Here is a 72,089-nt window from a genome sequence, read left to right as displayed (position 1 = left end):
TCAAAAGTAAGGAAATAAAATTTTGTGCTAATGATCAAATTTATCCAATCTATTTCACAAATATATGAATGAGTAAAGCAAAGTTAGTAAGATGATTATCATGGTAGAAATTCTTCATGATGTCAAGAGAATACACAGAAGAACCTTAAACTTCCTACACACTGTTATTTTTGGTTCCAAAAATACAAAGAAAACAAGATTAAGTATATTTTTATCCTTAAAGAAACCAAACCAAACCAAACTTAGAAACAAACAAACAGTTTATAGATGTGGAGTGGTACAGTATAAAAGTGTAGCATTCAGGGGAAGGATGAGGTTCTATGTAAGCACATAGGGAAATTCTTTGCTTAAGAGCCAAACGGGCTCTAATTCTATCTATTAAAAATATTATCAAATGACATTTGCTTTTGTCATCACTTTCTAGATCAATATTCTGTATTGAATATTAAATACAAGGATCATGGAATCTTAAAGAATCTGTAGAAGGCATTTTTTACCTCTTTCTTCCGTAAGCTGTATATCAAGGGGTTAAGCATAGGGATGACTAAAGTGTAAAACACAGAGACCATTCTCTCACTTTCAAAAGAGTGAATAGATTTAGGTTGCACATACATAAAGAGTAGAGTCCCATAGAACACAACAACTACAGTTAGATGAGAACCACACGTGGACAAAGCTTTTTTCCTACCCTTTGCTGAACGCATTTGAAACATGGCTATCAGTATCAGCATATAGGATACCAGGACTAAGAGAAGGGAAGAAATCAAATTAAATGCTGAAAATATTATGATCAATAATCCTAGTTCTTGTACATGGGAACAGAGCATATGTGCCAAGGGAACATCACCACAGTAGAAATGACTGATGACATTAGAACCACAGAAGCTCAGTGTAAAAATCTTAATGGTGACCACCAGAGACTGAAAGGTGCTGCAGAGGTAGGGGATACCCACAAGCACATGGCAAAGTCTCTGAGTCATCATAGCATTATAGAGCAGAGGGTTACAGATGGCCACATAGCAGTCATAGGCCATAGCCAACAATATGAAAAGTTCACTGATAATGAACAAAAGGAAAAAGGCCATCTGTGTGGCACAGGCATAATAGGAAATGGTATTTTCATCCACAACAAAATTGAGCAGCATCTTGGGACAGATGACAGTGGAGTTGCCAAGATCTATGAAAGCCAGGTGTCTGATAAAGAAATACATAGGTGTGTGGAGGCAGGAGTCCATCTTGGTCAGGATGATCATGCCCAGGTTGCCCACCACTGTGACCATGTAGATGAGGAGAAAGACCCCAAAAAGGGGACTCTGAAGCTCAGAGTGCCTTGTGACTCCCAGTAGAATGAATTCAGGCAGCACTGTCAGGTTCTGTTTTCCCATTGTATCCAGTTATCTCTTCTGGGAAGAAATGGAAGCATCATTGCTAGTTTTCATTTAAAATTATATAAAAATATATTATTTCAGACATAACGTGAATCTTTTTTATGTTGAAGGATAGAAAAATAATCCCCACATGTGAATTTGAAGCTAAAATAATCTGTGAAAGTAACTTTTATCCCAGTATAGGAGCACAAATACGACATATATTGAACTCTTATTAGAGTGAGTAATGTTTGGAATATATCCACTGATAACAAATCCATGTATGTCTTCATATAGAAATACTAGATTTTATTTATCTACCCAATGGCATCACAACTTTTATTTAGTGCACTTCAATTTTTGTTTGATTCATTTTATTTTGATGTTTATAATGAGAGAGGCAGATAGAAGGTGAAAAAATGAAGCTTGTATTTTATAGTCCCTCTATCGCACTTCAAAGACCCTGTGTGTAGCTTTAACAATGCACTCACACAGTGGTATATATTTTTAAAATGTTGTGAAAACGAGATGATCATGATCATATAGATCCTCAAGTAAGATCATATCTTTCCATTTTTTCTTCTCCAATGTACTTGGCCTAATGTTAGGTTTCTTTGGAATGTCTATAGGAATTATATGGGGTCAGCTATGAAAGAATAGAGTTAAAGTTTTATTTAATGTCAGTGAATATATTTATGTTGTTCAAATTAATGACCTATATAATTAAATAATGCTATCTATTCTGGGTGACAGTGACCCGAAGTACATGACCAGCCTCCATATGCTGAGTGTTTCAGGGATTTAACGGAAGTCATTTTATTTTTGGATTTTATGAAATATATGACCATTACAGTTTGTTCATACTTGAATTTTATATTTTTTATCATTTACATTTTAAGTACATGTTTATTTCTCAATATTCATTTAGAATATAGTTTTTTAAAAGAGACCATTTGTGTAATCTTCAAGAACCAAATTATGTGGTCCATCCTGCTAAATTCTATGGTTTCCTTAAATATTCGGGGAATTTTACTAGTTAATTCTATATGCTTTACTTCCTCTAATATAGAACTGAGGAGATGATAAAGTCTCTGTTGCATTTAATATTTATTTGTGATTGTATTGCATCATGTGTTACAAACTTTCATTTTTTTCTGTAATTGTAAAATTGAGAATTGGTACAGTAGGTCACTGTGATTTTCAAGCATTTCAGTGATAAATTCTACCTCTTATTTTCCTTCAGGTACACAAGGAATGTCAGTAATTCAAAGCTCAACTGACCTGATTGAAGCTTAGGGAGGCTGCTATATCCTAATTCTTTTGGAACCCTTTCAAACCTCTCTCACATTCAGGTTCCTCTCAATGCAAACCTAGGATTCTGCAAGCATGACTTTCAAATGCAACAGAAATATAGTGCAAATATTCAGATGCAAAAAAATTCAGAATGGAATTATATAATGTAATGAAATTTCCAGGTTAGGCAACCCAACTATCACATAGAGATTTCATTCCACCTCCCTTCCCCATTCCCACCACCTCCAAGTTACAAGCCTAAGGTTTGGAGGAATTGTAGCCCAGAGCCACCTTGAGGCATTTGTCTGATAAGGATGATTTTAGGCCCCTTGGCTGGGTGAAACTTTCAGGAGAATGGCAGCAATTCTAGGATTCTGCTAATTTTTGCTGATGATTTTGTCAGCTGGATCAAGGATATTGGGGGATGGGGCTTGATTTATTGGGATTGATGCTCTATCTCCATCTCCTTCTCCTGTAATATGTTTCCTGTTATATTTGCATTGAATATCATTTCCCACCTAGTCCCCTGTTCTTTCATGATACAAGAACAAAAACTTATATGAATTTTAAAACTTTATCTCAAATTTGAATTATTACAGTCTGTGCTCTAATAATTTTACTGTAGAAAGGAAGTTTATGGATTGAATAAATGAACTCAGAATTCCAGTACCAGTTATTTGCTCCAATGTTTTGCTAATAATTATCCTAGTGCTTATTGAGTCTATCTCTATTTTCAGTGTCAGTTTCTACTTATCTTTGAAAATATCTGCATTCTTTCACCCTGTTCCTTCCTTATGATATCTCTTGTCTGTTCTGAACATGGTAATATGTACATTTTAATACCTCCTGTTGAGAACAGCCATTAGAACATAGAGGAGACAAAAGTTTGCAAAAGGAATGATTGAAATTTCAATATTTAGACATGGTGTTAACATGACATATGTTTAGTTCAAGAGAGCCTCTATAATTCCATATTGCTTAAAAATCATGGTACATACTGGGGAGTTTACTAATTCAGGTTGTAATGCCAATTCTGAAAAAAAAAAAAAAAACAAAAAAAAACTAGATCCACTAGTAAGAAATTGAATAGAAAAACAACAACAACCAAACGGTAACTTTTTCATGGGGCATACTTATCTACTTATCTAAAAATATTCACAATTTATCAAATATTATATAGGGCATACTTATTCTAATTATTTATTATTTATCAAGTATTGCACTGGATATAATTTTACTGAAAGAAACATTTGTCATTTATGAAACATTGCATAGGGCATACTTATTCTAAAAAAAGATCTATTTGTTGTCTATCACAATTTCAAATGTCAGTGGGTTCCTGTATTTTATCTGGTGATCCTAACCTTAAAAGATTCTATTGGAGTAGATCATTGATGAAGTTTTCAGATACTTTAACTCCCTCTTCATTGTATCAAAATGTCACTATCATCTCATACAAAATAAATAGTTCTTGGGAGCATGTTAATTTCATAGAATTTAATGCCTGAAAACAATGTACTGAAGGAGTGAACACCAATTAATAAAGGAGATAATATGTGTTTGAGTAGTACTTGATGGGATCAGCTCTCAGAGACCATAACTTTCTACAGTCAGAAATTATCAAAATCCACAGGTAATCAGAATGAAAGGCAACTTTTGTCCACTCACCTAATATCAAGTACTGGATTTTTTTTTCTTCCAAATTTCTCTTTCTTTTCTTTTCTTGGGAAGAATTTATGGTTTCCCTCACCCATGGTGGTGCTCCCTGGGGAAACCATGTGTAATTCATTCGTATGCCCAAATCATCTGAGAGACTTCAAAAATCATCTTCATGTACTGGCTAATTGTGGAGACATCCTATTTCCCAGTGAGAAAAGATGAGGGCAGTTGAAAGAAAGAACAAAACGACATAAAGGGTATTTACAGCCCCTAGGAGACCTACATGATGTAAAGTCACTTAGTCACTTACATAGAGCCAATGATTAAAGTTAAAATGGGGAAACGAATTAGATATCAGCTCAATCCCAGTCAAATTGGAACAGTTGCAAAGTCATGCTGGAATAGTAAATGGCATTATAAAATAGATTTTTCCTTCAATTTATTAATCAAAGAAAAATATGGAGTTATCACTATGCTAAAAATATATCATTTGGAATTAAGGGTGCAGAAATAAAGCAGGTCTAAAGGCAGTAGATTTATAATAAGAGTGCCAAGTACATTCAATAGGGAAAGAATAATCCCTGGGAAACCTGGGTTTCTATATGCAAAAGAACAAATTTGATACTATTCTTCACAACATATACAAAAATAAATTCAATAGGATAAATGACCTAAATATAAGTAAACCCAAAAGCTCTCAGAAGAAAATATAGGAGAAAATCTCTATGACCTTAGAACAATTTTCTTAGATATGATACAATAAGAAGAGCAACAAAAGAAATAAAAATAGTTAAATTGGACTTCAACAAATTTAAAACTTTTGCACATCAAAGGACACTGTAAGGAAAGTGAAAAGATGTCTATATAATGGGAGAAAATAATTACAAACATATCTGATAAGGATTTATTATCCAGAACATATAAATAATGCCTGAAATTCAACAACAAATAAAAACAACCCATTAAAAAATGGTAAGAACTTCAAGAGTGTTTCTCTAAAGAAGTTACAAAAATGGCCAATAAGCACATGAAATGATACTCAGTCCATTATTAAGTATCCATTATTAAATTATTATTAAATAATATTATTACATTGAGTTACTTCCCTTTTACTCCTAGTTTGCTGAGATCATTTATAATTCAAGATTGAGTGTATAATTATGCCAAAACCTTTTTCTTCATTGAGATTATCATGCTTTTCTCCCTTTTGTTCCTCAATGTGTTTATTTACTTTGATTTTTGAATGATAAACTAACCCTATATTCCCAGAATGAAGCCCCCTTTCATCAACTATTATCCTTTTAATACATTATTTTATTCCATTTGTTAATATTCTATTGCATATTTTTAAATTTATACTCATTTTTGTGTGTGTGTCCATGATTTTTTTTTTTCTTATAAAGTTTTCAGGTTTTGAGAACAAGGTTATTCTGAACTCATAAAATGGGTTGGGAGTGTTCACTTCTATATTATTTTTGAAAAAGTTGGCATTGGATTGGAAATATTTTTCATTCAATTCTTGGTAGAATATATTTGAGAAACTATCTGATCCTGGAATTTTCTTTGTGGTAAAATGTATTAAAAATCTTAAATATGTGACTATTAAGATATTTTTAAAGTTTTGTCTTCTGTCAATTTTGGTAATTTTTTTGATATAATTTGTCCATTTCATCTAAGGTTTTAAACTTGCATATTTCCTCATAATGTCTCCTTCCTATATTGCTACTGAATGTTTCATTTGTATATGTATTCCCTCTTACATGAATGGTAATGGTTCAATTGCAGGGTAATATCTCTACTGAGGAATCTGATGATGAGGAATGCTAACACTTTTTCTCTCTGCTGCTCTCATATACCACCTAATGTTTTCTGTTCTGATAGTGAAGGGTCAGTTATTCCTTCTGATATAGAAGCATAGTTAACAGAACTTTTACCTAAAAACACTCAAGAACAATTTCCAAATGATAAAAAGTTGAGAGGCTTTAATATGATAACTTGGACAGATGATTCATATCCTTCAAGTCCTATATCAGAAAATTATACTGAAGGAGAAGCTAAACAGTTAAAAAAGCTGTGAATATTTTCACAAAAGCAGAAAGGCCCTCTCAACCTTCTTAGATATAGATAATATGTTATCACCTGGTTCCTTGTGAAAACAGGATGGGGTTGCAACAGTTGCTTTAATCACAGATAAGTCATAAGTAATGTAGCAAAGTTGAATAAAGTCCTAATCAAATGTATATTTATCAACATGATGTAATTGCTAAACTAATCATAGGTAAAAATAAAACTATATTAACAAGTAACAGACAAGTAATAGTGTTCTAGTTTGCTAATGCTGTAGAATGCAAAACACCAGAGATGGATTGGCTTTTATAAAAAGGGGGTTTATTTGGCTATACAGTTACAGTCTTAAGGCCATAAAGTGTCCAAGGTAACACATCAGTAATCAGGTACCTTCACTGGAGGATGGCAAATGGCGTCCGGAAAACCTCTGTTAGCAGGGAAGGCACGTGGCTGGCGTCTGCTCCAAAGTTCTGGTTTCAAAATGGCTTTCTCCCAGGACATTCCTCTCTAGCAAGCTTGCTCCTCTTCAGAACGTCACTCACAGCTGCACTAAGTTTTCTCTCCTTGAGCCAGTTCATTTATATGGCTCCACTGATCAAGACCCACCCTGAATGGGCAGGGACATGCCTCCATGGGAGTATCCCACCAGAGTCACCACCCACAGCTGGGTGGGGCACATTCCAAGCAAATCTAATCAGCACCAAAAGTCTGTCCCACAAGACTACATCAAAGATAATGGCGTTTGGGGGACAAAATGCATTCAAACTGGCACAAATAGTAATTTATTTTCTAATTTTTAGATTTTATATAAGTAAAAGTATGCTATATTGTTCTTACAGAAGTCATAGCTTAATTAGTAAAAATATTATTAGTAGAGTTGCAGGCATTCAAGGCCAAGTCTGTGTTAACATGGATACCCTCCTTCAATCTTGAACTACTCATGGATTGAGGCATTTCACTTCATGAGATATTTGTGTTCATAGAGTGTCATTTAATGAAAAAATAGAATGTTATTTGATTGAGTGTAAATCAAAAGTGCTATAAATTCTCTGTAACTGAGACAAGGGGAAGCTTTCTCATCTCATGTCCAGCTGCATCTGGAGTAGTGGGGGCTCCCAGGCTTGGTAATGTGCCAATTAATTTTCACATTGTAAGCTTGTTCCTTTTTTACCTTAAGTGCTCCTTTTAGTGAAAATGTGTTAAAGGTGAATTCTTGTCTTGAGTGCTGTTTCTTTTTAAACTATTGTCTGTCCCTATACTCTGAATTGAGTGGGAGCTTATTGATGAAGCTTAAACCCATTGAATCATGACCTGATAAGTCTCAGGCCTTTTCTAATGGACATCATAGGTTTGTAAAGAGAAGAACCCATGACATTTCACAGCTTATTTTAGTTTTCTTTCTCTCTCTGGGTGTCTCTCTTTTTCTCTCTCCTTAACTAATCTTGATAAGGGTTTATTAATGTAATTAATTTGTAAAATTAAACAATTTTGTCTACTTCCATTTTATCTATGGCTTTCCATTATTTCATTGATTTGTCAATTTTTTATTATTATTCCTTCCTTTTTATTTTGGGTTTAATTAGATTTTCTTTTTTGAGCTTATTTTTACTAAATTTCTTATTTTTCTAATATTCATACTTAAAAATGTAACTTTTCTTATTAGCACTGCTTTTAATTGTATTAGAAAAATTTTGAGATTTTGTAGTTTTCCTGTCATTTACATTGAAATCTTTTCTGATTTACCTCTAATTTATTTTAGAAAAACTATATTACTTAGAAATATTTTTAAAATTTCTAAATACTTAAGAACTTTGAATATATTTTATTAAATTTGTTTAAATTCATTAGTCAGAGAAAATACTAAGTAATATATTTTTGAAGTGAAATAAATGTAATATGAAATTTACCATTTTAAAATGTACAGTTCAGTGGAAATACTAAGTAATATATTTTTGAAGTGAAATAAATGTAATATGAAATTTACCATTTTAAAATGTACAGTTCAGTGGTATGCATTCATTATACTGTGCAACCACTACATCTCTCTCATTTCAAAACTTAGTCATCACCCCTGAACAACCTTTACTCATTTAGCAATCACTCTCTCCCTCCATCAACAACCCAGGTAATGACTAACCTGCCTTCAATCTCCATGGATTTTTCTATTCTGGACATTTCATATAATAATAATAATAATAATAATAATAATAAAAATAATAATACATCATGTGATATTTGATTTATTTCCTTCATTTGGCTCTAGGTTTTTTGGGTTCATTCAAGTGGTATCATTCATCAGTATCAATACTTCATTCATTTTTATTGCTGAATAATATTCTATTGTATGTATATACCACAATGTGCTTATTCATTCATTGTGGATTGGTATTTGGTTTGTTTCTACCTATGGCTATTGTGAATAGTGCAGATATGAACATTTGTGCATCATATCTGCTTGACTATCTGGTTTTAGTTATTTTGTGTGTATACACAGGAATGGAATTGCTGGGTCACATGGTAATTCTGTGTTTAATTTTTGAGGAATTACCGAACTGCTTTGCACAGTAGTTGCATCATTTTACATTTCCATGAGCAATGTAGAAGGGTTTCTATTTTTCCATATCTTACCAAACATGTTATTTTATCTATTGTTTATTATCACCAGTTTACTGGGGTGTAGTGGTATTTTCCTGTGGTTTTGATTTGATTTCCTTAATGACTGGTGATATACACATTTTCACATGCTTCTGTGTGATTTGTATAACTTTTTTGGAAAAAAGTCAATTCAATTAATTTTTGTCTTTTGTTGTTGAATTGTAAGATTTCTTTATATATCCATAAACTAAACTTATTATGTAAATTATTTGAAAAAAATTCTCTCATTATGTAAGTTGTCTTCCCTTTCATGATAATGTCCCTTGATGCACAGTTTTTCATTTCTGCAGTTTAATTTATCTCTTTTTTTTTTTCTTTTTTTACCTGTGCTTTAGTTGTCAAATGTAAGAATCCATTGACTAATCTATGGTCATTAAGATTAGTCCTATGAGTTTTTCTGAGTTTTATGGTTTTATCTCTTATATTTAGGCCATTGATTCAAATGAGTTAATTTCTGTATGTAAAATGAGTTAGGAAATCAACTTCATTTTGCTCACATAGTGATCCAGTTGTCCCAACATCATATGATTCTGCTATAATTTGCCAAGTTAAAGCATTGCTTAAATTCCTCATAGTGGTTTGACTCTTTTGTAAATATAAAAATCTTTATATACTCATGAAAATTTTCTGTTTTATTTCATTGTCAAGTATGTATATTTTCTAGCACTGCCAGATATTATTTGATTATCAAGAAAATGAAGGATAAAATGCACTTTAAATGTACTTAAATGTATATATTTCTGGATCAGAAAATGCCTCGGGAAACACTAATAAAACAACAACAACAACAAAAAACAGGTGAGCTAAGGACTATCATTGTTATGCTAACTTGTATTTACTTTTTCTTTTCCCAGCAGTCTTATTTAACAGATCAAAAATTTTTTCTTAACACATAAAGTATGCCAAAGCAAAGGAGATAGTGAAAACTGAGTTTCATTTGCTTTCATTAAATTATATTCCATGGTTGAGAATTTTCTTCTGTTTAATTATTTTGCTAAGGTAAAGAAAACATGAAATTTAGGAAAATATATTGTTTTTTAATTGTTCATTTGAAGCAGAGAAGAGTTTGCAATGATTTAAATATTCCTCCCCAAAGTTTTGTACTGATGAAATGTAAAATAAATAGACAAGTTTATGTCAAGAGAATGCACATAAATTCAGTATTTTACTCACCATCCTTTTAAATATCCTCTATTAATGAAATTTCTCCTTCCCATATAATGGTTTTACTGAGTTATTTGGGTTCCATGCAAAGAAAATATTTTACCTTAGGGTAATTTGTCCTCATAACATGCTGTTATTCCTTCTTTAGCAATATAATATTGTCAAAAACCATTAAAAATAATATTAGTGAATATGCCAATATTCCCTCCTGGTTTTTACAATAGCTTTTATTCATATTATCCATGAATAATCACCTTTAATAAATCATTTAGTCCTTTCCATTCATATAACCTAAGGATCTTTTTTTTAATCACTTCTTTTATACTCTATGTTCTCTGCATTTATTCACTTTGATCATCAAATCCATTCTGAGCTAACTACTATCCATTCACCTGAAATATGGCCATAAAATAAGAAAGTAGGGGACTAGGTATTTCAGAAGGAAGTAAATCAAATCAAATGTGGATATACCAAAATTGTCAGGTTTATTTCATGAATATTTGAGTATATTATAGATAACACTACATGATTGTCACAGTATAAATGACCTAGAAGGACAAGAAAATTCTTCCTGGTGTCAACAGGAGGCATGAAAAACTCTTTGCCTCAAACTTTCTACATACTGTTGTTTCTGGCTCAGAAAATATTCTGAGAAGGATATTGGGATGATCCCTGTCCTTAACAAAACTGGCAGAAACAAACACATGGTTACTGATGCAAAGCGTAAGTATTCCCATCAGCCACTATCAGCTCCACAAATTAAATAGATCTGGGGCACATGCTCAATTCATTGCATTTAATGTTTTAAAACTCTGTACTTGCAGGAGTGAACACCAATTACAGGGGTGATAATGAATGTTTGTGGTGTACATGATTGAATCAGGTGTCAGAGATCATAAGGGTATCTACAATCAGAAGCCAGGAGGTGTGGACATTTACAAAATCTGGTGAAAACAGAATCAAAGGCAATTCTTATCCACTCACTCAGGAGTGAGTTGTTACAATGGTGCATCATGGGAACAGGATTTTGGGGCACCACAGAATCTTTTAGGAAAGGATATTTTTATTTTACAGAATAAAAAGTCCAGAAATGGTAAATCTACCTGCCACTTATATATCACAAAGAGTTCAGAAGAGCAGGGGAAGGAGTCCCACATGGCCTGTCTCCCAAGGTGACCCCAAAACTGCTCCAGCTCAGCGTTGACAGATGGCAGCTCTGCATGCCCAATTAGGCAACAGAGAAGAGAAAACCATCTATGCTGTTTGAATGTGGTTTTTACCTGCCTTGGGTGAGGTGGAGACCCTGTGGCTGAGATGTCTTTTCTGTTTAGCATCTGGGACTGCTTGTTCCCAGTTTCTAGGTTTAAGGTCTGGCTGGGCATTTTTGTTACACTCAACATCTCCCCCAGGTTATGGAATAGCACACAATAGAACAAGAGTCAGGTGTAGTGGGAGGCCTGTGGATAGCTACTGAAAATATGTTTGTGACTCCCCAGAGAAGGAGGTGGGGTTCAGTGAGGTCTGGGAGATGACCTCTTAACAGGTGTCTGTGATTTCCCTAACACTCAATTTTAATGAAGCACTGGATTTTATTATCCCCAAATTTCTCAAACTTTTTTCTTGGGTAGGAAGAATTTATGGTTTACATCTCCCATTGTGATGCTCCCTGAGGAAGTAGTGTATGATTCACTCTTAATCCCAAATCATCAATTATGTTTACAAAATTTGCCTTCTTTCACCTGCTAATTATGTAGGGCATTCTACATGTTTCAATAGACATTAAATACTGAATTAATTTGAGAGGGACATTAAAGAGCTTAGAACCATTAAATGACAAAAAAAAATTGGAGACTCAAAAATCAAAAAATGAGTACATGTACCTTAAAAATTCTGTGATCATTTTTTATTCCTGTCTCTTTGATTATGCTTTATTTGCTCTCAGTTTTGACCTCGATTATCATATACTTATTTGTGTTATATGAAACATAAATATTAACTAAGCAATATAGTGTTTTAAAGATGCTTATGAGAATATAGCCTCACAAAAAAATGTGAAGATATTTGTAATTAATATAAAGAACAAAGGACAAATATCATATTTTGCTTAGACACTATTGGGTAGTAGAAGGCAGAAAGAAATGAAACAAAATCCTGATATCTTACTATAGTTTTGCCATTGAATGTAAATGTAACCTTGCAAAGGTTGGTGAATCATTGTAGATACTCGTAAAATCTGACATCAAATGAAAATTTCTTTTTACCTGTATTGAGTCCTCTGTACGGCCTTCCCTATGTGCTTCTTAATATGGCATAGTGAGAAAAATATATGGATATTTTTCACCCTTTTAGATTCTCTCTTTGGAGATGTTAAGTAATTGTTGATTATCCTTGAAGCATTTGAAAGTTTCACAAAATGCCCTGGGTATATACTGTTTGGGGCAATTTGTGCTCACAAGTGAGCAAATAATTGTTTAACTATATATTTATGCATTTATTTGTTTATTCATTTATTTTGTCATGAGTTACTGCATTTTACTTTTGGCTAACTTTCCTTTTTTTTTTTTTTTTTTTTTTTTTTTAATCATCATTTTATTGAGATATATTCACATACCACGCAGTCATACAAAACAAATTGTACTTTCGATTGTTTACAGTACCATTACATAGTTGTACATTCATCACCTAAATCAATCCCTGACACCTTCATTAGCACACACACAAAAATAACAAGAATAATAATTAGAGTGAAAAAGAGCAATTGAAGTAAAAAAGAACACTAGGTACCTTTGTCTGTTTGTTTGCTTCCCCTACTTTTCTACACATCCATCCATAAACTAGACAAAGTGGAGTTTGGTCCTTATGGCATTCCCAATCCCACTGTCACCCCTCATAAGCTACATTTTTATACAACTGTCTTCGAGATTCATGGGTTCTGGGTTGTAGTTTAATAGTTTCAGGTATCCACCACCAGCTACCCCAATTCTTTAGAACCTAAAAAAGGTTGTCTAAAGTGTGCGTAAGAGTGCCCACCAGAGTGATCTCTCGGCTCGTTTTGGAATCTCTCTGCCACTGAAGCTTATTTCATTTCCTTTCACATCCCCCTTTTGGTCAAGAAGATGTTCTCCATCCCACGATGCCAGGTCTACATTCCTCCCCGGGAGTCATATTCCACGTTGCCAGGGAGATTCACTTCCCTGGGTGTCTGATCCCACGTAGGGGGAAGGGCAGTGATTTCACCTTTCAAGTTGGCTTAGCCAGAGAGAGAGGGCCACATCTGAGCAACAAAGAGGCATTCAGGAGGAGACTCTTAGGCACAAATACAGGGAGGCCTAGCCTCTCCTTTGCAGCAACCGTCTTCCCAAGGGTAAAACTTATGGTAGAGGGCTCAACCCATCAAACCACCAGTCCCCTATGTCTGTGGTCATGTTAGCAACCATGGAGGTGGGGTAGGCGAATACCCCTGCATTCTCCACAGGCTCCTCAAGGGGGCACTACATCTTTTTTTTTTTTTTTCCTTGTTTGTCTTTTTTCTTTCTTTTTTTTTTTTTTAACTTTCCCTTCTTTTTTCAAATCAACTGTATGAAAAAAAAAGTTAAAAAGAAAACAAACATACAATAAAAGAACATTTCAAAGAGACCATAGCAAGGGAGTAAGAAAAAGACAACTAACCTAAGATAACTGCTTAACTTCCAACATGTTCCTACTTTACACCAAGAAAGTTACATAATATAGCAACATTTCAGTGAACTTGTTCCTACTACATCCATCAGAAATTAACAGACCATAGTCATTTCTGGGCATCCCCAGAACGTTAAATAGCTTATCTGTTCTTCTTGGATTATTGTTCCCCCTTCCTTAATTGCTCTCTACTGCTAGTTCCCCTACATTCTACATTATAAACCATTTGTTTTACATTTTTCAAAGTTCACATTACTGGTAGCATATAATATTTCTCTTTTTGTGCCTGGCTTATTTCGCTCAGCATTATGTCTTCAAGGTTCATCCATGTTGTCATATGTTTCACCAGATCGTTCCTTCTTACTGCCGCATAGTATTCCATCGTGTGTATATACCACATTTTATTTATCCACTCATCTGTTGAAGGACATTTCGGTTGTTTCCATCTCTTGGCAATTGTGAATAATGCTGCTATGAACATTGGCGTGCAGATATCTGTTCGTGTCACTGCTTTCCGACCTTCCGGGTATATACCGAGAAGTGCAATCGCTGGATCGAATGGTAGCTCTATATCTAGTTTTCTAAGGAACTGCCAGACTGACTTCCAGAGTGGCTGAACCATTATACAGTCCCACCAACAATGAATAAGAGTTCCAATTTCTCCACATCCCCTCCAGCATTTGTAGTTTCCTGTTTGTTTAATGGCAGCCATTCTAACCGGTGTTAGATGGTATCTCATTGTGGTCTTAATTTGCATCTCTCTAATAGCTAGTGAAGCTGAACATTTTTTCATGTGTTTCTTGGCCATTTGTATTTCCTCTTCAGAGAACTGTCTTTTCATATCTTTTGCCCATTTTATAATTGGGCTGTCTGTACTACTGTCATTGAGTTGTAGGATTTCTTTGTATATGCAAGATATCAGTCTTTTGTCAGATACATGGTTTCCAAAAATTTTTTCCCATTGAGTTGGCTGCCTCTTTACCTTTTTGAGAAATTCCTTTGAGGTGCAGAAACTTCTAAGCTTGAGGAGTTCCCATTTATCTATTTTCTCTTTTGTTGCTTGTGCTTTGGGTGTAAAGTCTAGGAAGTGGCCTCCTAATACAAGGTCTTGAAGATGTTTTCCTACATTATCTTCTAGGAGTTTTATGGTACTTTCTTTTATATTGAGATCTTTGGTCCATTTTGAGTTAATTTTTGTGTAGGGGGTGAGGTAGGGGTCCTCTTTCATTCTTTTGGATATGGATATCCAACTCTCCCAGCCCCATTTGTTGAAAAGACCATTATGGCTCAGTTCGGTGACTTTGGGGGCCTTATCAAAGATCAGTCGGCCATAGATCTGAGGGTCTATCTCTGAATTCTCAGTTCGATTCCATTGATCTATATGTCTATCTTTGTGCCAGTACCATGCTGTTTTGGCAACTGTGGCTTTATAATAAGCTTCAAAGTCAGGGAGTGTAAGTCCTCCCACTTCGTTTTTCTTTTTTAGAGTGTCTTTAGCAATTCGAGGCATCTTCCCTTTCCAAATAAATTTGATAACTAGCTTTTCCAAGTCTGCAAAGTAGGTTGTTGGAATTTTGATTGGGATTGCATTGAATCTGTAGATGAGTTTGGGTAGAATTGACATCTTAATGACATTTAGCCTTCCTATCCATGAACATGGAATATTTTTCCATCTTTTAAGGTCTCCTTCTATTTCTTTTAGTAGAGTTATGTAGTTTTCTTTGTATAGGTCTTTTACATCTTTGGTTAAGTTTATTCCTAGGTACTTGATTTTTTTAGTTGCTATTGAAAATGGTATCTTTTTCTTGAGTTTCTCTTCAGTTTGTTCATTTCTAGCATATAGAAACATTACTGACTTATGTGCATTAATCTTGTATCCCGCTACTTTGCTAAATTTGTTTATTAGCTCTAGTAGGTGTATCGTTGATTTCTCAGGGTTTTCTAGATATAAGATCATATCATCTGCAAACAATGACAGTTTTACTTCTTCTTTTCCAATTTGGATGCCTTTTATTTCTTTGTCTTGCCGGATTGCCCTGGCTAGCACTTCCAGCACAATGTTGAATAACAGTGGTGACAGCGGGCATCCTTGTCTTGTTCCTGATCTTAGAGGGAAGGCTTTCAGTCTCTCACCATTGAGTACTATGCTGGCTGTGGGTTTTTCATATATGCTCTTTATCATGTTGAGGAAGTTTCCTTCAATTCCTACCTTTTGAAGTGTTTTTATCAAAAAGGGATGTTGGATTTTGTCAAATGCTTTTTCAGCATCTATTGAGATGATCAATTGATTTTTCCCTTTCGAGTTTTTAATGTGTTGTAATACATTGATTGTTTTTCTTATGTTGAACCATCCTTGCATGCCTGGAATGAACCCCACTTGGTCATGGTGTATGATTTTTTTAATGTGTCTTTGGATTCGATTTGCAAGTATTTTGTTGAGGATTTTTGCATCTATATTCATTAGGGAGATTGGCCGGTAGTTTTCCTTTTTTGTAGCATCTTTGCCTGGTTTTGGTATTAGATTGATGTTAGCTTCATAAAATGAGTTAGGTAGTGTTCCATTTTTTTCAATGTTTTGAAAGAGTTTGAGTAAGATTGGTGTCAGTTATTTCTGGAAAGTTTGGTAGAATTCCCCTGTGAAGCCATCTGGCCCTGGGCATTTATTTGTGGGAAGATTTTTGATGACTGATTGGATCTCTTTGCTTGTGATGGGTTGGTTGAGGTCTTCTATTTCTTCTCTGGTCAGTCTAGGTTGTTCATATGTTTCCAGGAAATTGTCCATTTCTTCTACATTATCCAGTTTGTTGCCATACTGTTGTTCATAATATCCTCTTATAATTTTTTTAATTTCTTCAGGATCTGCAGTTATGTCACCTTTTTCATTCATTATTTTGTTTATATGGGTCTTCTCTCTTTTTGATTTTGTCAGTCTAGCTAGGGGCTTGTCAATCTTGTTGATCTTCTCAAAGAACCAACTTTTGGTGGTATTTATCCTTTCTATTGTTTTTTTGTTCTCTATGTCATTTATTTCTGCTTTAATCCTTGTTATTTCTTTTCTTGTACTTGGTTTAGGATTGGTTTGCTGTTCATTTTCTAGCTTCTTCAGTTGATCCATTAGTTCTTTGATTTTGGCTCTTTCTTCCTTTTTAATATATGCGTTTAGTGCTATAAATTTCCCCCTTAGCACTGCTTTTGCTGCATCCCATAGGTTTTGGTATGTTGTGTTCTCATTTTCATTCGTCTCTATATATTTAGCAATTTCTCTTGCTATTTCTTCTTTAACCCACTGATTGTTTAGGAGTGTGTTGTTTAACCTCCAGGTATTTGTGAATTTTCTAAGTCTCTGATGGTTATTGACTTCTAATTGTATTCCATTGTGGTCAGAGAATGTGCTTTGAATAATTTCAATCTTTTTAAATTTATTGAGGCTTGTTTTATGTCCCAGCATATGATCTATTCTGGAGAAAGTTCCGTGAGCACCAGAAAAGTATGTGTATCCTGGTGATTTGGGATGTAATGTCCTGTAGATGTCTGTTAAATCTAATTCATTTATCAGATTGTTTAGGTTTTCAATTTCCTTATTGGTCTTCTGTCTGGTTGATCTATCTATAGGAGAGAGTGATGTGTTGAAGTCTCCCACAATTATTGTGGAAACATCAATTGCTTCCTTTAGTTTTGCCAATGTTTCTCTCATGTATTTTGTGGCACCTTGATTGGGTGCATAGACATTTACGATTGTTATTTCTTCTTGCTGAATTGCCCCTTTTATTAGTATGTAGTGGCCTTCTTTGTCTCTCAAAACATCCCTGCATTTGAAGTCTATTTTATCTGAGATTAATATTGCTACACCTGCTTTCTTTTGGCTGTAGCTTGCATGAAATATTTTTTTCCATCCTTTCACTTTCAGTTTCTTTGTGTCCCTGTGTCTAAGATGAGTCACTTGTATGCAACATATTGATGGTTCATTTTTTTTGATCCATTCTGTGAATCTATATCTTTTAATTGGGGAGTTTAATCCATTTACATTCAACGTTAAAACCGTGAAGGCATTTCTTGAATCGGCCATCTTATCCTTTGGATTATGTTTGCCATATTTTTCCCTCTCTCTATTAATATCCTTTATTGTACCCATACCGAATCTCTTTAGTACTGAACCTTTCTCCAAGTCTCTCTGTCCTGTCTTTGTTTCTCTGTCGGTAGGGCTCCCTTTAGTATCTCCAGTAGGGCAGGTTTCTTGTTAGCAAATTCTCTCAGCATTTCTTTGTCTGTGAAAAATTTAAGCTATCCCTCAAATTTGAAGGAGAGCTTTGCTGGATAAAGTATTCTTGGCTGGAAATTCCTCTCACTCAGAATTTTAAATATATCGTGCCACTGCCTTCTTGCCTCCATGGTGGCTGCTGAGTAGTCACTACTTAGTCTTATGCTGTTTCCTTTGTATGTGGTGAATTGCTTTTCTCTTGCTGCTTTCAGAACTTGCTCCTTCTCTTCTATGTTTGACAGTGTGATCAGTATATGTCTCGGAGTGGGTTTTTTTGGATTTATTCTATTTGGAGTTCGCTGAGCATTTATGATTTGTGTATTTATGTTGTTTAGAAGATTTGGGAAGTTTTCCCCAACAATTTCTTTGAATACTCTTCCTAGACCGTTACCCTTTTCTTCCCCTTCTGGGACACCAATGAGTCTTATATTCGGACGTTTCATATTATCTATCATATCCCTGAGGTCCATTTCGAGTTTTTCAATTTTTTTCCCCATTCTTTCTTTTATGCTTTCATTTTCCATTCTGTCATCTTCCAGGTCACTGATTCGTTGTTCAACTTCCTCTAGTCTTGTACTATGAGTGTCCAGAATCTTTTTAATTTGGTCAACAGTTTCTTTAATTTCCATAAGATCATCCATTTTTTTATTTAGTCTTGCAATGTCTTCTTTATGCTCTTCTAGGGTCTTCTTGATTTCCTTCATATCCCGTACTATGGTCTCATTGTTCATCTTTAGTTCTTTGAGTAGCTGCTCTAGGTGTGTCTCTTCTGGTCTTTTGATTTGGGTGCTTGGGCTTGGGTTATCCATATCGTCTGGTTTTTTCATATGCTTTATAATTTTCTGTTGTTTTTGGCCTCGTGGCATTTGCTGAACTTGATAGGGTTCTTTTAGGGTTTGTAGACCAGTTGAAGTCCTTATCTCTAATTTATCAGATCTACAGCTTCGTGGAGTACACTTTCTCTAACTAACCAGCAGGTGGCGTCCACGAGCCACCTGTTCTCCACAAGCCAGATCTCCCCTGCTTAGCCTTTTTGGTGAGTGGGGGAGTGAGTCTTGTGGGGCCCAATTGGTGTCCCAAGCTTGCGTGTGTAGTTGGTGTTGCCTGCCCTGTATGTGGGGCGTGTTTCTGGGCAGTCGGGGAGGGGGGGGTGGCCCTAACAATCAAATCTCCCTGATGATCCTAGAGTTTTAAAGCTACTGCAATAGTCTAATCCTTCAGTTCAGTCCTGCCACAGTTTGTCTCTGCCACTGACCCACAAGTCTTTGGTATTGGCGTATGGCTCCTGAGACTTGCAAGTGGGCCCCTCTTCCAGGCTGTGCACCCCGAGTCCTCTGTTGAGGGATGACTGTGCTATGTCACAGGTGAGTGCCGTCCCCCCAGGGCAGTTCTGGGCTGCTGGGCTGTGTTGGGAGGCTCTCAGTCTGCTCAAATGATGGCTGAATGGGGCTCTGTTAATTCACACTGCTCCCCCTTCCCAGCTCTGGGACATTCAGCTGAGGTTGCAGGGAAGGCTAATGTCCACGCCCAGTTTTGTGGTGTGTGCCTGTTATTTGAAGCACTTCCGTCACACTGGGTTGTCTGGGGCAGCTCTGGGCTATGGGGCTGGCGATGGGCAGGAGTGTTTCCTGTCCACCAGGATGGTGGCTGTGAGCGGACACCCCCCTTTTCTTGGGAAGTTGTGTTGTTTAGTGAATTTTCTCAGCCACTGGATTATTGCCTTTTGTCTCAGAGCTCTCTTAGTTCTGCTCTTGACTTGACGTGCCCAAATTTCAATTCTTTGAAGCTTTCTGTATTGAGCTTCTTAGAGTAATTGTTTTAGAAAAAGCAAAAAGGATTTAAAAAAAAAAAAAAAAAAAAAAAAAAACGGCCCTCCTCAGAGATCTAATGGGTTATTGAAATGCTAATAGACAAAGCAACCAGGGCCATTAAGGAAAGGTCCACAGGGCAGAGAGATCAGCCTTGCTTCGGGATTTGCATATGCGCCTCAAGGCCTGATCTCCGCCCTTCCCCTTTCTGTGTTCACCAGAACTCCAAAAATCCTCTGCTTTTATTTTGGAGTTTTTCGTGTTGTTTTTTTTCTATGCCTGTCTCCTCTCTGCTGGGCTGGCTGCTCTCAGAGTCTCTGGTGTCTGGTCTCAGTCTATCTATGGTTGGAGTTTGAATCAGTAGAATGAGTTTCCGATAAGAGCAGCCACTGCAATTCTCCCTTCTCCTTCCTGGAGCTGACAGCCCCTCCTCCCCCGGGACTGAGCCTGACAGGGAGGGGCGCGGGTCCCCTGGCCGCAAAAACTTACAGATTTCGCTGATCTCAGCAGTTCCACGTTTTCATGAGTGTTGTATGAAGTATGCCCAAAGACAGATTGCTCTGTGGTGTCCAGTCCACGCAGTTCCTGGCTTTTTACCTACTTTTCTGGAGGAGTAACTAAAACATACAGCTCACCAGTCTGCCATCTTGCCCCGCCTCCTAACTTTCCTTTTTATGTCCTTACCCTTGAGTTAAAAAAAAAAAAAAAAACTTTTATTGACATATAGTCACATACCATACAATCATCCATGGTTTACATTCAGTTGCTCCCATTATATGGTTGTGCAGTCATCACCACCATCAATTTTCGAACGTTTGCGTTACCACACACAAAAAAGTATAAGAATAAAAGTTAAAGAACTCCCAAATCACCCCATACCACCAACCCTCCCTATTATTCCTTTACTTGTTGTCCTCATTTTTCTATTCATCTCTCCATATACCATATAAAGGAAATGAGAGCCACAGAGTTTTCACAATCACATGGTTACACAGTGTAAGCTATATAGTTATACAGCCTTCTTCAAGAATAGAGGCTACTGGGTTGCAGTTCAACAGTTTCAGGTATTTTCTTCTAGCTATTCCAATATGCTAAAAACTAAAAAGGAATATCAATGCAATGCATAATAACCTCCAGAATGACCTCTTGACTCTGTTTGAGATTTCTAAGCCACTGAAACATTGTTTTGGTTCATTTTTATTCCCCCTTTTTGTCCAAGAAGGTTTCCACAATCCCAGGATGCCAGGGCCAAGCTCATCCCTGGGAGTCATGTCCCATTTTGCCAGGGAGATTTACTCCCCTGGGAGGCATGTCCACATGGTGGGGAGGGCATTGAGTTTACCTGCCCAGTGGGCTTAGAAAGTGACAGGCCATGTTAAACAACAAGAGATTCTCTGGGGTTGACTCTTTGGCATAATTTTAAATAGACTTAGCTTCTCCTTTGAAGTAAAAATTTCATAAAAGCAAGTCAAAAGATCAAGGGTTCAGCCTTCTAAATTAGTACCCTCAATGCTTGTGAGCATATTCATAATCACCAAAAAATGGGAGTAACTGATACACACTTCAAGAGGGTCATGGATAAACAATCTGCCACACATCCATACAATGCAGAGTTATTCAGTGATCAGAAGGAATGAGCTATCAAGCCATGAAAAGATATCTAGGAACCTTAAATGCATATTGCTAAGTGAAAAAATCCAATCTAGAAAAGCTTAGAAACTCTCTAATTCTGCATATGACATTCATGAAAAGGAAATAATATAGAATCAGTAAAAAGTTCACACAGATGCCTAAAGTTCCAGGGACTGACCAGGTTATACACAAAAGCTCAGCATCACTGCTAATGTGAACATTGTTGGGGGAGAATGCAGGGGTGTTGGGCTTCCCCACCTTGATGGTTGCTGATGTGCTCACAGACATTGGGGACTGGTGGTTTGATGGGCTGAGCCTTCAATCATGGGAATTGCCCTTGGGAAGACTGCTACTGCAAAGGAGAGGCCATGCTGGCTTATAATTGTGTCTAAGTGTCTCCTCCTGAATGCCTCTTTGTTGCTCAGATGTGGCCCTCTCTCTCTACCTAAGCCAACTTGGTAGGTGAAATCACTGCCCTCCCCACTACATGGGATTGGGCAACCAGGGATGTAAATATCCCTAGCAACATGGAATATGACTCCTGGGGAGGAATCTGGACCCAGTATCATTGGATGGAGAACATCTTCTTGACCAAAAGGGGGATGTGAAATGAAATGAAATAAATTTCAGTGGCTGAGAGATTCCAAAAGGAGCCAAGAGGTCACTCTGGTGGGCACTCTTACACACAATATAGATAACCCTTTTTAGGTTATAATGAATTGGAATAGCTGTCAGTAAATACCTAAAACTAACAAACTACAACCCAGAACTCTTGAATCTTGAAGATGATTGTATAAAAATGTAGCTTATAAGAGGTGACAATGTGATTGGGAAAGCCATATGGACCACACTCCCCTTTGTCTAGTTTATGGATGGATGAGTAGAAAAATGGAGGCAAACAAAAAAACAAACAAAAAAAACACTCAGAGTTCTTTTTTTTACTTTAATTGTTCATTTTCACTTTAATTTTTATTTTTATTACTTTTGTGTGTGTGGTAATGAAAATGTCCAAAAATTAATTTTGGTGATGGACACACAACTATATGGTGGTACTGTGAACCATTGATTGTACACTTTGTATGACTCCATGGTATGTGAATATATCTCAATAAAATTGGATTATTAAAAGAAAAAAAAAGCTCAGCATCTCAGAATTTAGAAATAACCATAACAACTGAAGAATAGATGTTAACTGCTGTAAGAGCTTACAATCTAGTAACCTTTACAATAAACCTTCCCCCAATAACCTATGATCTCAGACTAATTCTCAGAGTTTGCACATTATAATTAATTCATATTAGGCACTATAATATTTTTCTTTTCATTTCTGGTTTATTTCACTCAACATAATTTCCTCAATGTCCATTCACCTCACAACCCCACTCCTTCTTGTAGCAGCTCAATATTCCATTATATTTTTACACCACAGTTCACCATTTTTCTGTTCATCAGTCAGTGTACCCTTATGTCACCTCCATCCACACCAAATCATGAACACTGACACCATAAACCTGACTGTGCTAATGTACATTTGTGTCCCTCTTTTCAGTTCCTTCAAGTCCATACCCAATAACTGAGTTGCAGGATCATATGGAAACCCCATGCTTAGCTTCCTGTGGAAACACTGCACTGCCCTCCAGAGGTGCTGCACCATTCTACTTCCCCACCAGTGGTGATTAGGTACATCCCTGTCTCCACATTTCCCCCAGCACTTGTATCCCTCAGTTTATTTTACATGGTTTTATTCACAAACCATACATTCCATTCTAAGTAAACAATCAATGGTTCCCTGTATAATCACATAGTTATGCATTCACCACCACTATTTATATAAGGACATTTCCATTTATTCCACAAAGAAAGAATAAGAGGCACAAAAAAAGTAAAAAGAAAAAAATTAAACAAAGAAAAAAATGAAAACTACAAAGCAATAAAAGAAAAAATAAAATTAAAATGAAATACAATTTAAAAAGTCACACAACACCAATGCCAAGAATAATATACCATTTCCTTATATCCCCCTCTTATAGAAATTTAGCTTTGGTATATTGCCTTTGTTACAATAAATGGAGGCATATTACAATGTTACTGTTAACTACAGACTTTAGTTTGAATTGACTGCATTTTTCCCCAATACCACCCCATTTTTAACACCTTGCAAAGTTGACATGCATTTGTTCTCCCTCATGTGGAAATGTGTTTTTACATTTAGTCACGATCATTGATCACTCTAGGTTTCAATAAGTTATAAAGTCCCAATCTTTATCTTCATACTTTCCTTCTGGTGTCCTACACGGCTCTAACTTTCCTCTTTCAACTGTACTCACAGTTATCTTTGTTCAGTTTACTTACATTATTGTGCTACCATCACCTAATATTGTGCCCCAAACCTCTCTCTCCTGTCTTTTTCTATCTGTCTATAGTGGTCCCTTTAGTATTTCCTGTACAGCAGGTATCTTGTTCACAAGCTCTCTCATTGTCTGTTTTTCTGAGAATATTTTAAACTCTCTCTCATTTTTGAAGGACGGTTTCACCATATATAGAAATCTTGGTTGGCAGTTTTCCTCTTTCAATATCTTAAATATATCATACCACTGCCTTCTCACTTCCATGGTTTCTACCGAGAAATCCAAACATAGTCTTATTGAGCTAGCCTTATATGTGATGGATCACTTTTCTCTTTCCAATTTCAGAATTCTTTGTCTTTGTCATTTGATAATCTGATTATTAAGTGTCTTCATTTAGGTCTATTTGGATCTATTTTGTTTGGGTACACTGTACTTCTTGGATCTGTAATTTTTTGTCCTTCATAAGAGATGGGAAATTTTCAGTGATTATTTACTCCATTATGGTTTCTACCCCTTTTCTCTTCTCTTCTCCTTCTGGGACACCCATGACATGTACATTTGTTTTTTATGTTGTCATTCAATTCCCTGAGACAGTGCTCATATTTTTCCATTCTTTTCCCTATCTGTTCTTTTGCGTCTATGATTTCAGATGTCCTGTCCTCCAGTTCATGAATTTTTTCTTCTATCTCTTCAAATCAGCTGTTGTATGTCTCCTTTGTGTTTTTTCATATCTTGTATTTGTGCCTTCCATTTCCATAAGTTCTGCCATTTGTTTTTTGAAACTTTCAAGTTCTTCCTTATTCCTGTCCAATATCTTCTTTATATCCTACATCTTTTTGCTGTATCTTTCCTCAACTCTTTGACTTGATTTTTGAATTGATTTAGGAGATTTGTTTGATTAATAATTAGTTATTTCAATTCCTGTATCTCATTTGAAGTGTAAGTTTATTACTTTGGGCCATTTCTTCATTTTTCCTAGTGTGATTTGTAGTATTTGTTTTGCAGGCATCTGGTTTCCTTGATTTCCCCAATCAGATTTTCCCAGACCAGACAGGCCCAGGCCTTAGGAGGAAGCTGTATTAACCTTGAATTTTTATTAGTGTGTTTCTTAGTCACTACATACATGGAAATATATAATGCTCATCTTTTTAGGGTTTTAACCTAAAACACAAACTGAATTTATTTGGCTTAAACACACTAGTGGGCCTAATATCTCATTTTATTTCAACTTATTCTAGTTTTCATTTGTCTTGTTGACACATTACTTTATAATATATTAGATTATATTGATCTTCAAAATATTCTTGATAATCAATTATGTACCAGTTCTTGACTTTTAACTTTTTTAATTCTACAAAAACTGTTAAAAGTTTGCACTATAACTTATATGTCTATCTAATAATGACATAGAGTGACTGACTTTCCAAATATACAATTAAAACTTTTACCTCTCAGTATGATGTTCTCTTCTTGTTTCATTTGGGGAACAATCAGAAGACATAGCAAGATTTTGTTTTTCAGTGGCAATTGGGTTATATTTATATCCATTTTGTTTTCACAAATTTTGGTATTAGAATATTTTGTCTTCTTCCCTTAAAAATGTTAAAAATATTCTCTAAAGATTATTTTGGGAGGCCATATAAGCAAAATAGTGTAAAATAAAACTGAGAAATTTCCATAATTTCAGCTACCACCAATAAGTAATATTAATATTTCACTATAGGTCTCTCCAAAATACTTTTTTCCCTTGGGTTAACAATATGTTTTTCATATTCACAGTCCATAGCTCATATTTATATATATATGTTATAAAATTTCACCTTAAAATTAAAAAAAATCATGTACCAAGTAATATTTATACAGCTGTGACCATGTATTATATATTTTTATTCAGATGAGTTACATTAATTCCACATTTATTGCTATGCTGATAATTTTATGCAATGATGGTAGACCAAGCAGTTTATACTCTAAATCATGTAAATGAATTCCTATGAATATTTAAAAAATCATAAATAAACAAAACAAACAGATAGGAATCAAGATCATACTGAAAGGGAAAAATAAAAATGTAAAACTCAGAAAGCTTCTCTCATTAACCTCAATAAAATTTCCTTAATTGTTGTGATTAAACTGTATAGATAAAATATGCTGATTTAGAGAAAAAGAAAGAGAAAGATGCCAATATTATACAATGGGCTACAGCATTACAAAGTATTTTGTTACCAGATTTTCTTGGTGTCATATAGAAAATTAAAGGCACATCTAATGAAAGAGGGGGACTGTAAGTTTTGGAATAGAGGCATTTGATCAAGTTCAAGTGCCTGAGTACTTCAAATCATCACACTGTACTGAGCTTCCTTGCAACCACAATCAACTTTGATTCTAACACACTCCAGAATATATTTCAATCTGAAAATATGGAAGGAATTCCTCTATCTTTATGCTTCTCCTTCATTAATTCTTGCTCATTCCTTGGTTACAAAAAGAACAAGGCTAAAGGAATGAATAATACAGTATACATTGCCTATTACATAATTTATTTTGACCATATTCAACAGTGAATTTTAAATTGAACATGTGTTCTATGTAAGGCATTTTTCACCTCTGTGTTCCTCAAACTGTAGATCATGGGATTCAGAATGAGAATAACCAACATGTAAATTGCAGATGTCATTTTTATCACTATCAAAGGAATGACTACTTTATGTAATGCATCTACATTACATAAAGTGTAGCATTCCATAGAATAAAACCACCACAGTCATGTGAGATCCACATGTGGAGAAGGACTTGTGCCTGCACCCTGCAGAGCTCATCCTGAGGATGGCCATAAAGATCAGCATGTAGGACATGAGGACTATCAGAAGTGATGACACCAGATTAAAAGCTGAAAAGGTCATTATTATCAATTTAATTTTATGTGTATCCAAGCAAAGAAAAGATATCAAGGGCAGAATATCACAGTATAAATGTTTGATGACATAGCCACAAAATGAAGAACTGAAAATTTTTATACTGCTCAGCCAACATAGACAAAAAGAAATTATAGTCATAAGGAACCCAGTAAGTGGCATGCTGCTTGTGACATGATGACTGTGTAGAGCAGAGGTTTACAGATGACCACATAGTAGTCATAGGCCAAAATGAAAAACAAATCACTTGTGATAAACATATTGAAGAAAGGGAGTTTGGTAACACACCAATTAAAGAAGATTTTAAGTTGATTTGAAAGAAAATTAAATAGCATTTTGGGTCCCACATCTGTTGAATAACCATGATCATTGAAAGTCAGATGTCTGGGAAAAAAGTACACAGGTGTTTGTAGCTTAGAGAATATCATGGTGAGGATGATCAAGCCCAATGTAGTAGTCAGGGTTCTCCTGAGAAATAGAACCAGCAGGAGATATTTATATATACATCTGTAAATAGTCTGAGGTTTTTATAAGAATTTTCTCACATTAACAGTGAGATGAGCAAGTACAAATTCCATAAGGCAGGTTGCAATCTGGGAATTCCAATGAAGGTTTTGATGAAATCCCCAGGAGAAACAGCTGGCTGAAATAGAGATGGAAATTCTCTCTTATGACTGCTGACATTACCATTTCTCCTTTTAAGGCCTTCAATTGATTGGAGGAAACTTCTCTCATTGTCCACTGCCATCTCCTCAGGTGGTTTTAGACATAATCAGCCATAGATGCAATCAGCTTACTGATCATTTAAGGCATGAAATATCCACACAGCAACAATTAGGCCAGTCCATGCTTGCCCAGACAACTGGGCACCATAACCTGACCAAGTTGACACATGAACTTTACCATCACCTTCAGGGTACCCACCATGGAGACCATGCAAACAATGAGGAAGAACCCAAAACAGGGAGTCTGCAGTTCAGGGCAAACTTCAATTCTCATTGTAGGGAACTCATTGACATTGTTAAATTTGCTTGTCCATCTTGTCCACTATGAAATTATACTGAGAAAGGATATAAGAATGATCATTCACTCTCATTATATATGTAATATTTATTATAATACAATATATTTGCATAACATATTTTTAATTTCAGAGGTTTGAAAAAACTCCCTCCTCTAATATTGAATGTAAGAAAAAATACTATTTTTTGTGAATTGGTAACATCATCAAAGTAAATTATACATTGTATTTGTAATATTACATAAATAATATTAAGTAAACATTATATTTGAGTTAATGGTATAGTTACTATGATATACACTGATGTAAGTACATCATAAATAAGACACAGGCTAAATCCAAATGTAATGGAAAAGACATCATGAATTTCACTCATTAATTTTACTATTTGTGAGAGAAATTTATTTGGAATACGATAAACATAATGCATGAAAGAGTTGTCTCAAATATTACCTGCCACAAAACAGAAATAATGCTTTTGAAGCTATATTCCTATTAGAATTCTAACTAAGGATTTCACTAAGCATCAATAATAATGAAGCAACTTGATATCCTGTGGTTTCTGGTGAAATAAAGTAGGGACAGTCCAGCATAATTATGAAATGTTATTGACAAAGATTTTTATCCTGAATATAATTAGCACTTTATAACTTACTTACAGTTTAAAGTCAATACAGTACATAGAGGAACAAGGTAAATATCACCAGAAATAATGCCAAAATACTTGAGGAGATAACAAGCCTGATCAATTCAAACATTTAATAGCATTTAAAAAGATGCTAACCTCGAGGTGGCTGGCAGGGGAGGCAAGGCACAGCTGCTGCGTTCGGGTCTGGTCATGGCAGCGGCACCCCTGAAAGTGTGCATCATGGGCTCCGGCAACTGGGGTTCAGCTGTTGCAAAAATAATTGGTAATAATGTCAAGAAACTTCAGAAGTTTGCCTCCACGGTCAAGATGTGGGTCTTGGAAGAAACAGTTAATGGGAGAAAACTAACAGACATCATAAATAGCGACCACAAAAATGTAAAATATCTCCCTGGACACAAGCTGCCAGAAAATGTGGTTGCTGTCTCAAATCTCAGCAAGGCAATGCAGGATGCAGACCTGCTGGTGTTTGTCATTCCTCACCAGTTCATTCACAGAATCTGTGATGAGATTACTGGAAGGGTGCCCAAAGAAACGCTGGGAATCACCCTCATCAAGGGGTTAGACGAGGGCCCTGGGGGCTGAAACTCATTTCTGACAACATCCGAGAGAAGATGGGCATTGACATCAGTGTGCTGATGGGAGCCAACATTGCCAACGAGGTGGCTGCAGAAAAGTTCTGCGAGACCACCATCAGCAGCAAAGTAATGGAAAATTGCCTTCTCTTCAAAGAACTTCTGCAGCCTCCAAATTTTCAAATTACTGTAGTTGATGATGCAGATACTGTTGAACTTTGTGGTGCTCTTAAGAAAATTGTGGCCATGGGAGCCAGGTTCCGTGTTGGCCTCCGATGTGGAGACAACACCAAAGCCACTGTCATCCACCTGGGCCTTGTGAAATGAATGCATTTGCCAAGAACTTCTGCAAGGGCCAGGTATCCACAGCCACTTTCCTGGACCTGATCACCACCTGCTAAGTAAGTCGGAACTGCAGGGTGGCGGAGGCATTTGCGAGGACTGGAAAGACCACTGAAGAACTGGAAAACCAGATGCTGAATGGGCAGAAACTCCAAGGACCTCAAACTTCTGCTGAAGTGTACCACATCCTCAAACAGAAGGGCCTAGTCAACAAGTTTCCATTGTTTACTGCAGTATATCAGCTCTACTGCAAAGGAAAATCTGTTCAAGACAAGTCTTGTCTCCAGAGTCATCCAGAGCATATATAAAGTGAACCGTGCAACATGTCAAGGAAATTTCTGCCTTATAGTCAGTCTTTTTGGTTCAAAAGGAAACCAAAACTTGGCAAGAAGATGGCTGATCGACTACAATTCCATCATGGATGTGTATGAATTTTTACAGGTTCAATTTTGAATTAGAAGAGGCAGTTCACTGGCTAAGATGTACTTTGCAACAACTCAACGCACATATGTATACCTGTGAGCACATGCTCATTTCTCATTCTGTGGTCTTTATATGAACCAAATTAAATGCCCTTTTTAAAAATTACTTTGAAATTTGCCACTGTGGTAGTTTATAAGATTGGAACTATCTCAGCTAAATTTTTGAGATCTAACTCATATGTATTTGAGTGGAAGCATTTTTTTTTTTTGCATTCTTTTGTTGTTAAAATTTAAGCTGCATTAACATGGTAGAATGCAGGAAAGAGTGTGTTCAATGATCAGCATTTTGTATCTTTTAAACACTATTTCAAAGCCAGCATAATTAACTACTTTCATTGCGGGTTGATCTTTTTTTAACGATTAGATATTTTTAATTAGGTAAGCCACTTATGTGTTTTCCCCCCTTGCAGCTTTCTGCATTTTTAGCCCCTTTTCTCTTTGTTAGCTGCCAGTGCGTGCTTCATAAAGGCTTGACAGTAGCAGAAGACAGAAAACTCATCTGTGATTTTCCTGCTATGACTGACAACATTCTTCTGGATGACAAAAGACACTTGTATGATGCTTTTTATTAGTGCTTTCTTGAAAATGTCTCTTTGAAATCCACAAATCCCTTTGTAGAGGACTGCTATTATTCCTCTTTTAAGATGGACTTTGTGCCTGGTCACCTGGTGAGTAGGGGGACAGCCAAGGGTCAAGTCCAGAGCTCCTCTACCCCACCAAGGATCGGCACCTTCTAAGACCTCACGAGCTGATTGGAACTCTAGCTAAAAAGTTGTGGCAAATGCTATATGCAACCTTTCCTGAGCAGACTTGGGTGGTTGTCTAGAATCGTGCCACTCAAAGTGTAGTCCACAGTCCAGTAGCATCAGCTTCACTTGAGGTCTCTTAGAAATGCAGGTTCCCAGGTCCTGTCCCAGGCCTCTTTAATGGGATATTGCAATCTGTGCTTTAACATGCCTTCCATATGTTTCTGATGCATGCTAAATTTTGAGAACTACTGCTTTAGAAAACTTACTTTAGATTGGTATTGTTCAAACAATGTTTCATAGAAAAATATCCTGGGCTCCAGTGGTTGTTCCAGGTGCTCTCTGGAAAGGTCAACTGAATTTGGGAAAAGCTGCATTTATACACCTCTTGAAGATGTAGAATTCATGTTAGTAAATCATGGGATCTGTTTAATTGTATTCAACCAATGAAGTCCCAAACATATTAGAATATGGAAGGTAGGTTTTTTTTTGTTTTTTTCTTTGCAAGGAAACTAGTGTTTGGGAACACTCTTCTTGGCCCAGGGTGACCTTAGGACAGCTCAAGTATGCCTTTCACTCCCTGTGAGAATTCAGGGTGAAAAACTATCTGTGATATTGTTAGTTCTGAACTCCTGCAGTTCAGACCTGCTGTGAATCTTTGATGAAGCTTTAAGGTGACACTGTCACATACAACCAAGTGAATGTCAGCTGCACTGAAATGCACATTATATGGAATAAGTGCTTTTAATTGTATAATTAGAATAAAAATGACTTCCTTCTTACGTGAGACTGGTTTCAGGTTAGCCTTACACAGACACCTTACATAATACATGTTAAGTTTTAAAGGAGTAGGAGGTGGGGCAAGATGGTGGATTGGTGAGCTGTATGTTTTAGTTACTCCTCCAGGAAAGTAGGTAGAAAGCCAGGAACTGCGTGGACTGGACACCGCAGAGCAATTTGACTTCTGGCATAATTCATACAACACTCATGAGCATGTTGAACTGCTGAGATAAGTGAAATCTGTAAGTTTTTGTGGCCAGGGGTCCCGCACCCTTCCCTGCCAGGCTCAGTCCCATGGGAGGAGAGGCTGTCAGCTCCAGGAAGGAGAAGGGAGAACTGCAGTGGCAGCTCTTATCAGAAACTCATTCTACTGATCCAAACTCCAACCATAGATAGACTGAGACCAGACACCAGAGAATCTGAGAGCAGCCAGCTCAGTAGAGAGGAAATAGTCATAGCAAAAAACAGCAAGAAAAACTCCAAAATAAAAGCAGAGGCTTTTTGGAGTTCTGGTGAACATAGAAAGGGGAAGGGCAGAGCTCAGGCCCTGAGGCTCATATGCAAATCCTGAAGACAAATTAATCTCTCTGCCCCCTGCATCTTTCCTTAATGGCCCTAATTGCTTTGTCTCTTAGCATTTCAACAACCCATTAGATCTGTGAGGAGGGCTTCTTTTTTTCTATTTCTAAAACAATTACTCTAAGAAGCCCAATACAGAAAGCCTCAAAGACTTGCAATTTGGGCAGGTCAAGACAAGAGCAGAATTAAGAGAGCTCTGAGACAAAAGGCAATAATCCAGTGGCTGAGAAAATTCACTAAATACCACAACTTCCCAAGAAAAGGGGGAGTCTGCTCACAGCCATCATCCCGATGGACAGGAAATACTCCTGCCCATCACCAGCCCCATAGCCCAGAGCTGCCCCACACAACCCAGTGTGACAGAAGTGCTTCAAATAACATGCACATACCACAAAACTGGGCATGAACATTATCCTTCCCTGCACCCTCAGCTGGTTGTCCCAGAGTTGGGAAGGTGGAGCAGTGTGAATTAACAAAGCCCCATTCAGCCATCATTTCAGCAGACTGGGAGCCTCCCTACACAGCCCAGCAGCCCAGAACTGCCCTTGGGGGATGGCACTCACCTGTGACATAGCACAGTCATCTTTCAACAAAGGACCAGGGGTGCACAGCCTGGAAGAGGGACCCACTTGCAAGTCTCAGGGGACATACGCCAATACCAAGGACTTGTGGGTCAGTGGCAGAGACAAACTGGGGCAGGACTGAACTGAAGGATTAGACTATTGCAGCAGCTTTAAAACTCAAGGAACACCAGGGAGATTTGATCATTAGAGCCAACCCCCCTCCCTGACAGCCGAGACACACACCCCATACACAGGGCGGGCAACAACAACTACACACGCAAGCTTGGTACACCAGTTGGACCCCACAAGACTCACTCCCCCACTCACCACAAAGGCAAAGCAGGAGAGAACTGGCTTGTGGAGAACAGGTGGCTCGTGGACACCACCTGCTGGTTAGTTAGAGAAAGTTTACTCCACGAAGCTGTAGACCTAACAAATTAGAGATAAGGACTTCAATTGGTCTACAAATCTTAAAAGAACACTATCAAGTTAAGCAAATGCCAAGAGGCCAAAAACAACAGAAAATTATAAAGCATATGAAAAAAACAGACGATATGGATAACCCAAGCCCAAGCACCCAAATCAAAAGATCAGAAGACACACAGTACCTAGAGCAACTAATCAAAGAACTAAAGATGAACAATGAGACCATGATACAGGATACAAAGGATATCAAGAAGACCCTAGAAGAGCATAAAGAAGACATTTCAAGACTAAATAAAAAAAATAGATGATCTTGTGGAAATTAAAGAAACTGTTGACCAAATTGAAAAATTCTGGATACACATAGTACAAGACTAGAGGAAGTTGAACAATGAATCAGTGACCTGGAAGATGACAGAATGGAAAATGAAAGCACAAAAGAAAGAATGGGGAAAAAAAACAAAAAAAATCAAAATGGACCTCAGGAATATGATAGATAATATAAAACGTCCAAATATAAGACTCATTGGTGTTCCAGAAGGAGAAGAAAAGGGTAAAGGTCTAGGAAGAGTATTCAAAGAAATTGTTGGGGGAAACTTCCCAAATCTTCTAAACAACATAAATACACAAATCATAAATGCCCAGCGAACTCCAAATAGAATAAATCCAAATAAACCCACTCTGAGATATATTCTGATCACACTGCCAAATATGGAAGAGAAGGAGCAAGTTCTGAAAGCAGCAAGAGAAAAGCAATTCACCAGATACAAAGGAAACAGCATAAGACTAAGTAGTGAATACTCAGCAGCCACCATGGAGGCAAGAAGGCAGTGGCACGACACATTTAAAATTGTGAATGAGAAAAATTTCCAACCAAGAATACTTTATCTAGCAAAGCTCTCCTTCAAATCTGAGGGAGAGCTTAAATTTTTCACAGACAAACAAATGCTGAGAGAATTTGCGAACAAGAGACCTCCCCTACTGGAGATACTAAAGGAAGCCCTACAGACAGAGAAACAAAGAAAGGAGAGAGGTTCAGTACTAAAGAGATTTGGTATGGGTATATTAAAGGATATTAATAGAACGAGGGAAAAATATATATGACAAACATAAACCAAAGGATAAGATGGCTGATTCAAGAAATGCCTTCATGGTTATAACATTGAATGTAAATGGATTAAACTTAACAATTAAAAGATATAGACTTGCAGAATGGATCAAAAAAAAAATTAACCATCAATATGCTGCATACAAGAGACTCATCGTATACACAGGGACACAAAGAAATTGAAAGTGGAAGGATGGAAAAAAATATTTCATGCCAGCTACAGCCAAAAGAAAGCAGGTGTAGTAATATTAATCTCATATAAAACAGACTTTAAATGCAGGGATGTTTTGATAGACAAAAAAGGTCACTACATACTAATAAAAGGGGCAATTCAACAAGAAGAAATAACAATCATAAATGTTTATGCACCCAATCAAGGTGCCAAAAAATACATGAGAGAAACACTGGCAAAATTAAAGGAAGCACTTGATGTTTCCACAATAATTGTGGGAGACTTCAACACATCACTCTCTCCTATAGATAGATCAACCAGACAGAAGACCAATATGGAAATTGAAAACCTAAACAATCTGATAAATGAATTGGATTTAACAGACCTATATAGAAGATTACATCCCAAATCACCAGGATACACATACTTCTCTAGTGCTCATGGGACTTTCTTCAGAATAGATCATATACTGGGACATAAAACAAGGCTCAATAAATTTAAAAAGATTTAAATCATTCAAAGCACATTCTCTGACCACAACGGAATACAATTAGAAGTCAATAACCATCAGAGACTTAGAAAATTCACAAATACCTGAAGGTTAAGCAACACACTCCTAAACAATCAGTGGGTTAAAGAAGAAATAGCAAGAGAAATTGCTAAATATATAGAGATGAATGAAAATGAGAACACAACATACCAAAACCTATGGGATGCAGCAAAAGCGGTACTGAAGGGGAAATTTATAGCACTAAACACATATATTAAAAAGGAAGAAAGAGCCAAAATCAAAGAACTAATGGATCAACTGAAGAAGCTAGAAAATGAACAGCAAACCAATTCTAAACCAAGTAGAAGGAAAGAAATAACAAGGATTAAAGCAGAAATAAATGATAAAGAGAACAAAAAAACAATAGAGAAGATAAATAACACCAAAAGTTGGTTCTTTGAGAAGATCAACAAGATTAACAAGCCCCTAGCTAGAATGACAAAATCAAACAGAGAGAAGACCAATATAATAAAAATAATGAATGAGAAAGGTGACATTACTGCAGATCCCAAGGAAATTAAAAAAATTATAAGAGGGTACTATGAACAACCGTATGGCAACAAACTGGATAATGTAGAGGAAATGGACAATTTTCTGGAAACATATAACAACCTAGACTGACCAGAGAAGAAACAGAAGACCTCAACAACAAATCACAATCAAAGAGATCCAATCAGTCATCAAAAATCTTCCCACAAATAAATGCCCAGGGCCAGATGGCTTCACAGGAGAATTCTACCAATCTTTCCAAAAAGAATTGACACCAATCTTACTTAAACTCTTTCAAAACAATGAAGAAAATGGAACACTAGCTAACTCATTTTATGAAGCTAACATCAATCTAATACCAAAACCAGGCAAAGATGCTACAAAAAAGGAAAACTACTAGCCAATCTCCCTAATGAATATAGATGCAAAAATCCTCAACAAAATACTTGCAAATCGAATCCAAAGACACATTAAAAAAATCATACACCATGACCAACTGGGGTTCATTCCAGGCATGCAAGGATGGTTCAACATAAGAAAATCAATCAATGTATTACAACACATTAACAAATCAAAAGAGAAAAATCAAATGATTATCTCAATAGATGCTGAAAAAGCAATCGACAAAATCCAACATCCGTTTTTGATAAAAACACTTCAAAAGTTAGGAATGGAAGGAAACTTCCTCAATACGATAAAGAGCATATATGAAAAACCCACAGCCAGCATAGTACTCAATGGTGAGAGACTGAAAACTTTCCCCCTAAGATCAGGAACAAGACAAGGATGCCTGCTATCACCACTGTTATTCATCATTGTGCTAGAAGTGCTAGCCAGGGCAACCCAGCAAGACAAAGAAATAAAAGGCATCCAAATTCGAAAGGAAGAAGTAAAACTGTCATTGTTTGCAGATGATATGATCTTATATCTCGAAAACCCTGAGAAATCGATGATACAGCTGCTAGAGCTAACAAACAAATTTAGCAAAGTAGCAGGATACAAGATTAATGCACATAACTCAGTAATGTTTCTATATGCTATAAATGAACAAACTGAAGAGACAATCAAGAAAAAGCTACTATTTTCAATAGCAACTAAAAAATCAAGTACCTAGGAATAAACTTAACCAAAGATGTAAAATACCTATACAAAGAAAACTACATAACTCTATTAAAAGAAATAAAAGCACCTTAAAAGATGGAAAAATATTCCATGTTCATGGATAGGAAGGCTAAATGTCATTAAGATGTCAATTCTACCCAAACTCATCTACAGATTCAATGCAATCCCAATCAAAATTCCATCAACCTAGTTTGCAGACTTGGAAAAGCTAGTTATCAAATTTATTTGGAAAGGGAAGATGCCTCGAATTGCTAAAGACACTCTAAAAAAGAAAAACCAAGTGGGAGGACTTACACTCCTTGACTTTGAAATTTATTATAAAGCCACAGTTGTCAAAATAGCATGGTACTGGCACAAAGATAGATATATTGATCAATGGAATCAATTTGAGAATTCGGAGATAGACCCTCAGATCTATGGCTGACTGATCTTTGATAAGGCCTCCAAAGTCACTGAACTGAGTCATAATGGTCTTTTCAACAAATGGGGCTGGGAGAGTTGGGTATCCATATCCAAAACAATGAAAGAGGACCCCTACCTCACCCCCTACACAAAAATTAACTCAAAATGGACCAAAGATCTCAATATAAAAGAAAGTATCATAAAATTCCTAGAAGATAATGTAGGAAAATTTCTTCAAGACCTTGTATTAGGTGGCCACTTCCTAGACTTTACACCCGAAGCACAAGCAACAAAAGAAAAAATAGATAAATGGGAACTCCTCAAGCTTAGAAGTTTCTGCACCTCAAAGGAATTTCTCAAAAAGGTAAAGAGGCAGCCAACTCAATGGGAAAAAATTTTTGGAAACCATGTATCTGACAAAAGACTGATATCTTGCAAATATAAAGAAATCCTACAACTCAATGACGATAGTACAGAGAGCCCAATTATAAAATGGGCAAAAGTTATGAAAAGATAGTTCTCTGAAGAGGAAATACAAATGGCCAAGAAACACATGAAAAAATGTTCAGCTTCACTAGCTATTAGACAGATGCAAATTAAGACCACAATGAGATACCATCTCACACCAATTAGAATGGCTGCCACTAAACAAATAGGAAACTACAAATGCTGGAAGGGATGTGGAGAAATTGGAACTCTTATTCATTGTTGGTGGGACTGTAGAATGGTTCAGCCACTCTGGAAGTCAGTCTGGCAGTTCCTTAGAAAACTAGATATAGAGATACCCTTCGATCCAGAGATTGCAGTTCTCGGTATATACCCGGAAGATCGGATAGCAATGACACGAACAGATATCTGCATGCCAATGGTCATAGCAGCATTATTCACAATTTCCAAGAGATGGAAACAACCCAAATGTCCTTCAACAGATGAGTGGATACATAAAATGTGGTATATACACACGATGGAATACTACACGGCAGTAAGAAGGAACGATGTTGTGAAACATATGACAACATGGATGAACCTTGAAGACATAATGCTGAGCTAAATAAGCCAGGCACAAAAGGAGAAATATTATATGCTACCACTAATGTGAACTTTGAGAAATGTAAAATAAATCGTTTATAATGTAGAATTTAGGGGAACTTGCGATAGAGAGCAATTAAGGAAGGGGGAACAATAATTCAAGAAGAACAGATAAGCTATCATGGGTAAATTTAGTGTTCTGGGAATGCCCAGGAATGACTATGATCTGTTTATTTCTGATGGGTATAGTAGGACCAAGTTCACAGAAATGTTGCTATATTAGGTTACTTTCTTGGGGTAGAGTAAGAACACGTTGGAAGTAAAGTAGTTATCTTAGGTTAGTCTTTTTCTTACTCCCTTGTTATGGTCTCTTTGAAATTCTCTTTTATTGTATATTTTTTTAAAATTTTTTTTAATTTTTTTTATTTTTCATACAGTTGATTTAAGAAAAAAAAATAAAAAACAAATAAAAAATAAACAAGGAAAAAAATATGCAAAGCCCCCTTGAGGAGCTGGTGGAGAATGCAGGGGTATTGGCCTGCTCTACCTCGATGGTTGCTAACATGCCCACAGACATAGGGGACTGGTGGTTTGATGGATTGAGCCCTCTACCAAGGGATTTGCCCTTGGGAAGACTGTTGCTGCGAAGGAGAGGCTAAGCCTCCCTATAATTATGCCTAAGAGCCTCCTCCTGAATGCCTCGTTGTTGCTCAGATGTGGCCTTCTCTCTCTAGCTAAGCCAACCTGAAAGGTGAAATCACTGCCCCCCCCCCAACTTGGGATCAGACACCCAGAGCAGTGAATCTCCCTGGCAACATGGAATATGACTCTAGAGAGAACATCTTCTTGACCAAAAGGGGGATGTGAAAGGAAATGAAATAAGCTTCAGTGGCAGAGAGATTCCAAAAGGAGCTGAGAGGTCACTCTGATGGGCACTCTTACGCACAATATAGACAACCCTTTTTAGGTTCTAATGAATTGGGGTAGCTGGTGGCGGATACTGAAACCATCAAACTACAACCGAGAACCCATGAATCTTGAAGACAATTGTATAAAAATGTGGCTTATGAGGGGGTACAGTGGGATTGGGGGGGCCATGGGGATCACACTCCCATTTGTCTAGTCTGTGGATGGATGAGTGGAAAGGTGGGGGAAGGAAACAAACAAACAAACAGATAGACAAGGTGCCCAGTGTTCTTTTTTATTTTAGTTGCTCTTTTTCACTTTAATTATTATTCTGGTTATTTTTGTATGTGTCGTAATGAGGGTGTCGGGGATTGATTTTGGCAATGAATGCACAACTATGTAATGGTACTGTGAACAATCGAATGTACAATTTGTTTTGTATGACTGCATGGTATGTGACTATATCTCAATAAAATGAATATTAAAAAAAAGTAGAAGAGAATGCCCATATTTTATTTGGTTGTTTGCTCTTAAATTTAATCTGTAGGTTCTTCTTCTCTCTTTTTACTTCCTTGCAATTTATTTGTTGAAAAAAACATCGTGGCCTTTGTCCTGCACAGTATTCCATGTTTCAGAATTTGCTGATTGTATCGTGACATGGTGTCATTTAATATGTTCCTCAATTCCTTGTATTACCATAAGCTGGTAGTATGAGAAGCTTTTCAAACTGCAAATTTCCAGGCCCCACTTAAAAATGTATTCAGGAAGACTGGTGTGCGTGCTGGGGACCTCTGTGTTTCACAAGAGCCCCAGGTGAGTCTATTTACTTCATGTTTGGGAATTGCCCACCTGTCTGACTCCTCCAGTAACCACAAATCTGCCTCAGTCTTACCAAGTGTCAGAGACAGACTTCTGTGGGTTAACTGAACCCCACAGTGGGAACTCTCTGGGAGCCCCTGGACCTGTGCCTCCTTCCTCTCACCCAAGTTGGAGAAACTTCTTAAGTTATTGGAAACTTTTCTGGCCTTGAGGGTGTGTGTGTGCTAGGAGCAGGGGCAACGGTCTGGCTCTGCGGCCCCTGAAGAGAAGTGTGTGCTGCCCGCAGAGTGGGCGGCTTCACCTGGGGCTGAGCACAGCGAGCTGCTGACAGGACCTGCTGGTCGCAGGCTGCTGAGGAGGTGGGCCCAGGACACAGGCCCCAACCCCCTGCTGTTTCTTCTCTGCTGGCTGCTCCCCTACCCCCACTCCCCAGGACCGACTGTCCCCTTAACTGTTGAGACATTCCACCGTTACCAGCCAAGTACTTCACTGCCTTGGGAGACAGCATTTAGAGTGGTCTGCATCAGATCACTTCACCACCCTCTTCAAATCCCTCTCTCAGATCCCATCATGCTTAAAATAAGATCCATACTTCTGGCCATGGCTGACAAGGCCCACTATGGTCTGGCCTGTGCCTACTTTTCCCTCGGCATCTTTCGTTCTTCTCTCTCAGTCAGTTCCCCAGCCATACTGGCTCTTTAGCTGGTCCTAGAACAAGCCAGGTTCATTCTTATCTCAGGGTCTTTATGCTTGTCATTTCCTCTGCCAGGAATGTTCCCTCCCATCCCTCACAAGCTCCTTAATTCACATCGCTGCTGAAATATCACCTCCTCAAAGAAGCCTTCCCTGACTACCTAGTGTAACATAGCACCTCCTCATCACTCTACCCTCTTTTCCTGCCTTATTTTTCTTTATAGCAATTATAACTACCTGAAATTATGTTATTTACTTGTTTGTCTCTTCCCTTAGTTGTGGGTGTTGAGGAGAGTGGCTTTGATCATCTCATCTATCCCAAGCAACTAGCACAGTGGCTGGTATGTAACAAGTGCACAATAAATATTTGTTGAATAAATGGATAGATGAATGGATTGATAAGACAGAAGGGCATCTTCTCAACCCTGCATCTCTTCTATATCTCTTCTATACATGCACACACATGCACACACACACAGAAGCACTCACCAGTCTTTCCATTTCTTAAGAACCTACTTGCGTCCTGCCCCAGTTCACACAGGTATCAGTGAGGGCACCTTGTAGTCAGAAGCTGAACCCAAGAGTCCCTCTTGGAGACAGAACAACAAAGTCCCACAAATGGGAAGGTATTCAAGGGAACAGGGACAGGCTTGGACAGGCTGGATTTCAAGTCAAACACTGTTACAGAAAAACCATTTTATTGAGCAGTAGGGACCCCACTAGGGCCAGAAAGCACTGGGAGTAAAGGAGTATGCTAGCCCCAGGGGCTCCAGAGAGCAGATCTCCCTGGGTCTCCCTCTTCTGCCTCCTAGGAACTCAGACAGGAGGCTCCCTGGGTGGCCACAAATTGCCTCCTCTTGGTCTCTTCCAGTTTCAGGAAGCCCATTCCCTCCTGGGTTCTGCTGGTGGCCACTGGCAATGACTCAGAGCAGGAGCCCATCTAGGCCCTCTCTATGCAACTGGTTCTTCCTCGGCTAGCAGAATACAGACTTCTCTTTAGGCTGCCAAATAAAGAACACTAGGGGATTGAGCGGAGGAACACAGGGTTTTCTTCCAGGTCAGCTTCAGCCTCTGGCATGTTCAAAGCAATCTCAGTTTCTGCAGTTCCTTGCCAATGGCCAGTTGGTATGGAAGGGGCTTGGGCAGGCTCAGGCAGGAAGGCTCAGGTTCTATCTCCAGTGATGGGCAACGGAGGTCACTGCAAAAAGAGGCACTAGAGGTCTTAGGCAGTTAAATGTCTGTCCTCTGCATAGAGTGGCTCAGCCAGCAAGCTTCTGGTGGGTCAGCCTCCTGCCACTATGCTGTAAACGCCGAATTTTGGGGCCAGAGCAGCCTGGGTCTTCGTCTGACTCTGCCAGAGCTCGGCGTCTCTTGAGACCCCGCCTGGGGCCTGGCTTCTCTGCTTTCGCCTTTGCTGGGGTGGCCACAGGAGCATCCCCATAGACCCGGTAGCCTCCAACCAGGCAGTACGTCTCCCCATGCCAGCACACCCGGGTTTCTCCACACCCTCGGTAGAGGACATGGTAGTAGCCAGGTGTGGGAGGAGAAACAGGAGCCACAGCTGCAGGGAAGAAAACCAGAACTGATCAGTCACTTTTGCTTTCCAGGACCTCCCCTCTCTCACTGTTGCTGGCTGATGCCCTCCTATCTGTTTGGGCCATCACGCCCAAGAGACCCCTTGAGAAGGTGTATTGACTGAATAGCAATTCTGTGGAGACTCCGGCAGCAGTAGGAGACTAGGAAATCTGTTTCCCTTTCCCAAAGACAATGGTTTAACCCCAAAATGATTCTGATTCTCTCCCTTCCACAACCCAGGAAACATTTCTTAAGGCCTGTTACTTCTGAGGCTTTACTAGAAATGGTTTCCAAGTTTTGAAAAAAAATAATCTCAGATAAATCAGTTAAGAACCCCTCTCTCCTGGCAGCTAATCTTGGGCCCCAATCATGCTGCCTGTTTCAACCACACTCAACTCTAGCCCTCTGATACTTTTATCTAAATTAGGAAGTGGCAAAAGTACTGAGGCAGAGCAACCAGGAGGTTCAGATTCAAATTCTGCATACCAAGCTTGGGTTCAAGGAGCTTCTCACATTAACTCAACCTCCTGAGACAGTTTCCCAGACTCCAGTCTCAGTAGCACTTCATCTCTCCCTCAGTTCTGCTGCTCCTCCCAGCTCTATCACACCACCCTTTGCCCCAGGACCAGCAGCTCAGTCAGGCATGTGTCTGAGGGCACCGGTGTGTGTTGACATGACAGCATCGTAAACTGCCTGGGTCTGACATGAGTGGTCCTCAATAGCTCTTCCTCAAACTGCTCTATGTATCACTTGCCAACAAAAACAACATTCAAGAAAGCATGTGAATGGCAGCACCTTGCAACCTAAGGCTAGATTTATACAGATTAGGACCTTTCTGAACCATTGTCCAGGGATGACACTACACACTTGCCCTCAGCAGGAAGCAGGAACCTCGTGGGGCCCTGAAGAGGTCCTTGACTCCAAGCCATTGGTACTACTTATGGTGGGCAAGTTCTGAGGTGTGGTGGGCAAGCCCAGAAGGACATGTGGCAGCCAGATGAGGGCGTGTGTACACAAATACCTCTTGGACTGATGCCCAGTCCAGGCCTACCTGCTGTGCTGCCCTCCCAGGGGACAGAAGACAAGTTAGAATTAATGTAGAAGATCCGGTCAGACATTCTCCCTCAAGCAACCAAATGGTTTGGTGTCTCTTAGAGAACTGGTAGGGAAGGTTCCCTGAGGGCACTAGTTTGCATAGTTACCCTCCCCTGGAAACCCTGAGACTGCCTGTGAGGTCGTCAGTACCTGGTGAGGTCACAGAAGGAATCTGCGACTGGAGGGGCAGGCTGCAGGCCCTCAGGGTTTATGGAGGGGAGCGGGGTAGAGGTAGAGAGACACCCTGCCTGGACCCTCACCCCTGGCCCCATCCACCCATGCCCTAGTCAAGTAGCCGCTCCCTGTGGGGCATACTTATGGGGCTGGCACAGACCCAGCAACCCAAACGAGAGAAACCCAAACTCTAAGACTAGTTTCAGGGGCTCCCATAACTTGGTATAACTGCTCCTTCAAAGCACTTTGCCCATTTGTAATTTCACACATATCTGTAAGTTCCTTTTCATTGTCCCTCTCTTCCACTGTCCCTTTTTTTCCCCTCACCTTTTTTTACATTTTTGTGAAATATAACATATATTTAGAAAAGTGATAACATTCAAAGTACAATTTAACAAGTAGTCAGAGAGCAAATTTCAAAGGATATTGTGGGTTATAGTTCCACCATTTCAGTTATTTCCTTACTGTGAAGTAGAACATATGTACTAAAGGTCCCTCATTATTTTATCTTGTGTGCCAACCGCAGTACCTGGCATATTGTAGGGCTAAGTAAATATTTGTTGAATGAATAATTGAAAAAGAGAGAAGGAGACTTGGGATGGAAGATGAAGATTTCTTTTGTACATATTTAGTATGAGATGCCCATGAGACATCCAAGTGGGGGTGTGTACTGGGTAGTTAGTAGGAGATAGAGATACTTTTGGGGACCACCAGCATTTAGCCGATATTTTAAGTCATAGGATTAAATGAATTTGCAAGGGAGAGTTTTTGAAATTAGAAGGGAAGAGTACCTAAGACTAAGAAGGAACCAGCAAAGGAGACCGAGAAGGACAGACCGGAGAGATGGGAGGAAAACCAGGAGAGTGCGGGGTCAGGGAAGCCCAGGGAAGAAAGAGATCCAAGGAAGAGGGAAGGGTCAACCATGGCACATGCTGTTAGGGAAATAAGTGAGGAGAGGTAATATTTAGTAGAGGGAAGGGTCAACCATGGCACATGCTGTTAGGGAAATAAGTGAGGAGAGGTAAGTATCTAGTAGACTGAGCAACTTTGAGGAAACTGGTGATGTTAATCAGAGCAGTTTTGGTAGAGTGGCAGAGGTGGAAGCCAGGCTGGAGCGGGCTGAGGAGTGAAAAGAAAGTGGAGAGAGTATCCATAACTGAGCAGAGCACACTGTGCCAGCTTCATGGCTTTTCAGGGTGACCTTCTTTAGTTAGAATAAATAAAGTAATATTAACAGTAGTTATCTCTGAGACCTGGGATTTTGCTGTTCTTCCTTTTACTCCTTTTGCCTCTACCTTCAAAGTATTTCTAGAATGGGCCATTTCTCACCTCCTCCACTACTGGCTTCCTGGTCTGTGCCACCAGTACCTCTCACATTGGTTACCGAATCACCTTCTAACTAGTCTTGCTGCATCTACCCTTGCCCCTTAACAGTCTGCTCTTAATATAACAAAGTTATCAGTAGATCATGCCTCTCCTCTACTTAAAACCCTTTACTGGCTCCTATTTCATGGGCATAAAAAAAAAATGATGCAAGCTGGAACATAAGGGAGATATGTGTTTAAATTATTGAAAGATAACTGTCATTGCAGAATCCAATAATCCTTAAATATTCAAATATAAAAACAAATTAAGATTTTTTTTCAGAAAAATTAACATGCACATACACAAACCCACACAAAGAAATAATTTATACCCCACAGATTTGTGCTTCAAAAATTTTCCAGACAGAAGGATTAAAACCTCAGATGGAACCTTGTATTGCCTCAAAGAAATAATACTAAACATGTAAAATTGAAAGAAAATATATCAGGCATTGGAATTTTAAACATTTTGTTGTTCTAAAACTAGTTGACTGAAGGAAAACTAGGTTTAGGCATTGTGTGGCTTGAGCTATAAATAAAAGTAAAGATTATGACAAAAATAGCTCAAAGAAAGCATAGTTAATAAAAACGTTCAGAAGGATGGAAAAAGCCTGTAAATATAAGAAAAGAGAAATGCATTTACAAGATGAGAAGTTACTGAAAAAGGCATACAGTGAAAACATAAATGCTTATGAAGGACTTACCTCTAATTGTAAATAAAAGTAAAAAAAAAAAAAGAGGAGGAGAAAGAAATGGAAATTATATATACATGTATTTCAAAGCAAAAAATTCATGGTAAATTAATTTTATTTGTTGTTGATGTATTATAAGACCCAATATAAAAATAAATTCAGAAAGTATAAGTATAATGCAGATTTTACAGATTTTAATTGTATGTTTTCTTTTATTAGCAGACTGTTGTTAAATATTTTATTCCTGAAATAGAGGTTGAACTTTAAACATTCAAAAAATTTTTAAGAATATAAGCAGATTTAATTTTACAAAAAAAATCTTAATATAAATTGAAAAGAAAATCAAATGTTATAATTCTAGTGCTTGAAGACAATGTATCTAATTACAATTACAAAAGTTTAAATAAACAAAAAATCAAGTACTTGGGAAATGAAAACATACTTCCTTAAAAACCTTCAAATTGCAAAGGCAAATAAAATTGGATTTTCAGATTATGTAGAGTATATTTTCTATAAAAATGAAACAAATACTCTTCCTTACAAAAATTTGAGGTACAAGAAAATAATCATTCCTTGAAAATTCTTAGCTTTACACCATTTCTCTATTAAAGATTTCAAAATAAATGAGTGAAGCATTAACTGAAGAATTTATTTATTTTTAAGGAACTTTAAGAAAAACTTGAAATCAGGATAAAGGGAATTATTTTATGAAGTACACAGAATGTCAGCAAAGTACTTTATAGACACATTACAGAAAGGTAGGTTTTCAAATATTTAGCAATTAGACAGCAAACATATTACTGCATGCAGAAACTTAACATGGAAAATTTACAAAATTTCAGATCCTAAAGCTTTGCAAGAGTCTTTATTTTGCCAAGTTACCAAGAACACAGTCATCTCACAGGTTTAAATGACAAAGTAAATACCAAAAGTTTTACTTATAAGTAGTAACCGAAAACTGCAAAAGATTATGTAAAAAATATCAAAACTTATGTAATATATACATACATATGCATAATTGTTACTTTAGAAGAATAAAATTAATCTCTTACTGATTAGTCAGTCCTCTTTAGGGCATTTCCATTTTATTTAATATTTTTCACTATTTCCAAGTTTTCTTCACTGTTAATATATAACATGTTCTATAGTTTAATTACTTCACAATATTATACTTAGCTCTAGGTCTGGATGATTGAAACACTGCATTTTAACTTTTAACAGTTTATTAGTTTAAGTGAAATGAAAGTAATTTATAGAACACCAGTGAATATTCCTCAGAAGAAGAGCCATTGTGTATTCAAAATATTACAAAATATAGGTTTTCTGATAACAATGGCCACAATTTATTTGTACTGCACCAAGTGCTTTACATTCTTCATCTCATTCAATCTTCACAGTAACTCACAGACCTGGAATTTTTATTTATCTTGTACAATTGAGGACACTGAGTCTTGAATTATCAGTGAGTTATTAAAGATTATATAGCAAAAATGATTGCAGATCTAGAATCAAAAGCTTGGAATGTCTGATTTCAAAGTAAGTGCTTTCAAACTCTATACTTGTTTCTTCCCTATATATTAAATGGATTGAGTTTGGGAACTATCAATGTGTCCAAAAAATAGCCGTTTTCTATAATAAATGTATCTGAAATTGGAACATCCATGGGGATTTATGCAATATTATTTAAAAGGTGATATGACATTTTCTTATTTTGCATATTAGTTGCTCTTTATAAAACACATGTATTTAAACACCGAGTTTAAAACATAAATCATGATTTCCAATTCCAAAATGGATTTCCAAAACCATTTTTCTGAAGATATTCAAGATCATGTTTGGCCAAGTAAAAGATGGCTCAACAGAATTATAAACTAAAAGATTAATTTATCTTAGATAGAATCCAAGTAAATATGCAAATGTGACAGAAAGAAAAGATGAGGTTAAATGAACAGCATCACTGTCCTTTGAATTGCCTGGAGCCTTCTCTCTTCTGCATGATTCTAATGAGAGCATTTTTCATCTCTTTGTTCCTAAGACTGTAAATGAGTGGATTCAGCATGGGGATCACCATAGTATAAAACACAGAGGCCACTTGATCCCTTCCCAAGGAGTAGGACTGCTTTGGTTTTAAATAAGTAAAAATCATAGTGCTATAAAAGATGGTGACTCCCAGGAGGTGGGAGGCACAAGTAGAAAAGGCTTTGCGTTTTCCTGAAGTGGAATTAATTTTCATGATAGTAGACAGAATGGACCCATAGGACACAGAGATTGTGATAAGAGGCATCAATACATTGAAACAACTAAAAATGAGTATCATAATTTCAGTGTCCTGAGTGTCAGTGCAGGACAGGGCTAAAATTGGGATTGTGTCACAGAAAAAGTGGTGGATTACAATGGATTTACAGAAATGCAAACTGTTCATGTAAACAACATTGACTAATGATTCAGTAAAGCCAATCACATAGGACCCAGTGACGAGGGCTTGGCAGAATCTCCTGGACGTAACAACTGGGTAAGTCAGAGGATTGCAGATAGCTACATAGCAGTCATAGGCCATTGAAGAGAGAAGGAAAAATTCAATGACACCTAGGAAGAAAGAAAAGACATCTGGGTGAAGCAGCCCAAGAATGAAATATACTTGTTGGAAGTCAATAAATTCTCTAGGGTTTTAGGTGTGATGGCCATAGAGTAACAGAGGTCAAGGAATGACAGGTGACTCAGGAAAAAACACATGGGGGTGTGAAGCTGGAGATCCAGGTGAATTATCAGTATCATCCCTGCATTTCCCAACATGATGATCAAGTATATCATGAGAAATAACATAAAAAGTACCTGCTAGATCACCTCAGAGTCTGTCAATCCCACAAGAATGAAATCAAGCACATTGTGTTATTCCTACTTCGCATAGTGTTCAACTGTTGTAAACTGTTCGGAAATCAAAGCTGATATTTAGCATGAATGGCAGTGAGAAGGAAAGATGTCGTGAAACATATGACAACATGGATGAACCTTGAAGACATAATGCCGAGCGAAATAAGCCAGGCACAAAAAGAGAAATATTATATGCTACCACTAACGTGAACTTTGAAAAATGTAAAACAAATGGTTTATAATGTAGAATGTAGGGGAACTAGCGATAGAGAGCAATTAAGGAAGGGGGACCAATAATCCAAGAACAGATAAGCTATTTAATGTTCTGGGAATGCCCAGGAATGACTATGGTCTGTTAATTTCTGATGGGTATAGTAGGACCAAGTTCACAGAAATGTTGCTATATTAGGTTACTTTCTTGGGGTACAGTAAGAACATGTTGGAAGTAAAGTAGTTATCTTAGGTTAGTTGTCCTTTTCTTACTCCGTTGTTATGGTCTCTTTGAAATGTTCTTTTATTGTATGTTTTTTTTTTTATATTTTTTTTATTTTTTTTTATTTTTCATACAGTTGATTTAGGAAAAAAAAGTTTAAAAAAAAAAAAAAGCAAGGAAATAAATATGCAGAGCCCCCTTGAGGAGCTGGTGGAGAATGCAGGGGTATTGGCCTGCCCTACCTCGATGGCAGCTAACATGCCCACAGACATAGGGGACTGGTGGTTTGATGGGTTGAGCCCTCTACCACGGAATTTGCCCTTGGGAAGACTGTTGCTACAAAGGAGAGTCTAGGCCTGGTTATAATTGTGCCTAAGAGCCTCCTCCCGAATGCCTCTTTGTTGCTCAGATGTGGCCCTCTCTCTCTAGCTAAGCCAACTTGAAAGGTGAAATCACTGCCCTCCCCCCTACATCGGATCAGACACCCACGGGATTGACTCTCGCTGGCAACGTGGAATATGACCCCAGGGAGAAATGTAGACCTGGCATCGTGGGATGGAGAACATCTTGACCAAAAGGGGGATGTGAAAGGAAATGAAATAAGCTTCAGTGGCAGAGAGATTCCAAAAGGAGCTGAGAGGTCACTCTGGTGGGCACTCTTATACAAAATATAGACAACCCTTTTTAGGTTCTAATGAATTGGGGTAGCTGGTGGTGGTTACCTGAAACTATCAAACTACAACCCAGAACCCATGAATCTTGAAGACAATTGTATAAAAATGTGGCTTATGAGGGGGGACAGTGGGATTGGGGGGGCCATAGGGATCACACTCCCATTTGTCTAGTCTGTGGATGGATGAGTGGAAAGGTGGGGGAAGGAAACAAACAAACAAACAGACCGACAAGGGTGCCCAGTGTTCTTTTTTACTTTAGTTGCTCTTTTTCACTTTAATTATTATTCTGGTTATTTTTGTATGTGTCGTAATGAGGGTGTCGGGGATTGATTTTGGCAATGAATGCACAACTATGTAATGGTACTGTGAACAATCGAATGTACAATTTGTTTTGTATGACTGCATGGTATGTGACTATATCTCAATAAAATGAATATTAAAAAAAAGTAGAAGAGAATGCCCATATTTTATTTGGTTGTTTGCTCTTAAATTTAATCTGTAGGTTCTTCTTCTCTCTTTTTACTTCCTTGCAATTTATTTGTTGAAAAAAACATCGTGGCCTTTGTCCTGCACAGTATTCCATGTTTCAGAATTTGCTGATTGTATCGTGACATGGTGTCATTTAATATGTTCCTCAATTCCTTCTATTACCATAAGCTGGTAGTATGAGAAGCTTTTCAAACTGCAAATTTCCAGGCCCCACTTAAAAATGTATTCAGGAAGACTGGTGTGCGTGCTGGGGACCTCTGTTTTTCACAAGAGCCCCAGGTGAGTCTATTTACTTCATGTTTGGGAATTGCCCACCTGTCTGACTCCTCCAGTAACCACAAATCTGCCTCAGTCTTACCAAGTGTCAGAGACAGACTTCTGTGGGTTAACTGAACCCCACAGTGGGAACCCTCTGGGAGCCCTGGACCTGTGCCTCCTTCCTCTAACCCAAGTTGGAGAAACTTCTTAAGTTATTGGAAACTTTTCTGGCCTAGAGTGTGTGTGTGTGCTAGGAGGAGGGGCAACGGTCTGGCTCTGCGGCCCCTGAAGAGAAGTGTGTGCTGCCCGCAGAGTGGGCGGCTTCACCTGGGGCTGAGCACAGCGAGCTGCTGACAGGACCTGCTGGTCGCAGGCTGCTGAGGAGGTGGGCCCAGGACACAGGCCCCAACCCCCTGCTGTTTCTTCTCTGCTGGCTGCTCCCCCACCCCCACTCCCCAGGACCGACTGTCCCCTTAACTGTTGAGACATTCCACCGTTACCAGCCAAGTACTTCACTGCCTTGGGAGACAGCATTTAGAGTGGTCTGCATCAGATCACTTCACCACCCTCTTCAAATCCCTCTCTCAGATCCCATCATGCTTAAAATAAGATCCATACTTCTGGCCATGGCTGACAAGGCCCACTATGGTCTGGCCTGTGCCTACTTTTCCCTAGGCATCTTCCGTTCTCTCTCAGTCAGTTCCCCAGCCATACTGGCTCTTTAGCTGGTCCTAGAACAAGCCAGGTTCATTCTTATCTCAGGGTCTTTATGCTTGTCATTTCCTCTGCCAGGAATGTTCCCTCCCATCCCTCACAAGCTCCTTAATTCACATCATTGCTGAAATATCACCTCCTCAAAGAAGCCTTCCCTGACTACCTAGTGTACAATAGCACCCCCTCATCACTCTACCCTCTTTTCCTGCCTTATTTTTCTTTATAGCAATTATAACTACCTGAAATTATGTTATTTACTTGTTTGTCTCTTCCCTTAGTTGTGGGTGTTGAGGAGAGTGGCTTTGATCATCTCATTTATCCCAAGCAACAAGCACAGTGGCTGGTATGTCACAAGTGCACAATAAATATTTGTTGAATAAATGGATAGATGAATGGATTGATAAGACAGAAGAGCATCTTCTCAACCCTGCATCTCTTCTATATCTCTTCTATACATGCACACACATGCACACACACACAGAAGCACTCACCAGTCTTTCCATTTCTTAAGAACCTACTTGCATCCTGCCCCAGTTCACACAGGGATCAGTGAGTGCACCTTGTAGTCAGAAGCTGAACCAAAGAGTCCCTCTTGGAGACAGAACAACCAAGTCCTACAAATGGGAAGGTATTCAAGGGAACAGGGACAGGGATGGACAGACTGGATTTCAAGTCAAACACTGTTACAGAAAAACCATTTTATTGAGCAGTAGGGACCCCACTAGGGGCAGAAAGGGCTGGGAGTAAAGGAGTATGCTAGCCCCAGGGGCTCCAGAGAGCAGATCTCCCTGGGTCTCCCTCTTCTGCCTCCTAGGAACTCAGACAGGAGGCTCCCTGGGTGGCCACAGATTGCTTCCTCTTGGTCTCTTCCAGTTTCAGGAAGCCCAGTCCCTCCTGGGTTCTGCTGGTGGCCACTGGCAATGACTCAGAGCAGGAGCCCATCTAGGCCCTCTGTATGCACCTGGTTCTTCCTCGGCTAGCAGAATACAGACTTCTCTTTATGCTGCCCAATAAAGAACACTAGGGGATTGAGCGGAGGAACACAGGGTTTTCTTCCAGGTCAGCTTCAGACTCTGGGATGTTCAAAGCAATCTCAGTTTCTGCAGTTCCTTGCCAATGGCCAGTTGGTATGGAAGGGGCTTGGGCAGGCTCAGGCAGGAAGGCTCAGGTTCTATCTCCAGTGATGGGCAAAGGAGGTCACTGCAAAAAGAGGCACTAGAGGTCTTAGGCAGTTAAATATCTGTCCTCTGCATTGAGTGGCTCAGCCAGCAAGCTTCTGGTGGGTCAGCCTCCTGCCACTATGCTGTAAACGCCGAATTTTGGGGCCAGAGCAGCTGGGTCTTCGTCTGACTCTGCCAGAGCTCGGCGTCTCTTGAGACCCCGCCTGGGGCCTGGCTTCTCTGCTTCCGCCTTTGCTGGGGTGGCCACAGGAGCATCCCCATAGACCCGGTAGCCCCCAACCAGGCAGTACGTCTCCCCATGCCAGCACACCCGGGTTTCTCCACACCCTCGGTAAAGGACATGGTAGCAGCCAGGTGTGGGAGTTGAAACAGGAGCCACAGCTGCAGGGAAGAAGACCAGAACTGATCAGTCACTTTTGCTTTCCAGGACCTCCCCTCTCTCACTGTTGCTGCCTGATGCCCTCCTATCTGTCTGGGCCATCACGCCCAAGAGACCCCTTGAGAAGGTATATTGACTGAAAAGAAATTCTGTGGAGACTCTGGCAGCAGTAGGAGACTAGGAAATCTGTTTCCCTTTCCCAAAGACAATGGTTTAACCCCAAAATGATTCTGATTCTCTCCCTTCCACCACCCAGGAAACATTTCTTAAGGCCTGTTACTTCTGAGGCTTTACTAGAAATGGTTGCCAAGTTTTGAAAAAAAATAATCTCAGATAAATGAGTTAAGAACCCCTCTCTCCTGGCAGCTAATCTTGGGCCCCAGTCATGCTGCCTGTTTCAACCACACTCAACTCTAGCCCTCTGATACTTTTATCTAGATTAGGAAGTGGCAAAAGTACTGAGGCAGAGCAACCAGGAGGTTCAGATTCAAATTCTGCATACCAAGCTTGGGTTCAAGGAGCTTCTCACATTAACCCAACCTCCTGAGACAGTTTCCCAGACCTCCAGTTTCAGTAGCACTTCATCTCTCCCTCAGTTCTGCTGCTCCTCCCAGCTCTATCACACCACCCTTTGCCCCAGGACCAGCAGCTCAGTCAGGCATGTGTCTGAGGGCACTGGTGTGTGTGTTGACATGACAGCATCGTAAACTGCCTGGGTCTGACATGAGTGGTCCTCAATAGCTCTTCCTCAAACTGCTCTATGTATCACTTGCCAACAAAAACAACATTCAAGAAAGCATGTGAATGGCAGCACCTTGCAACCTAAGGCTAGATTTATACGGATTAGCACCTTTCTAACCGTTGTCCAGGGATGACACTTCACTTGCCCTCAGCAGGAAGCAGGAACCTCGTGGGGCCCTGAAGGGGTCCTTGACTCCAAGCCATTGGTAATACTTATGGTGGGCAAGTTCTGAGGTGTGGTGGGCAAGCCCAGAAGGACATGTGGCAGCCAGATGAGGGCGTGTGTACACAAATACCTCTTGGACTGATGCCCAGTCCAGGCCTACCTGCTGTGCTGCCCTCCCAGGGGACAGAAGACAAGTTAGAATTAATGTAGAAGATCCGGTCAGACATTCTCCCTCAAGCAACCAAATGGTTTGGTGTCTCTTAGAGAACTGGTAGGGAAGGTTCCCTGAGGGCACTAGTTTGCATAGTTACCCTCCCCTGGAAACCCTGAGACTGCCTGTGAGGTCGTCATTACCTGGTGAGGTCACAGAAGGAATCTGTGACTGGAGGGGCAGGCTGCAGGCCCTCGGGGTTTATGGAGGGGAGCGGGGTAGAGGTAGAGAGACACCCTGCCTGGACCCTCACCCCTGGCCCTCTCCACCCATGCCCTAGTCAAGTAGCCGCTCCCTGTGGGGCATACTTATGGGGCTGGCACAGACCCAGCAACCCAAACGAGAGAAACCCAAACTCTAAGACTAGTTTCAGGGGCTCCCATAACTTGGCATAACTGCTCCTTCAAAGCACTTTGCTCATTTGTAATTTCACACATATCTGTAAGTTCCTTTTCATTGTCCCTCTCTTCCACTGTCCCTTTTTTTCCCCTCACCTTTTTTTACATTTTTGTGAAATATAACATATATATAGAAAAGTGATAACATTCAAAGTACAATTTAACAAGTAGTCAGAGAGCAAATTTCAAAGGATATTGTGGGTTATAGTTCCACCATTTCAGTTATTTCCTTATTGTAAAGTAGAACATATGTACTAAAGGTCCCTCATTATTTTATCTTGTGTGCCAACCGCAGTACCTGGCATATTGTAGGGCTAAATAAATATTTCTTGAATAAATAATTGAAAAACAGAGACGGAGACTTGGGATGGAAGATGAAGATTTCTTTTGTACATATTTAGTATGAGATGCCCATGAGACATCCAAGTGGGGGTGTGTACTGGGTAGTTAGTAGGAGATAGAGATACTTTTGGGGACCATCAGCATTTAGCTGATATTTTAAGTCATGGGATTAAATGAATTTGCAAGGGAGAGTTTTTGAAATTAGAAGGGAAGAGTACCTAAGACTAAGAAGGAACCAGCAAAGGAGACCGAGAAGGACAGACCGGAGAGATGGGAGGAAAACCAGGAGAGTGTGGGGTCAGGGAAGCCCAGGGAAGAGAGAGATCCAAGGAAGAGGGAAGGGTCAACCATGGCACATGCTGTTAGGGAAATAAGTGAGGAGAGGTAAGTATCTAGTAGATTGAGCAACTTTGAGGAAACTGGTGATGTTAATCACAGCAGTTTTGGTAGAGTGGCAGAGGTGGAAGCCAGGCTGGAGTGGGCTGAGGAGTGAAAAGAAAGTGGAGAGAGTATCCATAACTGAGCAGAGCACACTGTGCCAGCTTCATGGCTTTTCAGGGTGACCTTCTTTTGTTAGAATAAATAAAGTAATATTAACAGTAGTTATCTCTGAGACCTGGGATTTTGCTGTTCTTTCTTTTACTCCTTTTGCCTCTACCTTCAAAGTATTTCTAGAATGGGCCATTTCTCACCTCCTCCACTACTGGCTTCCTGGTCTGTGCCACCAGTACCTCTCACATTGATTACCGAGTCACCTTCTAACTAGTCTTGCTGCATCTACCCTTGCCCCTTAACAGTCTGCTCTTAATATAACAAAGTTATCAGTCAGATCATGCCTCTCCTCTACTTAAAACCCTTTACTGGCTCCTATTTCATGGGCATAAAAAAAAAATGATGCAAGCTGGAACATAAGGGAGATATGTGTTTAAATTATTGAAAGATAACTGTCATTGCAGAATCCAATAATCCTGAAATATTCAAATATAAAAACAAATTAAGATTTTTTTCAGGAAAATTAACATGCACATACACAAACCCACACAAAGAAATAATTTATAGCCCACAGATTTGTGCTTCAAAAATTTTCCAGACAGAAGGATTAAAACCTCAGACGGAACCTTGTATTGTCTCAAAGAAATAATACTAAACATGTAAAATTGAAAGAAAATATATCAGGCATTGGAATTTTAAACATTTTGTTGTTCCAAAACTAGTTGACTGAAGGAAAACTAGGTTTAGGCATTGTGTGGCTTGAGCTATAAATAAAAGTAAAGATTATGACAAAAATAGCTCAAAGAAAGCATAGTTAATAAAAACGTTCAGAAGGATGGAAAAAGCCTGTAGATATAAGAAAAGAGAAATGCATTTACAAGATGAGAAGTTACTGAAAAAGGCATACAGTGAAAATATAAATGCTTATGAAGGACTTACCTCTAATTGTAAATAAAAGTAAAAAAAAAAGAGGAGGAGAAAGAAATAAAAATTATATATACACGTATTTCAAAGTGAAAAAGTCATGGTAAATTAATTTTATTTGTTATTGATGTATTATAAGACCCAATATAAAAATTAATTCAGAAAGTTTAAGTATAATGCAGATTTTACAGATTTTAATTGTATGTTTTCTTTTATTAGCAGACTGTTGTTAAATATTTTATTCCTTTAATAGAGGTTGAACTTTAAACATTCAAAAAAATTTTAAGAATGTAAGCAGATTTAATTTTACAAAGAAAATCTTAATATAAATTAAAAAGAAAATCAAATGTTATAATTCTAGTGCTTGAAGATAATGTATCTAATTACAATTACAAAAGTTTAAATAAACAAAAAATCAAGTACTTGGGAAATGAAAACATACTTCCTTAAAAACCTTCAAATTGCAAAGGCAAATAAAATTGGATTTTCAGATTATGTACAGTATATTTTCTATAAAAATGAAACAAATACTCTACCTTACAAAAATTTGAGGTACAAGAAAATAATCATTCCTTTAAAATTCTTAGCTTCACACCATTTCTCTATTAAAGATTTCAAAATAAATGAGTGAAGCATTAACTGAAGAATTTATTTATTTTTAAGGAACTTTAAGAAAAATTTGAAATCAGGATAAAGGGAATTATTTTATGAAGTACACAGAATGTCAGCAAAGTACTTTATAGACACATTACAGAAAGGTAGGTTTTCAAATATTTAGCAATTAGACACCAAACATATTACTGCATGCAGAAACTTAACATGGATAATTTACAAAATTTCAGATCCTAAAGCTTTGCAAGAGTCTTTATTTTGCCAAGTTACCAAGAACACAGTCATCTCACAGGTTTAAATGACAAAGTAAATATCAAAAGTTTTACTTATAAGTAGTAACCAAAAACTGCAAAAGATTATGTAAAAAATAACAATACTTATGTAATATATACATACATATGCATAATTGTTACTTTAGAAGAATAAAATTAATCTCTTACTGATTAGTCAGTCCTCTTTAGGGCATTTCCATTTTATTTAATATTTTTCACTATTTCCAAGTTTTCTTCACTGTTAATATATAACATGTTCTATCGTTTAATTACTTCACAATATTATACTTAGCTCTAGGTCTGGATGATTGAAACACTGCATTTTAACTTTTAACAGTTTATTAGTTTAAGTGAAATGAAAGTAATTTATAGAACACCAGTGAATATTCCTCAAAAGAAGAGCCATTGTGTATTCAAAATATTGCAAAATATAGGTTTTCTGATAACAATGGCCACAATTTATTTGTACTGCACCAAGTGCTTTACATTCTTCATCTCATTCAATCTTCACAGTAACTCACAGACCTGGAATTTTTATTTATCTTGTACAATTGAGGACACTGAGTCTTGAATTATCAGTGAGTTATTAAAGATTATATAGCAAAAATGATTGCAGATCTAGAATCAAAACCTTGGAATGTCTGATTTCAAAGTAAGTGCTTTCAAACTCTATACTTGTTTCTTCCCTATATATTAAATGGATTGAGTTTGGGAACTATCAATGTGTCCAAAAAATAGCCGTTTTCTATAATAAATGTATCTGAAATTGGAACATCCATGGGGATTTATGCAATATTATTTAAAAGGTGATATGACATTTTCTTATTTTGCATATTAGTTGCTCTTTATAAAACACATGTATTTAAACACCGAGTTTAAAACATAAATCATGATTTCCAATTCCAAAATGGATTTCCAAAACCATTTTCCTGAAGATATTCAAGATCATGTTTGGCCAAGTAAAAGATGGCTCAACAGAATTATAAACTAAAAGATTAATTTATCTTAGATAGAATCCAAGTAAATATGCAAATGTGACAGAAAGAAAAGATGAGGTTAAATGAACAGCATCATTGTCCTTTGAATTGCCTGGAGCCTTCTCTCTTCTGCATGATTCTAATGAGAGCATTTTTCATCTCTTTGTTCCTAAGACTGTAAATGAGTGGATTCAGCATGGGGATTACCATAGTATAAAACACAGAGGCCACTTGATCCCTTCCCAAGGAGTAGGACTGCTTTGGTTTTAAATAAGTAAAAATCATAGTGCTGTAAAAGATGGTGACTCCCAGGAGGTGGGAGGCACAAGTAGAAAAGGCTTTGCGTTTTCCTGAAGTGGAATTAATTTTCATGATAGTAGACAGAATGGACCCATAGGACACAGAGATTGTGATAAGAGGCATCAATACATTGAAACAACTAAAAATGAGTATCATAATTTCAGTGTCCTGAGTGTCAGTGCAGGACAGGGCTAAAATTGGGATTGTGTCACAGAAAAAGTGGTGGATTACAATGGATTTACAGAAATGCAAACTGTTCATGTAAACAACATTGACTAATGATTCAGTAAAGCCAATCACATAGGACCCAGTGACGAGGGCTTGGCAGAATCTCCTGGACGTAACAACTGGGTAAGTCAGAGGATTGCAGATAGCTACATAGCAGTCATAGGCCATTGAAGAGAGAAGGAAAAATTCAATGACACCTAGGAAGAAAGAAAAGACATCTGGGTGAAGCAGCCCAAGAATGAAATATACTTGTTGGAAGTCAATAAATTCTCTAGGGTTTTAGGTGTGATGGCCATAGAGTAACAGAGGTCAAGGAATGACAGGTGACTCAGGAAAAAACACATGGGGGTGTGAAGCTGGAGATCCAGGTGAATTATCAGTATCATCCCTGCATTTCCCAACATGATGATCAAGTATATCATGAGAAATAACATAAAAAGTACCTGCTAGATCACCTCAGAGTCTGTCAATCCCACAAGAATGAAATCAAGCACATTGTGTTATTCCTACTTCGCATAGTGTTCAACTGTTGTAAACTGTTCGGAAATCAAAGCTGATATTTAGCATGAATGGCAGTGAGAAGGAAAGATGTCGTGAAACATATGACAACATGGATGAACCTTGAAGACATAATGCCGAGCGAAATAAGCCAGGCACAAAAAGAGAAATATTATATGCTACCACTAACGTGAACTTTGAAAAATGTAAAACAAATGGTTTATAATGTAGAATGTAGGGGAACTAGCGATAGAGAGCAATTAAGGAAGGGGGACCAATAATCCAAGAACAGATAAGCTATTTAATGTTCTGGGAATGCCCAGGAATGACTATGGTCTGTTAATTTCTGATGGGTATAGTAGGACCAAGTTCACAGAAATGTTGCTATATTAGGTTACTTTCTTGGGGTACAGTAAGAACATGTTGGAAGTAAAGTAGTTATCTTAGGTTAGTTGTCCTTTTCTTACTCCGTTGTTATGGTCTCTTTGAAATGTTCTTTTATTGTATGTTTTTTTTTTTATATTTTTTTTATTTTTTTTTATTTTTCATACAGTTGATTTAGGAAAAAAAAGTTTAAAAAAAAAAAAAAAAGCAAGGAAATAAATATGCAGAGCCCCCTTGAGGAGCTGGTGGAGAATGCAGGGGTATTGGCCTGCCCTACCTCGATGGCAGCTAACATGCCCACAGACATAGGGGACTGGTGGTTTGATGGGTTGAGCCCTCTACCACGGAATTTGCCCTTGGGAAGACTGTTGCTACAAAGGAGAGTCTAGGCCTGGTTATAATTGTGCCTAAGAGCCTCCTCCCGAATGCCTCTTTGTTGCTCAGATGTGGCCCTCTCTCTCTAGCTAAGCCAACTTGAAAGGTGAAATCACTGCCCTCCCCCCTACATCGGATCAGACACCCACGGGATTGACTCTCGCTGGCAACGTGGAATATGACCCCAGGGAGAAATGTAGACCTGGCATCGTGGGATGGAGAACATCTTGACCAAAAGGGGGATGTGAAAGGAAATGAAATAAGCTTCAGTGGCAGAGAGATTCCAAAAGGAGCTGAGAGGTCACTCTGGTGGGCACTCTTATACAAAATATAGACAACCCTTTTTAGGTTCTAATGAATTGGGGTAGCTGGTGGTGGTTACCTGAAACTATCAAACTACAACCCAGAACCCATGAATCTTGAAGACAATTGTATAAAAATGTGGCTTATGAGGGGGGACAGTGGGATTGGGGGGGGCCATAGGGATCACACTCCCATTTGTCTAGTCTGTGGATGGATGAGTGGAAAGGTGGGGGAAGGAAACAAACAAACAAACAGACTGACAAGGGTGCCCAGTGTTCTTTTTTACTTTACTTGCTCTTTTTCACTTTAATTATTATTCTGGTTATTTTTGTATGTGTCGTAATGAGGGTGTCGGGGATTGATTTTGGCAATGAATGCACAACTATGTAATGGTACTGTGAACAATCGAATGTACAATTTGTTTTGTATGACTGCATGGTATGTGACTATATCTCAATAAAATGAATATTAAAAAAAAGTAGAAGAGAATGCCCATATTTTATTTGGTTGTTTGCTCTTAAATTTAATCTGTAGGTTCTTCTTCTCTCTTTTTACTTCCTTGCAATTTATTTGTTGAAAAAAACATCGTGGCCTTTGTCCTGCACAGTATTCCATGTTTCAGAATTTGCTGATTGTATCGTGACATGGTGTCATTTAATATGTTCCTCAATTCCTTGTATTACCATAAGCTGGTAGTATGAGAAGCTTTTCAAACTGCAAATTTCCAGGCCCCACTTAAAAATGTATTCAGGAAGACTGGTGTGCATGCTGGGGACCTCTGTTTTTCACAAGAGCCCCAGGTGAGTCTATTTACTTCATGTTTGGGAATTGCCCACCTGTCTGACTCCTCCAGTAACCACAAATCTGCCTCAGTCTTACCAAGTGTCAGAGACAGACTTCTGTGGGTTAACTGAACCCCACAGTGGGAACTCTCTGGGAGCCCTGGACCTGTGCCTCCTTCCTCTAACCCAAGTTGGAGAAACTTCTTAAGTTATTGGAAACTTTTCTGGCCTAGAGTGTGTGTGTGTGCTAGGAGGAGGGGCAACGGTCTTGCTCTGCGGCCCCTGAAGAGAAGTGTGTGCTGCCCGCAGAGTGGGCGGCTTCACCTGGGGCTGAGCACAGCGAGCTGCTGACAGGACCTGCTGGTCGCAGGCTGCTGAGGAGGTGGGCCCAGGACACAGGCCCCAACCCCCTGCTGTTTCTTCTCTGCTGGCTGCTCCCCCACCCCCACTCCCCAGGACCAACTGTCCCCTTAACTGTTGAGACATTCCACCGTTACCAGCCAAGTACTTCACTGCCTTGGGAGACAGCAGTTAGAGTGGTCTGCATCAGATCACTTCACCACCCTCTTCAAATCCCTCTCTCGGTTCCCATCATGCTTAAAATAAGATCCATACTTCTGGCCATGGCTGACAAGGCCCACTATGGTCTGGCCTGTGCCTACTTTTCCCTAGGCATCTTTTGTTCTTCTCTCTCAGTCAGTTCCCCAGCCATACTGGCTCTTTAGCTGGTCCTAGAACAAGCCAGGTTCATTCTTATCTCAGGGTCTTTATGCTTGTCATTTCCTCTGCCAGGAATGTTCCCTCCCATCCCTCACAACCTCCTTAACTCACATCGCTGCTGAAATATCACCTCCTCAAAGAAGCCTTCCCTGACTACCTACTGTAACATAGCACCCCCTCATCACTCTACCCTCTTTTCCTGCCTTATTTTTCTTTATAGCAATTATAACTACCTGAAATTATGTTATTTACTTGTTTGTCTCTTCCCTTAGTTGTGGGTGTTGAGGAGAGTGGCTTTGATCATCTCATCTATCCCAAGCAACAAGCACAGTGGCTGCTATGTAACAAGTGCACAATAAATATTTGTTGAATAAATGGATAAATGAATGGATTGATAAGACAGAAGAGCATCTTCTCAACCCTGCATCTCTTCTATATCTCTTCTATACATGCACACACATGCACACACACACAGAAGCACTCACCAGTCTTTCCATTTCTTAAGAACCTACTTGCATCCTGCTCCAGTTCACACAGGTATCAGTGAGGGCACCTTGTAGTCAGAAGCTGAACCAAAGAGTCCCTCTTGGAGACAGAACAACCAAGTCCTACAAATGGGAAGGTATTCAAGGGAACAGGGACAGGCTTGGACAGGCTGGATTTCAAGTCAAACACTGTTACAGAAAAACCATTTTATTGAGCAGTAGGGACCCCACTAGGGCCAGAAAGGGCTGGGAGTAAAGGAGTATGCTAGCCCCAGGGGCTCCAGAGAGCAGATCTCCCTGGGTCTCCCTCTTCTGCCTCCTAGGAACTCAGACAGGAGGCTCCCTGTGTGGCCACAGATTGCTTCCTCTTGGTCTCTTCCAGTTTCAGGAAGCCCAGTCCCTCCTGGGTCCTGCTGGTGGCCACTGGCAATGACTCACAGCAGGAGACCATCTAGGCCTTCTCTATGTACCTGGTTCTTCCTCGGCTAGCAGAATACAGACTTCTCTTTATTCTGCCCAATAAAGAACACTAGGGGATTGAGCACAGGAACACTGGGTTTTCTTCCAGGTCAGCTTCAGACTCTGGGATGTTCAAAGCAATCTCAGTTTCTGCAGTTCCTTGCCAATGGCCAGTTGGTATGGAAGGGGCTTGGGCAGGCTCAGGCAGGGAGGCTCAGGTTCTATCTCCAGTGATGGGCAATGGAGGTCACTGCAAAAAGAGGCACTAGAGGTCTTAGGCAGTTAAATATCTGTCCTCTGCATTGAGTGGCTCAGCCAGCAAGCTTCTGGTGGGTCAGCCTCCTGCCACTATGCTGTAAACGCCGAATTTTGGGGCCAGAGCAGCCTGGGTCTTCGTCTGACTCTGCCAGAGCTCGGCGTCTCTTGAGACCCCGCCTGGGGCCTGGCTTCTCTGCTTTCGCCTTTGCTGGGGTGGCCACAGGAGCATCCCCATAGACCCGGTAGCCCCCAACCAGGCAGTACGTCTCCCCATGCCAGCACACCCGGGTTTCTCCACACCCTCGGTAGAGGACATGGTAGTAGCCAGGTGTGGGGGGAGAAACAGGAGCCACAGCTGCAGGGAAGAAGACCAGAACTGATCAGTCACTTTTGCTTTCCAGGACCTCCCCTCTCTCACTGTTGCTGCCTGATGCCCTCCTATCTGTCTGGGCCATCACGCCCAAGAGACCCCTTGAGAAGGTGTATTGACTGAAAAGCAATTCCGTGGAGACTCCGGCAGCAGTAGGAGACTAGGAAATCTGTTTCCCTTTCCCAAAGACAATGGTTTAACCCCAAAATGATTCTGATTCTCTCCCTTCCACCACCCAGGAAACATTTCTTAAGGCCTGTTACTTCTGAGGCTTTACTAGAAATGGTTGCCAAGTTTTGAAAAAAAATAATCTCAGATAAATGAGTTAAGAACCCCTCTCTCCTGGCAGCTAATCTTGGGCCCCAATCATGCTGCCTGTTTCAACCACACTCAACTCTAGCCCTCTGATACTTTTATCTAGATTAGGAAGTGGCAAAAGTACTGAGGCAGAGCAACCAGGAGGTTCAGATTCAAATTCTGCATACCAAGCTTGGGTTCAAGGAGCTTCTCACATTAACCCAACCTCCTGAGACAGTTTCCCAGACCTCCAGTCTCAGTAGCACTTCATCTCTCCCTCAGTTCTGCTGCTCCTCCCAGCTCTATCACACCACCCTTTGCCCCAGGACCAGCAGCTCAGTCAGGCATGTGTCTGAGGGCACTGGTGTGTGTGTTGACATGACAGCATCGTAAACTGCGTGGGTCTGACATGAGTGGTCCTCAATAGCTCTTCCTCAAACTGCTCTATGTATCACTTGCCAACAAAAACAACATTCAAGAAAGCATGTGAATGGCAGCACCGTGCAACCTAAGGCTAGATTTATACAGATTAGCACCTTTCTAACCGTTGTCCAGGGATGACACTTCACTTGCCCTCAGCAGGAAGCAGGAACCTCGTGGGGCCCTGAAGAGGTCCTTGACTCCAAGCCATTGGTACTACTTATGGCTGGGCAAGTTCTGAGGTGTGGTGGGCAAGCCCAGAAGGACATGTGGCAGCCAGATGAGGGCGTGTGTACACAAATACCTCTTGGACTGATGCCCAGTCCAGGCCTACCTGCTGTGCTGCCCTCCCAGGGGACAGAGGACAAGTTAGAATTAATGTAGAAGATCCGGTCAGACATTCTCCCTCAAGCAACCAAATTGTTTGGTGTCTCTTAGAGAACTGGTAGGGAAGGTTCCCTGAGGGCACTAGTTTGCATAGTTACCCTCCCCTGGAAACCCTGAGACTGCCTGTGAGGTCATCATTACCTGGTGAGGTCACAGAAGGAATCTGCGACTGGAGGGGCAGGCTGCAGGCCCTCGGGGTTTATGGAGGGGAGCGGGGTAGAGGTAGAGAGACACCCTGCCTGGACCCTCACCCCTGGCCCTCTCCACCCATGCCCTAGTCAAGTAGCCACTCCCTGTGGGGTATACTTATGGGGCTGGCACAGACCCAGCAACCCAGACGAGAGAAACCCAAACTCTAAGACTAGTTTCAGGGGCTCCCATAACTTGGCATAACTGCTCCTTCAAAGCACTTTGCCCATTTGTAATTTCACACATATCTGTAAGTTCCTTTTCATTGTCCCTCTCTTCCACTGTCCCTTTTTTTCCCCTCACCTTTTTTTACATTTTTGTGAAATATAACATATATATAGAAAAGTGATAACATTCAAAGTACAATTTAACAAGTAGTCAGAGAGCAAATTTCAAAGGATATTGTGGGTTATAGTTCCACCATTTCAGTTATTTCTTTATTGTAAAGTAGAACATATGTACTAAAGGTCCCTCATTATTTTATCTTGTGTGCCAACCGCAGTACCTGGCATATTGTAAGGCTAAGTAAATATTTGTTGAATGAATAATTGAAAAACAGAGAAGGAGACTTGGGATGGAAGATGAAGATTTCTTTTGTACATATTTAGTATGAGATGCCCATGAGACATCCAAGTGGGGGTGTGTACTGGGTAGTTAGTAAGAGATAGAGATACTTTTGGGGACCATCAGCATTTAGCTGATATTTTAAGTCATGGGATTAAATGAATTTGCAAGGGAGAGTTTTTGAAATTAGAAGGGAAGAGTACCTAAGACTAAGAAGGAACCAGCAAAGGAGACCAAGAAGGACAGACCGGAGAGATGGGAGGAAAACCAGGAGAGTGTGGGGTCAGGGAAGCCCAGGGAAGAGAGAGATCCAAGGAAGAGGGAAGGGTCAACCATGGCACATGCTGTTAGGGAAATAAGTGAGGAGAGGTAAAGTATCTAGTAGACTGAGCAACTTTGAGGAAACTGGTGATGTTAATCAGAGCAGTTTTGGTAGAGTGGCAGAGGTGGAAGCCAGGCTGGAGTGGGCTGAGGAGTGAAAAGAAAGTGGAGAGAGTATCCATAACTCTGAGCAGAGCACACTGTGCCAGCTTCATGGCTTTTCAGGGTGACCTTCTTTTGTTAGAATAAATAAAGTAATATTAACAGTAGTTATCTCTGAGACCTGGGATTTTGCTGTTCTTCCTTTTACTCCTTTTGCCTCTACCTTCAAAGTATTTCTAGAATGGGCCATTTCTCACCTCCTCCACTACTGGCTTCCTGGTCTGTGCCACCAGTACCTCTCACATTGATTACCGAGTCACCTTCTAAATAGTCTTGCTGCATCTACCCTTGCCCCTTAACAGTCTGCTCTTAATATAACAAAGTTATCAGTCAGATCATGCCTCTCCTCTACTTAAAACCCTTTACTGGCTCCTATTTCATGGGCATAAAAAAAAAAATGATGCAAACTGGAACATAAGGGAGATATGTGTTTAAATTATTGAAAGATAACTGTCATTGCAGAATCCAATAATCCTGAAATATTCAAATATAAAAACAAATTAAGATTTTTTTCAGGAAAATTAACATGCACATACACAAACCCACACAAAGAAATAATTTATAGCCCACAGATTTGTGCTTCAAAAATTTTCCAGACAGAAGGATTAAAACCTCAGACGGAACCTTGTATTGCCTCAAAGAAATAATACTAAACATGTAAAATTGAAAGAAAATATATCAGGCATTGGAATTTTAAACATTTTGTTGTTCCAAAACTAGTTGACTGAAGGAAAACTAGGTTTAGGCATTGTGTGGCTTGAGCTATAAATAAAAGTAAAGATTATGACAAAAATAGTTCAAAGAAAGCATAGTTAATAAAAACATTCAGAAGGATGGAAAAAGCCTGTAGATATAAGAAAAGAGAAATGCATTTACAAGATGAGAAGTTACTGAAAAAGGCATACAGTGAAAACATAAATGCTTATGAAGGACTTACCTCTAATTGTAAATAAAAGTAAAAAAAAAAGAGGAGGAGAAAGAAATAAAAATTATATATACACGTATTTCAAAGCAAAAAAGTCATGGTAAATTAATTTTATTTGTTATTGATGTATTATAAGACCCAATATAAAAATTCATTCAGAAAGTTTAAGTATAATGCAGATTTTACAGATTTTAATTGTATGTTTTCTTTTATTAGCAGACTGTTGTTAAATATTTTATTCCTGAAATAGAGGTTGAACTTTAAACATTCAAAAAATTTTTAAGAATGTAAGCAGATTTAATTTTACAAAGAAAATCTTAATATAAATTGAAAAGAAAATCAAATGTTATAATTCTAGTGCTTGAAGATAATGTATCTAATTACAATTACAAAAGTTTAAATAAACAAAAAATCAAGTACTTGGGAAATGAAAACATACTTCCTTAAAAACCTTCAAATTGCAAAGGCAAATAAAATTGGATTTTCAGATTATGTACAGTATATTTTCTATAAAAATGAAACAAATACTCTACCTTACAAAAATTTGAGGTACAAGAAAATAATCATTCCTTTAAAATTCTTAGCTTCACACCATTTCTCTATTAAAGATTTCAAAATAAATGAGTGAAGCATTAACTGAAGAATTTATTTATTTTTAAGGAACTTTAAGAAAAATTTGAAATCAGGATAAAGGGAATTATTTTATGAAGTACACAGAATGTCAGCAAAGTACTTTATAGACACATTACAGAAAGGTAGGTTTTCAAATATTTAGCAATTAGACACCAAACATATTACTGCATGCAGAAACTTAACATGGAAAATTTACAAAATTTCAGATCCTGAATCTTTGCAAGAGTCTTTATTTTGCCAAGTTACCAAGAACACAGTCATCTCACAGGTTTAAATGACAAAGTAAATACCAAAAGTTTTACTTATAAGTAGTAACTGAAAACTGGAAAAGATTATGTAAAAAAATAACAATACTTATGTAATATATACATACATATGCATAATTGTTACTTTAGAAGAATAAAATTAATCTCTTACTGATTATTCAGTCCTCTTTAGGGCATTTCCATTTTATTTAATATTTTTCACTATTTCCAAGTTTTCTTCACTGTTAATATATAACATGTTCTATAGTTTAATTACTTCACAATATTATACTTAGCTCTAGGTCTGGATGATTGAAACACTGCATTTTAACTTTTAACAGTTTATTAGTTTAAGTGAAATGAAAGTAATTTATAGAACACCAGTGAATATTCCTCAAAAGAGCCATTGTGTATTCAAAATATTGCAAAATATAGGTTTTCTGATAACAATGGCCACAATTTATTCGTACTGCATCAAGTGCTTTACATTCTTCATCTCTTTCAATCTTCACAGTAACTCACAGACCTGGAATTTTTATTTATCTTGTACAATTGAGGACACTGAGTCTTGAATTATCAGTGAGTTATTAAAGATTATATAGCAAAAATGATTGCAGATCTAGAATCAAAACCTTGGAATGTCTGATTTCAAAGTAAGTGCTTTCAAACTCTATACTTGTTTCTTCCCTATATATTAAATGGATTGAGTTTGGGAACTATCAATGTGTCAAAAAAATAGCCGTTTTCTATAATAAATGTATCTGAAATTGGAACATCCATGGGGATTTATGCAATATTATTTAAAAGGAGATATGACATTTTCTTATTTTGCATATTAGTTGCTCTTTATAAAACACATGTATTTAAACACCGAGTTTAAAACATAAATCATGATTTCCAATTTCAAAATGGATTTCCAAAACCATTTTTCTGAAGATATTCAAGATCATGTTTGGCCAAGTAAAAGATGGCTCAACAGAATTATAAACTAAAAGATTAATTTATCTTAGATAGAATCCAAGTAAATATGCAAATGTGACAGAAAGAAAAGATGAGGTTAAATGAACAGCATCACTGTCCTTTGAATTGCCTGGAGCCTTCTCTCTTCTGCATGATTCTAATGAGAGCATTTTTCATCTCTTTGTTCCTAAGACTGTAGATGAGTGGATTCAGCATGGGGATCACCATAGTATAAAACACAGAGGCCACTTGATCCCTTCCCAAGGAGTAGGACTGCTTTGGTTTTAAATAAGTAAAAATCATAGTGCTGTAAAAGATGGTGACTCCCAGGAAGTGGGAGGCACAAGTAGAAAAGGCTTTGTGTTTTCCTGAAGTGGAATTAATTTTCATGATAGTAGACAGAATGGACCCATAGGACACAGAGATTGTGATAAGAGGCATCATTACATTGAAACAACTAAAAATGAGTATCATAATTTCAGTGTCCTGAGTGTCAGTGCAGGACAGGGCTAAAATTGGGATTGTGTCACAGAAAAAGTGGTGGATTACAATGGATTTACAGAAATGCAAACTGTTCATGTAAACAACATTGACTAATGATTCAGTAAAGCCAATCACATAGGACCCAGTGACGAAGGCTTGACAGAATCTCCTGGACGTAACAACTGGGTAAGTCAGAGGATTGCAGATAGCTACATAGCAGTCACAGGCCATTGAAGAGAGAAGGAAAAATTCAATGACACCTAGGAAGAAAGAAAAGACATCTGGGTGAAGCAGCCCAAGAATGAAATATACTTGTTAGAAGTCAATAAATTCTCTAGGGTTTTAGGTGTGATGGCCATAGAGTAACAGAGGTCAAGGAATGACAGGTGACTCAGGAAAAAACACATGGGGGTGTGAAGCTGGAGATCCAGGTGAATTATCAGTATCATCCCTGCATTTCCCAACATGGTGATCAAGTATATCATGAGAAATAACATAAAAAGTACCTGCTAGATCACCTCAGAGTCTGTCAATCCCTCAAGAATGAAATCAAGCACATTGTGTTATTCCTACTTCGCATAGTGTTCAACTGTTGTAAACTGTTTGGAAATCAAAGCTGATATTTAGCATGAATGGCAGTGAGAAGGAACGATGTCGTGAAACATATGACAACATGGATGAACCTTGAAGACATAATGCCGAGCGAAATAAGCCAGGCACAAAAAGAGAAATATTATATGCTACCACTAACGTGAACTTTGAAAAATGTAAAACAAATGGTTTATAATGTAGAATGTAGGGGAACTAGCGATAGAGAGCAATTAAGGAAGGGGGACCAATAATCCAAGAACAGATAAGCTATCATGGGTAAATGTAATGTTCTGGGAATGCCCAGGAATGACTATGGTCTGTTAATTTCTGATGGGTATAGTAGTACCAAGTTCACAGAAATGTTGCTATATTAGGTTACTTTCTTGGGGTACAGTAAGAACATGTTGGAAGTAAAGTAGTTATCTTAGGTTAGTTGTCCTTTTCTTACTCCGTTGTTATGGTCTCTTTGAAATGTTCTTTTATTGTATGTTTTTTTTTTTATATTTTTTTATTTTTTTTTATTTTTCATACAGTTGATTTAGGAAAAAAAAGTTTAAAAAAAAAAAAAAAAGCAAGGAAATAAATATGCAGAGCCCCCTTGAGGAGCTGGTGGAGAATGCAGGGGTATTGGCCTGCCCTACCTCGATGGCAGCTAACATGCCCACAGACATAGGGGACTGGTGGTTTGATGTATTGAGCCCTCTACCACGGAATTTGCCCTTGGGAAGACTGTTACTACAAAGGAGAGTCTAGGCCTGGTTATAATTGTGCCTAAGAGCCTCCTCCCGAATGCCTCTTTGTTGCTCAGATGTGGCCCTCTCTCTCTAGCTAAGCCAATTTGAAAGGTGAAATCACTGCCCTCCCCCCTACATGGGATCAGACACCCAGGGGATTGACTCTTGCTGGCAACGTGGAATATGACTCCCAGGGAGGAATGTAGACCTGGCATCGTGGGATGGAGAACATCTTGACCAAAAGGGGGATGTGAAAGGAAATGAAATAAGCTTCAGTGGCAGAGAGATTCCAAAAGGAGCTGAGAGGTCACTCTGATGGGCACTCTTATACAAAATATAGACAACCCTTTTTAGGTTCTAATGAATTGGGGTAGCTGGTGGTGGATACCTGAAACTATCAAACTACAACCCAGAACCCATGAATCTTGAAGACAATTGTATAAAAATGTGGCTTATGAGGGGGGACAGTGAGATTGGGGGGGCCATAGGGATCACACTCCCATTTGTCTAGTTTGTGAATGGATGAGTGGAAAGGTAGGGGACGGAAACAAACAAACAAATAGACAAGGGTGCCCAGTGATCTTTTTTACTTTAGTTGCTCTTTTTCACTTTAGTTGCTCTTTTTCACTTTAGTTGCTCTTTTTCACTTTAATTATTATTCTGGTTATTTTTGTGTGTGTGGTAATGAGGGTGTCGGGGATTGATTTTGATAATGAATGTACAACTATGTAATGGTACTGTGAACAATCAAATGTACGATTTGTTTTGTATGATGGCGTGGTATATGAATATATCTCAATAAAATGAATTAAAAAAAGAGAAAATTTTTTAAAACTAATAAAATTTATTCTGCAAATAATATTTATTTCTTTCCCAAAAAGAAAGAGATTAAAGTCTTTTTAATTAGCTAAGATGAAAATCTTACACACATGTGAAAATGAAGTGCTGCTGCTTTTTTGCAATTCTCTTATTCTGGGTTGAGTCCCCCAAACATCTGAAAAGTGCTTGGTGTTCAAAAATTACAAATAAGATATTATTCATAAAAGTGACTTAGCTATGAGGAAATAGAAATAACTATCTTTTTTTTTTCTTTGAAATAAAAATATTCATTCTAGGAATAGACCATAAAAGAAAATGTTTTTAAAAGGAAAATTGTTATGTACAAATACATTCAACAAAATTTTTAATAGTTGTGGAAAGTTAGAAAACGTATAGAATGCCAAAATTGGAAAAATGGTTAAGTAAAAATACAGTGCATGTCTCCCAACAGTGTGTAGCTTTTAACAGAAATGTTTTTAAATATTGTGTAATAGTGTAAGAAAATTCTTATCTTGTACTATTAAGCGGGAAAATATGTATGTATTCTATTTGGTGATTCTATTTTCCTTGATGCTTGATAAGCGAAGAGATTTAAACCTCCTCTTGGTGGGGCTGCAGTGGGGCAAAGTAAGGTTATATTATTTTTAAGATCCATTTAAAACTGGTATTTACCTATAATCATATGATTTCCTGAAAAAAATTTCACTTATGAACTTTGGCACAGCTCCATGCCAGGCCCCGGGCAACTGTTAGTTAACCCAGAAAGAATTAAAAAATTAAAGAATTAAAGGGTAGAGATTGGGTATTTGATGCTGAAGGAGTACAGAATGTTCAACAGGATTGATTATAAAAATCAGGAAATGGATAGTGCAATTCTATCCAATAGTAACACAATATTGTAAGTATACTGAACAAAGCTAAGTGTGAGTATGGTTGAAAGAGGAAAACTAGGAGCATGTAAGACACCAGGAGGAAAGAGAAAGGATACAAACCTGAATCATATAACTTAGCAAAAACTAGAGTGGGCAATGATGGTGATTAAATGTAGAAATGTAAGAAAGGTATTACATGAAGGTAAATAAGTGAATGTCAGCACTGTAAGTTGTTGAAAATTGGATAGCATGTGGGAAAAAATACAATTAATACAAGCTAGGGTCTGTAGTTAATAGTAACATTGTAATATTCTTCCAATAATTGTAACAAATGCAATATACAAAGCCTAAATGTCAGTAGAGGAGAGTATAAGAGAGGGGTATGGGATTCTTCTTGTTGGTGTTGTCGTTTCTCCTTTTTTAAATTTAATTTAATTTTGTTATTCTTTATTCTTTTTTTCCCCCTTTTTTGCAGAAGAAATGGAAATTTTCTCATATATATTGTGGTGGTGAAAGCCTAACTGTGATTACACCAGAAGCTTATTGATTGTTCAATTAGAATGGTTTGTGTGAATAAATGTTTAAAAAATCTGTTTAAAAATTAACAGAAAGATAAAAGTGCTGGAGAGGATGTAGAGAGAGAGATATCTATCAGTTGGTAGGGAAATAGAACGGTGCAGCCCCTCTGGAGGGCAGTGTGGTGGTTCCACAGGAGTCTAAGTACATGTTGTCATATGATCCTGCAACCCCATTATTTGGTATATACTTGGAAGAACTGAAAGCAGGGACATGAATAGGCATCTGCACACTGGTGTTTATGGCAGCAGTATTCATGATTTGCAGTGAATGGAGGTGGCCTAACAGTATACCAATGAGTGAACAGAGGGGTAAACTATAGTGTACAGATACAATGGAATACTGAGCTGCTGCAAGAAGGAATGAAATTGTGCAGCATGCAACTTGGTAAATGAACCTTGAGGATATTATGCTGAGTGAAATA

General features: G+C 38.3%; 3 protein-coding genes and 2 pseudogenes across 3 annotated transcripts; 1 reads left to right on the top strand and 4 right to left on the bottom strand.

The window, feature by feature from the left end:
• Window positions 1–458: 458 nt before the first annotated feature.
• On the bottom strand, window positions 459–1,385 carry LOC119518300 (olfactory receptor 8K5-like). Its single transcript, XM_037815413.1, has one exon. It carries the CDS (start codon window positions 1,383–1,385, stop codon window positions 459–461), a length of 927 nt encoding a protein of 308 aa, XP_037671341.1.
• A 27,318-nt stretch (window positions 1,386–28,703) lies between these two features.
• LOC119518160 lies at window positions 28,704–29,736 on the top strand (annotated as a pseudogene).
• Window positions 29,737–41,393: 11,657 nt separating this feature from the next.
• LOC119517379 (DPEP2 neighbor protein-like) lies at window positions 41,394–42,984 on the bottom strand. The gene is made up of 2 exons (XM_037813956.1): window positions 42,918–42,984; window positions 41,394–41,852 (listed from the first exon to the last, which is right to left on the bottom strand). Exons 1-2 carry the CDS (start codon window positions 42,982–42,984, stop codon window positions 41,551–41,553), a joined length of 369 nt encoding a protein of 122 aa, XP_037669884.1. The 3' UTR covers window positions 41,394–41,550.
• An 8,907-nt stretch (window positions 42,985–51,891) lies between these two features.
• On the bottom strand, window positions 51,892–53,324 carry LOC119517493 (annotated as a pseudogene).
• An 8,846-nt stretch (window positions 53,325–62,170) lies between these two features.
• LOC119517494 (DPEP2 neighbor protein-like) lies at window positions 62,171–63,605 on the bottom strand. The gene is made up of 2 exons (XM_037814227.1): window positions 63,539–63,605; window positions 62,171–62,472 (listed from the first exon to the last, which is right to left on the bottom strand). Exons 1-2 carry the CDS (start codon window positions 63,603–63,605, stop codon window positions 62,171–62,173), a joined length of 369 nt encoding a protein of 122 aa, XP_037670155.1.
• Between the last annotated feature and the right edge of the window lie 8,484 nt (window positions 63,606–72,089).

Source organism: Choloepus didactylus, chromosome 21 (genome assembly GCF_015220235.1).
Source record: "Choloepus didactylus isolate mChoDid1 chromosome 21, mChoDid1.pri, whole genome shotgun sequence".
Classification (NCBI taxonomy): Eukaryota; Metazoa; Chordata; class Mammalia; order Pilosa; family Megalonychidae; genus Choloepus; species Choloepus didactylus.
The sequence above is the reverse complement of the archived record's forward strand: the minus strand, read 5'-3'. Positions and strand labels throughout refer to the sequence as shown.

Bases quoted from the DNA above. Each gene is read 5' to 3' on its own strand.
- LOC119518300 (XM_037815413.1), bottom strand. From the start codon at position 1,385: ATGGGAAAACAGAACCTGACAGTGCTGCCTGAATTCATTCTACTGGGA.
- LOC119517379 (XM_037813956.1), bottom strand. From the start codon at position 42,984: ATGTCTGACCGGATCTTCTACATTAATTCTAACTTGTCTTCTGTCCCC. The intron at 41,853-42,917 runs GTAGGCCTGGAC...TCTTCCCTGCAG, and splicing joins CTGGGAGGGCAGCACAGCAG to CTGTGGCTCCTGTTTCTCCT.
- LOC119517494 (XM_037814227.1), bottom strand. From the start codon at position 63,605: ATGTCTGACCGGATCTTCTACATTAATTCTAACTTGTCCTCTGTCCCC. The intron at 62,473-63,538 runs GTAGGCCTGGAC...TCTTCCCTGCAG, and splicing joins CTGGGAGGGCAGCACAGCAG to CTGTGGCTCCTGTTTCTCCC.